This window comes from Oncorhynchus clarkii, chromosome 31 (assembly GCF_045791955.1).
Source record: "Oncorhynchus clarkii lewisi isolate Uvic-CL-2024 chromosome 31, UVic_Ocla_1.0, whole genome shotgun sequence".
NCBI classification, from domain to species: Eukaryota; Metazoa; Chordata; class Actinopteri; order Salmoniformes; family Salmonidae; genus Oncorhynchus; species Oncorhynchus clarkii.
In genome coordinates, this window is record NC_092177.1 from 26,834,177 (window position 1) to 26,905,755 (window position 71,579).

The 71,579-nt window shown below is 44.6% G+C and overlaps 5 protein-coding genes across 7 annotated transcripts; all 5 read right to left on the reverse strand.

The window, feature by feature from the left end:
• Positions 1-9,711: 9,711 nt before the first annotated feature.
• Positions 9,712-22,988, reverse strand: LOC139390586 (protocadherin alpha-C2-like). 3 transcript variants are annotated; one of them, XM_071137805.1, is made up of 3 exons: positions 20,429-22,988; positions 13,131-13,166; positions 9,712-11,323 (listed from the first exon to the last, which is right to left on the reverse strand). In XM_071137805.1, the coding sequence occupies exons 1-2, from the start codon at positions 22,832-22,834 to the stop codon at positions 13,155-13,157; spliced, it is 2,418 nt and encodes an 805-aa protein (XP_070993906.1). In that variant the 5' UTR covers positions 22,835-22,988; the 3' UTR covers positions 9,712-11,323; positions 13,131-13,154. The 3 variants fall into 3 exon arrangements, with proteins under 3 accessions (XP_070993906.1, XP_070993905.1, XP_070993904.1); XM_071137804.1 differs by lacking the exon at positions 20,429-22,988 and adding an exon at positions 17,611-20,178; XM_071137803.1 differs by lacking the exons at positions 13,131-13,166; positions 20,429-22,988 and adding an exon at positions 17,611-20,178.
• Positions 22,989-23,250: 262 nt separating this feature from the next.
• LOC139390878 (protocadherin alpha-C2-like) lies at positions 23,251-25,761 on the reverse strand. Its single transcript, XM_071138273.1, has 2 exons — positions 23,353-25,761; positions 23,251-23,262 (listed from the first exon to the last, which is right to left on the reverse strand). The coding sequence occupies exons 1-2, from the start codon at positions 25,759-25,761 to the stop codon at positions 23,251-23,253; spliced, it is 2,421 nt and encodes an 806-aa protein (XP_070994374.1).
• A 631-nt stretch (positions 25,762-26,392) lies between these two features.
• Positions 26,393-28,855, reverse strand: LOC139390879 (protocadherin beta-16-like). Its single transcript, XM_071138274.1, has one exon. It carries the CDS (start codon positions 28,853-28,855, stop codon positions 26,393-26,395), a length of 2,463 nt encoding a protein of 820 aa, XP_070994375.1.
• Positions 28,856-29,500: 645 nt separating this feature from the next.
• On the reverse strand, positions 29,501-31,938 carry LOC139390881 (protocadherin alpha-C2-like). The gene has a single exon (XM_071138275.1). The coding sequence runs from the start codon at positions 31,907-31,909 to the stop codon at positions 29,501-29,503; it is 2,409 nt and encodes an 802-aa protein (XP_070994376.1). The 5' UTR covers positions 31,910-31,938.
• Positions 31,939-47,048: 15,110 nt separating this feature from the next.
• LOC139390882 (protocadherin-10-like) lies at positions 47,049-53,002 on the reverse strand. The gene is made up of 3 exons (XM_071138276.1): positions 50,266-53,002; positions 47,317-47,375; positions 47,049-47,172 (listed from the first exon to the last, which is right to left on the reverse strand). The coding sequence occupies exons 1-3, from the start codon at positions 52,795-52,797 to the stop codon at positions 47,049-47,051; spliced, it is 2,715 nt and encodes a 904-aa protein (XP_070994377.1). The 5' UTR covers positions 52,798-53,002.
• Between the last annotated feature and the right edge of the window lie 18,577 nt (positions 53,003-71,579).

Here is a 71,579-nt window from a genome sequence, read left to right on the forward strand (position 1 = left end):
AACTCTGGTAGAACGTGGTTCATCTGTTGTAAAAACGTGTAAAATGGGCTATGATGGGACCAGACTTTTTTTAATCAGGTCACATGGTTTAAAAAATACTCATGCAAAAACTCCTGGCCTTGGGAGGATGAGAACCCTGTCAAACTGCAGCAACCTTGTACTTGTTCATATGAATTATATTTTAAAGAACGACTAAGGGGGTTTCCTATACAAAGACACAGAGAAAGCAACATGATTTGACAATAAAACTCACAGGGCTGAGCAAGCTTTACGCAGGTTTGCATCGTGTAGTCCTGCCCTATGCAACTGTAGGCCTAATAAAACATTACCTGGCAGTTATTGTGTTTATTGATTCATTACAGATAAACATTTCTGATTGTAGCCTAGTCAGTCCAATTTTGAATGTAAACCAAACTTGATCCTATTCACATTTTCTCACAAACAAATGGGCTATAAATACTTCGTTAACCCTGGCCAGAGGAACAGGGCGCGTAGTAGGCTAGACTAGGAAGCTGCTGATGTTAGTAGCCTACAGTTGATCAGACTGAACATAGTCTAATTCCCATGTTATCACGCTTACTAAATAAATACTGGAGGAAAGTGGAGAGCGCGCCTTGAGCTTTGAGCGTTGTGCGTTGTGGGTGGCATCTGCAAATTCCGTGAATGTGATTGGTCAAGACACGCAAAGAGCATGCAGCAGAACTCAGTTGTGAAAGACAAGAGGCATCGGTCTAAAAAACAGCACCTTGCTCCTCTTTAAACAATTTGCGTCACTACATAAAAATAAAATAAAAATAAAAAGTGGTACACCTGATTGAAAAGTGCTGAGGCAAATATCGCCTAGCCACACGTTTTGTGGTAGCCCTGCCTCACTGCTATTGTTTAGCCAAGGGAAGATAAAAACGTCCTTGTGTGAATATACTGGAAGATTTCAGCACAGTACATGCCTAGATGTATGATAGTCTTGGTGTGTCTATGCATGTATAAAACAAAAACCACATTCAACCTAATCTTCTACCAAACACTAGCCTCACACCAGACAAGAATATCCCCCTCTCTCTCAACCGAGCAACACACACACCCACACTTACCGTAAACCCCCTAAAACATTCCATTCTGGGCTATGTAATTCTAACCTGCACTACCCCACCTTCACTTTCACTCTGTCACTTGATCGCAGCCCTGAGCATCAAGCCCTCCGCTCTGTGTGAAGGCTCATATACGCCCTAACATTAAGAGTCAGAGGCAAAGTGGATGGCGGCACCATGGGCCTATTGTGATGGATGTCGCAGCGAGGGACAGGAACGGTGGATGGCGGCACAATGGACCTATTGTGATGGATGTCGCAGAGAGAGACAGGAACGGTGAATAGTGTTCAATGTGGTTTCTGGGGTCTCACATTCGGAAGGATTACCGTTTAGTTTGGTGCAGTAGAAGGGGAAGAAACTAGGCTCTTAAAAAGAGACAAGGCAACACCGGGAAACATTCTGCACTTAGCTTATGAGTTCTCCTGCGGGTTGTGTGTTGTTAGGGTGTTAGTTTGTCAGTGGCTCGCAGCAACACAGCAGCAGCTCCTTTTAAAGCTTTTATTGACACTGTAGAATTTACAAGCAGAACATCCAAACACAGAAAATTACTATCAGAACATTTTGTTTCAACAACAAATAAGGGAAAGCAGTGATCTGTCCCTCATGCATGACCTCAACTGTCTGTGGGAATGACCTCATCTCACAGCCATCTCTGTCCACCCAAACACGCATGCATGAACACATGCTCAAATGGATTTAAACTACAAGTAGAAAGCAATGTGCACAAACACAGCAGCAGGAGAATATGAACCATGTCATCAAATTAATCAGTCTCTCAGACTCTTTATAACCACAACACTGTTTTTTTGTCAATCCCATAACCACGTGAACTATGACCTTACAGAGCCATTCTCTTGGTTTGATAACGAGCAACAACTGCTATTTACACAAATCAAGTGCATATAGTATATACATTGAAAAGACAAAAAGCTCATACTATGTCATTGTACAAAAACACACTTTTATCACAGTTCAGGCTAATCCAATTCAGCTTGCTGAAAATATCCTCCATGAATTAGAGGATTGCATTGTCTCTTAAATGATTTTAAACACTGGACCACTCATCTTATCTTAGCGTATGAAATTGCAGATCAATATGGCGGCACAAAGATTATAATAGGCCTAATACATGACAAGATCACGATTTCATACCACTGATGCTCTACTGCAGAGCATCGGGAAACAGGTTACAGGTTCCTGCTGTTTCATTTGTTTGCTTGCTTGTCTCACATGTAGAACAGTAACTACAGCACACAGAGATGCTAACAGCTGGAGCCCTCACAGTACAATTAGCTGTCTTCGAGGCAGGGCCCAGATGTGGTGTTTTAATTCAGGCTGAAACAAAAACCCTGGCCTCAGCAGTCAGTGGCGAGCAGATTGGCTAGCATGTTACTGTTGCTACACTAATTAAGTATTAAGAGCTATTAGATCCATCAGAATCAGGTTAATACTCTTACTCGTAAGCCTGTCTGCTGCTGCTAAATCACACTGGTGGCTAAAACACCAGCACAGACATACACACACACTCTCGATCGCACCCCTTACGCACACACATGCACAGTCGCACACATGCAAGCACACATGCACACACACTATAAGAGGGATTTTTGGTGCCATCTCCAAGACTAAAAACAAGGAACAGCTCTGTCCTGTCCTGTCCTGTCCTGTCTGAGAAAGGAAGGTTGAGATAAAAATAGGCGTCAACGCTCTGTTCCTCCAATAGACATGGTTCTTTACTGCGTTAATAATTGGGTGTTTCATAAGCAGAGTAAGTGACCTACATAAAGCAATATCCGCCTGGGTAAAGTACAGTAGCACTACCTTTGTGACAACCTGATCTGGTTTACCTGTCCTTGTGATTGTCTCCACCCCCTCCAGGTGTCACTTATTATCCCCGGTTTATATATCCCTGTGTTTCCTGTCTTTCTGTGCCAGTTCGTCTTGTTTGCCAAGTTGACCAGCGGGTTTCCTTGCTCCTATTTTTCCCAGTCTCCTTTTGTTTCTAGTCCTCATGGTTTCGACCCTTGCCTGTCCTGACTCTGAACCCGCCTGCCTGACCACTGCCTATTCTGACTACCAGCCTGCCTATCCCCTTGTATGTTTTGGACTCAGATCTGGTTTCTGACTCCTGCCTGGCCTGCCTCGAGACTGCCTATCTTCTGGTACTGTTTGGACTCTGACCTGGTTAATGAGCTCTCGCCTGTCCCCGACCTGCCTTTCGGAGCGCTACCATCTGCCTCCTGTGTCTGCATTTGGGTCTCGCCTTGTGCCCTTATAACCCTGGTGGGTGTTACACTGTGACAGTGGAGAGGCGTGGTTAACCAGCAATACAGTGGAGAGGAGTGGTTAACCAGCAATACAATGGAGAAGAGTGGTTAACCAGCAATATAGTGGAGAGGAGTGGTTAACCAGCAATATAGTGGAGAGGAGTGGTTAACCAGCAATACAGTGGAGAGGAATGGTTAACCAGCAATACAGTGGAGAGTAGTGGTTAACCAGCAATACAGTGAAGAGGAGTGGTTAGCCAGCAATACAGTGGAGAGGAGTGGTTAACCAGCAATACAGTGGAGAGTAGTGGTTAACCAGCAATACAGTGAAGAGGAGTGGTTAGCCAGCAATACAGTGAAGAGGAGTGGTTAGCCAGCAATACAGTGTAGAGGAGTGGTTAACCAGCAATACAGTGGAGAAGAGTGGTTAACCAGCAATATAGTGGAGAGGAGTGGTTAACCAGCAATACAGTGGAGAGGAGTGGTTAACCAGCAATACAGTGGAGAGGAGTGGTTAACCAGCAATACAGTGGAGAGGAGTGGTTAACCACACTGTAAAAAAAATAAAAATAATAATTGCAGGGATAAATTTATATTTAACTTTCATTGTGTAGAATAATAGAAAATGTCAGTAAATGCGAAATACATTACACTTCCTGTATTTTTACAGCCATACATCCCTTTTTCACAACAATAAGCTGTAGAAATACAATAATATACATTATAAATAAACAACTATTCTTACCATTGCTTTATGGATATTTACTTTAGTTTTACATTCTACATGCAGATAATTACAGTAAAAAAACGATTTCTGATGTTTATAAACAGTATAAAACGATGCAAGGGAATGTACAAAGAATGCTTTCGTGTGTGATTGTACTGATATTGATCACTAAATTACAAATATTAACTGTAAAATTGTGAGTATTTACAATACCTCAATGACAGGGAATGCATATTCAGACTGTTATTTAAATTATTAAGCCAGTTATTTTAGTATGTATTAATAGCAAAGTTTTTCAATGTTAATGAACAGCATGAAGCATTGAAAGAAAATGTAAAGATAATTACATTGTCTGTGATTTTAAAGATATTGTCTGTAAAAAAAAAAGTAATCTTACATTAATATACTTTAAATGTTACATTTCATTCTCTTTATTTGAGAATAATGGTCAGATGTTGCTCAAATTAAAAAGGTAAATTTACGTCCCGGGTGGTCTAAGTCTGCGCTAGTTCGAATCCTGTTCGCGTCATTTCTAGAACACTTATTTAAACTATTTACGTTAAGTATTTAAGGTTGCCTACTTTTACCAGTGTGTGATTGTGCTTACATGTTTCTATGTAATGTGGGTAGACTGCATTCTACCTCGACTCTCAGGTAGAAGACCATGCTATATTGTCTTCTTTTTATTTTTTTTACATTAATATCAGCACTTAAGCAATTTCGTCCTCACCAGAGTGGGATTCATTATGCTCCAACATTCTCTTCCATATCAGACACTTCCTCCTCTATTTCAAAGTCACCATCCTCTACATCACTCTTCGGAACTATTTAAAAAGTCGGTGAATATTTCACATTGAATGGAGTCGTTTCGGCTAGAAACCATTTGACAAGGAGTCAGGAACACGTCGGAGGCGTCATTCAAACGCTTGGCACACGCAGTGATAGGAGAGCGGATATCTAGCATACCAAGGGGAGCATTAACACTAAGCTTTGGCTTAATTGTTTAACATAACGTTTAAATATTTGACGACATTGCTAGATGTGCGGCTCATTAACTTTGTGTTGTATATGCTAGCTAATATCTTGGAGTTTTGTGGTTGGCTGCTCACACGTCGTTAGCAAGATAGCTAAGATAAGCACACGTTTTTTTGTAACATATCATATGTTGACATTTAACGTTTTATTAGTTCTGAATTTTGAAGCCTTGACATTCAGCTATTTAGCTAGATCGATAGCTGCATTTCATAACCTTGTTAGCGCGCTAATTGCTAGGTTACGTTAGTTTGCTATAAACCAATCCCACCTGATGACATGTTTTTCTCTTTCCTTCAACAGTTGCATGAATTGGAATTGAGGAAATAACATGCAATCCTCAAACTGAAGTAATATTCATAGATAGTTTAGTTTCGCAAACTGCGTAGCTGAGCATGGAAGTACAAATAAATAATCGCTGTTGTCCCCTTTAAGTGCATTGTCATTGTAATCAAGCAAATCAGAAAGATGCACTTCAGTAGTTAATTGGAACCTAGATTAAAATCTACAAGCTACTTTTTTGTCTTTGTTGTTACACGTAAGTTAAATATAGAGAAATTGGGAAGATGTAAGGTCTTTCCAAAGAATTGGCATGTCGTTCCTGTGGCCTCACTGTTAAAACGTTGAGGTTATGTGGATCATTAGTCATTACACGACATTAAGCAAATGGACAATATGTATGCTGCATGGTTAGTTGCAAACCTCAGTTTGGTTTGGTTAGGTTAGTTAGGTTGGTTAGGTTTGGTTAGTTGCAAATCTCAGTTGACATAATATATTGCTTTTTAAAGTCATATGCGTCATCATCATAGTCTGCTGTATCACAATGTGACACGATGCAAGGGCCGTTTACATGTGAAAATCATCATTGTCAGAAACAATGCCTTGATCTGAAGGATCTGGCTCATTAAAGGTCACATGTTTCAAAAAGAGAAAAGGTCAAATGCCCATTCAGAGACTGTGGCAAAGCCTTTACATTAAAATCCTCTGTTATCTCCCACATTTCAAGGCATCATAGGTATGCTACAGCTGCGCATGTGTCCAACTATTCAGTGAGTTCTCATGATGATGCTGAAAGTCTGTTCGGTGTAGATCTTATTGATGAAGTGCCAGAGGATATACTGAACCCAGCTGTTATGAAAAGTCTGTATGTAAAACATCTGCATGTTTTACATTAAGTTACAGGCCAAGTATCTAATTCCCTCTATGATACAAATTATTTTTGATTTAGTGTAATAGTCTTAATGGATTTTGTCATCAGCACACTCAACATCAACTCCTGGTTGCCCTTCAGTCTAATACTAACTTGACAGAGTCAGAAATTGAAGGTGTTGTAAAGACCTTGGAGGACACAGATCTGCATGCATCCTGTAGCTCTACTTAATCACCAGAATACATGAGAAGGCAGTATTTCCAGAGGAGCTTTTCCTATGTGCATCCGAAAAGCTATAAGTTGTTTGGCAGGAAAGCCAGTAAAGGACGCTACGTGCACTTCTGCACATATTAAATTATGTTTGTGATGGATCTGTGTTCAAGTATAATGCCGTATTTATGGACTCGGGTGTAACTAAAGCTTGTATCAAAATGCTTTTGATGTTGTTAACCCTCTTGGATCAGCAAGTAAGAAACCTAAGATTGTGGGGGTCTACTTTACACTGGCGAACTTTGACCCATGTTATCGCTCCAGTATTGATCATTTACAGCTCATGTTATTGTGTAATGAGAGAGACTTTTAAGTATTTTGGCCATGATGAGCTTTTTTTCTACAATGCTGTCAGATCTCAGAGATTCAGAAACAGATGGGTTGGAGATATCTGGACATGCTGTGAAGGCAGCAGGCTTTTGCATTACTGGTGATCATTTGGGGTCTCCCAACACAGGAGAATGAATTGAACATTTTAGTACCTCCAACTACTGCTGTCGATACTGCCTTGCAATTGGAGGTTAGTAGTTTGATTTTGATGAACCTGCTGCCAAAACAGTACAGAATTACAACGAGCCAGTGAAAGCACTACAAGATGGTAATGAGACCATATCCAAGGGGTTAAAATTGGACTCTGTATTTAATTCCCTCAAGCACTTTCAGGTCTGTCAGCCAGGCCTCCCACCATGCATTGGTCATGATTTGTTTGAGAGGATAGTGGCATATGACCTAGCCATTTATATCATGTACTTTGTTAAAGTAAATACATTATTTACACACTCAGAGCTTAACCGCAGCATCAGGCAGTTTAGCTACCAAGGATCTCATGCCAATTCCACACCCTCAGAAGTTGGTGAAAAGGGAATTCAACTAGGTGGTCAGGCAACAGAAAACTGGTCTCTTTTGAGGCTCCTCCCTGTGATAATAGGCAAAAAGACTGCTGATACAGAAGATTGGGTATGGCAACTAACAATCCTACTTAAAGAACTTGTGGAATGAATCTGTGCCCCCTCCATTTCTGTGGCTCAAGTTACTTTGCTCAATGTTCTGATTCCTGAGTATACAGACAAGAAACAATCTGTTTCCTTTCACAAACTGAAACCAGAGCACCACTATCTGATCCACTATCCTGCTCTGAAACTAATGTTTGGCCCACTTATAAGGCTGTGGACAATGAGGTTTGAAAGTAACAATTCATATTTCAAAAGATATGTCCGTATTTGATACCATTCAACTGTTTCTGCTCCAGCCATTACCACCAGCCCCTCCTTCCCAATGATGGTGCCACCAACCTCCTGTGATAAACACAGACTCAAGCATCAAGACCCCTCTGGCCATCAGAGAGGGGTCAAGGAAATGGTCACATATGGTCATGAGCCATGGCCTGTCTCACTGTAAATCTACACTCATGTGGTGAATAGCAGGATAAAACCACATTTACATGAGCATGTATGTAAATCAAATCTGACGTGCCATTTCACCAGTAACTAGCCAACTCCATCATATTTAAAGTGAAAATGTATCTGCCTCTTCCTCACGACTAGGCCTACAGAACATTTTAGGCCACAAAGTGAAATAGCAAATATCCGCTAGTTAACGCCACTCGCTTTGCCATCAGAATAAACAGACCTGGACATATCACGATAACTGTATTGTTGACATATTCTCTGCGCTGAATTTACGATTTGAAACAATATCGCATTGGTCACTGTTGGCCTAATTGAACGACGATCCTGTTTACCTTTGTAGTAAAATCGTATTGTTTTACTCATTTGCCCGAACTCACAGTTCAATCAGCAGATATTGTTCAGTTTTCCACTTATTGCGTGCATAAACACTCATTAGAATTACGGAAATCAAGGAACAATTGAGGTCTGGACATGTTGGGGTGTAGGCCCACCTCTTTACATACCAAATGTATTATTTACAAAATCCTTTGTGATCAATATGATTTCTCTGTATGTATTACTTACTTTTTTTTGGGGGGGGGGGGCAGCCTATGGTTACATGTGGTATAGACTAAGTGTGCAACATGAATATTATAGCTGTAAACCCCCCAAACTAAAAAATTGTTGAAGCAAAAAATGAACCATAGTGGATATCTACCAGTCACTTAAAGAGAAATTCCACCCAATAACTATCTTTTGGTATTTGTTTCATTAGTCTATTGTTGATAAGGTTCCCAAAAGGTTTTGCTTGTCAGCAATCAAGTTTTCAACATATGTAACTATCAAAATACAGAAATCAGCCTTGTATGATAATAGGATGCAAAACGCCGCATGATAAGACGCAAAAGGCACCATCGAGGGCTTCCACCATGCCAATTTAAAGTAGTCCAAGTGTCAACTGGGTGGGGATTCCTATGGGTTGTAACCTCAATGGTGCTGCCCATGCTGTCACAGACGCCATAATGGCACAAATGTAAAGATGAGTGAGTCTTTTGTCACTTTACACACCTTCCATATCCACCTATCACGTTTCATCCATCGGTAAAGTATTAACCAATGAGATTCAATCATTTTAAAATGACTTTCTTCCTATCACTTTCCTGTTGTTGCTTCTGTTTTACAGATCACCACCTACACCCCAGCATCACCAGGTTAGGCCAGGGTTTCCCAAACTTGGTCCTGGGGCCCCGCTGAGTGCACGTTTTGTTTTTTTCCCTAGCACTACACAGCTGATTCAAATAATCAACTCATCATCAAGCTTTGATTATTCAAATCAGTTCTGTAGTGCTAGGGCAAAAAAAAGAATTGTGCACCCAGGGGGGCCCCAGGACCAAGTTTGGGAAACACTGCGTCAGGCTATTGATATGTTTATTAAACATTTCAAATAATCAGTTCAACCGTGAAGCTTTAGTCTGGTAGAACTGCTAATGTACAGTTACTTCAAAAGTTGAATTGAGTAGGCTTCAGTAGCTAGCATGTCAACCAATGAGCTGCTGTGGAACTGCTCAGCTGACCTAGCAAAAGCTGCCCCTACACCACAGATCCAGGATCAGATACCTACCAACCTTGACCTTAACCATATCTGAAAAATATCTGACCTCGTATCAGCGGTTAGGGGCATCTTTTGTGTCCTACGGATGAGTGGGCCCACCTTGGACAGCTAAAAGAACCAGAGAGCAAAGAGGTAATTCATCATGAATGTAATAGTCTTATACATCAGATCCACATGGCATGCAGTACAATACATAAAGACTGACTACATATGGCACCATCAATAGATACTACAGGCTACACAAAGCACATATATACTTGCCTTGATCAGAACTAAAAGCAGGAATAGTAGTTACTGTAGTAATATTTTAAATACATATTGGAGTTTCATTTTGTTTAGCAGTCACATTTTGTACATAGTTTTAAAAATAAAGCAATGTAAACTTTAAAAACAGATTCATTTGGCCAGTGTATTGTTTTCTTTGTTTAGTTCAATACTAAAGCATTGGCATCAAATACATCCAGCATTACACATAAAATAACACAGTCATTCATTTCAGTGATTAAAATGAACTTATTCACTGATAAAGGTTTAAAGTGAACGTATAAGGCAGTGAAACAATATAAAAAATGTACTTATTATATTTGGATGAAACTGTATTTGCCATAGGGCCTAATTCAAAATGATACCAGATACTTCCAATACTTCCCCTCACTGGCAAAGCCCAGACATCCCCCAACCTCACATAGGAGTAGACCATGGATGTTTTTAGGAGGGAACTATGTGCAGTTTGCTCTGCTCTGGGGTGGAGGAGGAGGGTGAGAGGAGCTGTGCAGAGAGAGAGCATAGGCCGATGACCTCTGACCCCTCCTCCAGACCAGCAGTCTTTGATGTCAGAAGGGTGTCTTTGTCATTGCACCTTCATCAGAGAGGTGTCCTAATTGTGACTTCATCATAGTGGCTAACAGTATTCTTTGTAATGACACTCTTGTTATGAAAAGTAAAAAATAAAAAAAACAGAAAAAACAGTGATGGTAGAGTGACACCTTGGTAGACACTGTGAGTCACTTCAAATATCCCGGACCACATCTAACACATTTCCTAACAAAGCAGTTACATTGAAATCTCCATGCACATGAAGGAAAGGGCTGATATACGTACATATACAGTATTGATAAAGAAGGGCTCACTCTTTGCTGTTTGATAAATGGATTGATGAAAGTATTCTAAATTCCTTTTTAGGATATATTGGTTTGTTTGATTCTACATTTACACACGTGTGCTCTGACCGAACAAGGACAAATACTTAAGTAAAAACCTAACATCCAAGGTCTTTCCTTTTGGAAAGGGGGTACAGTCTTTGAAGGCAATTCCACATTCCTATGTCTGTCTCTGTATATTCATAGTGGCTGTTTTAACTCCTGCAGTATGTCCTGTAGTACCCTCCTGCATTCTGTCTCTCTAGTGTATGTTCTCTTCACTGTGGTTAGTTGAAACGTGTGGGGCCCTCAGTGATGGGCCATAGCCATGCAGAACCATGCGTGTTGAATGGACGTTGAAGTTGATTGGGGCTAGTGTGTGCTTATAGAGAGATCATGGCTGGGGGATAGGGGGGCAGGGGACCATCAGAGTGTCCTTTAGGTCCTTGGGATGACAGTCATTGTTTGGCCAAGGGGGTGTAGGTGAAGTGTCACTAGGGGCCTGGTTACTTAAGGGAGGGGGCTGAGTAGGGTAAGGACGGGGGTTCCTTTCATCAGTGGACGCGGGGTTCCTTCTGATGTAAATCTGGTGGACCAATGGGGATGGGTCCTTATGAGGAACTGCTGCCGCTGCCGGTGGTGGTGGACCCCTGAGAATGAGAGAAGAGGATTAGACAAAGGTGGGAGGGATCTGGGACAATCACAGCCTTGTGATTGGCCAGACTATGACACGTCTCATGCAGCCGAGGTCTGTCAGTCTGACAAGGCATCAGGCAGAACGACAGAGTGGAGGATTCTGGTGGTGGTGGGGCTATCGATGTACACCATGCTCCAAGATTACGTGAGGGAGAGAGTGGTTGCTAAGTAACTGGGTGATGCGTTTCATTTTCTGTCCCTCTGCACAAAGAATTAGGTCAGGCATCACATCGCAGTGAAGACGAATTCACAAGGATCATTGTGTTATTGTGAACTCATCAACAGTCAGTCAAACAATCAAACAGTTAATCATTCACACCACAAACAGTACAGTCCAATCCACCAAACAAACAGTCTAAGATACAGTACATGTCCCTGATCTGCATTAGTGATGGGAGTGAAGGAGATGAACACATATTAATGTTACATGCAGAGGACAGTATAGTTCTGTTTAGGGTTGCAGAAATCCAGGAACTTTCCCAAAATCCCCTGTCTTTCCAGAAGCCCAGGTTGGAAGATTACCTGAATCAGGAGGGAAAAGCAGGAAATCCATCATCTTCCAACTAGGATTACTGGAAAACCTAGGGATTTGGGGGAAGTTCTGCTACATGCTAACATGTATGTCAGCCTGGGTTGTAATGTGTCTGCGGTGGTTGCAGGGAGGGCCTGGGAGGGCCGGGGTAGGATGCTGTGAGATGCATCAGTCAGGGATCAGTTGTGGTGTGCAAGAGAGGGCCGGACAATTGTCAGATTTCCGGGGGGGGGGGGGGGTTTGTCTGTCATTCTGCGGCCCCCGGGGGCCAGATGCAGGGTTGAGTGCTCAGTAACTGGTTGCAATCAGGAGTTACACACAGGTGTGTGCCCTAAACAAAAAAGGAATCGCAGGAGAGAGGGCATACCGTCATCCATCCCCCTCTTTAATCTGGATTACAACTAAAGCCAGAGTTTCTGCCAAATAGATCACAGATTATTATTATTATCAGCAGCATTATGATTATCACAACGTCTCTGTCTGATGTCCTCTGAGGTCAATCAATGCCATTAGTTTGTTTCCCTGATAGGAAACCGTCCAAAGGTCACTGTTCCGCCAGAGAAGAAAAACCAAATGTACTTTAGAGTTAGGAAACTAGGGCAGCATAACCTAGATATCAGCATTATAATAGTAGCATTGCTACAGGATATCATTATGTAGTCAGAGCTGAGACAGGCCCAATAGGAGGAGGATATTATTATGTAGTCAGAGCTGAGACAGGCCCAATAGGAAGAGGATATTATTATGTAGTCAGAGCTGAGACAGGCCCAATAGGAGGAGGATATCATTATGTAGTCAGAGCTGAGACAGGCCCAATAGGAGAAGGATATTATTATGTAGTCAGAGCTGAGACAGGCCCAATAGGAGGAGGATATTATTATGTAGTCAGAGCTGAGACAGGCCCAATAGGAGGAGCCTTGAGGATAAGAGTCTAACATGGGCAGCATTGGCTAGTTTGGGGATGAGGTTCTGTTAAAAAGGGGCAAAAGGTTGATGCAGGACAGACCCAATCTGGTGCTTTTCATGGATGAAGCCATTAGGAACGGGGCAGGGGTATCACCAGAGTGACATTTGTGATCAAAACCACCGCTCCTCTTAACGAGAGGGGAAAGACACAGAACGAGAAGAACTCCACTGAAACAAAACCAGACACGAAAAAGAAAACACATCATTTCTGTAAGGTCATTTAAAAAGGGTTCCCGGGGCGGTTGAGTGAGACTCCTCCATACCTCCAGCTGCACAGTGGACTTCCCTCATTTAGGGTACTTAAGAACAGGGAGAAAAGAAAGAAGCATTTCAATGGTCAAGACATTGCAGAACACAAGGAATCTTTCTGTATGCATGGTTATGGCCTATGGCTATACTCTCATTTTGTCATATTAATCACTCCATTTCTACTGAAGCGATTATCTGATAAATCTTGGGGAAAGTCAATATTTCAAAAATATATAGCCTACAGCCCAAAACAGACAAAACAGGATAGAAGTAAAAATGTCATGGCAACCTGAAAAGGGTAACATGAGTTGGTTAGGAAAACAACCGTTTCAGCAATCCATTCACACACACACAGTCTCCCTCACACACAAGCGCACACACAATAACTTATTCTACAAATACTTACCTTTTCACAAGAACCAGCCTTGATCAAGTAAAACATTTGTTATACATTGGAACGAGCGCATAAATGTATAATAACATGAGAACAGATAATGCAGAACATGTAGGTAGACTATGGATAGGCTAAGGCTGGATTTTGAGAAATGACAGTGCACATTATTAGGTATAGAGAGAGTGGTGCACAGCAAAACAAGTTCACTACAACCCTGACCCCTCTCTTGCTGCAGACCTCCTCCTGCTCTCTCTTCCCTACTGAGTGACGTAAGAGGAGGAGAGACAACCTCTGCAGCATGGAGGCGGGAGTGGCCTCATTGAGGCGTTCAGCTTGACTGGGCTCACTGAGAGAGAGGGGGGGGGGGGGGGGTTATTCTGATGCATTTTAATTCAGGGGATGGAGATATTTGATGAAATGAAAGTCTGTAAACAAATACCGAATTAGAAGAGATCATGTGATGTCAATAATGAGAGGAAGCCATTTGGTCCATCTAGACTAATAAAGGACAGGAAGTCTAATGTGAAAGCGTAACCTTGTTTGTTTTGAAAGCTCAAGGGGTTTCTGTCTCATTGTCTTGTAGGCTGTACCATATATAAACAACATTGCTGCTGGCGCTGTGTAATCTCCATCACGGTGTGTTAGCTCTACACGGATGCAGTATGCAGGCACAGTCAGTGCAGTGAAATATAAGCCACACGCCATTCAACCTGTCAGACCAAATTAGAGGCCTTTTTCCCAGCAGGTGCTGCAGCTGTTTGTTGAGGTGCTAGAGGGAGAAAATATAAATTCATAACAGATGAATGAATTTCAGAGATAAAGGAACTAGGCCTGATTACCCGGCAGAAGGGGACCTGTTTTTAGACTGGTAATGTGGTGGAAGGTGGAAATGTAACACCTGCCCTCTCAACACCTGACACTTTGTATACAGTATAACTGGGTAAACAGTATGCGACAAGTTTGTGTGAAAAGGTTATATGATGCCAAAAACATTATCAAATTTGATCTTACACATTTTAAGTTTCAGTAATTTTCCAAGTTGCTGTTATTGAACAGTATTTTATAAAATCATCATTGCTTCTTCTCAGAAATAAACAGAACTTTTGCCCAAAGTGTTATATTTGTGTTATTCACGAAGCCATCTTGGATTTACTTGTTGTTCTTACACAGTAGTGTGGTTCTAATGAACATTTGGTGTTGCTCTCTCATTACTGTAACTTCCCAACAACTTCACTGGGTTCACGCTACTTTGCTTGTTGTGGAACTGGAGGCGTATGCGTTGCCAATACAGTCATGTCCATAATTAACAGCACCCTTGATAAAGATGAGCAAAAAAGACTGTATAAAATAAATAATACAAATATTGAGATATATTGTATGCCCCAAAAATATAGATATTGTTGTAACCCAATGATAAAATGTATAGAATTGCAGGAAATAAGCTTTAAAGCTGCTAAATTATTTTCAGCAACAAGAGGGGTGTGAACAGTTTGTGTCATGAACTGTGCTTGTGCCCGTAGAAATAGACTTGGCGTGCGTGGGGGGATGCAGGATATTCCCCAATGTTAGGGCCCCGAGTAAAAGAGTTTGGGAACTCCTGTTTTAGGGCACACACTCTTAGAAAAAAATGTGACGGAAACTTCCGTTCATATGGTCTCCAGCAGCTGACCGGACGTTCTGAGACCTCAAGCAGCGATTCACTACAGCGTCCATCTTAATCCATCCGGACCCATCCCGTCAGTTCGTGGTGGAGGTCGACACCTTGGACGTCAGAGTGGGGGCTGTCCTATCCCAGCGTTCTGCCCAGTACCAGAAGCTGCATCCCACTTCCTTTCCCATTGTCTTAACCCCGCTGAGAGGAACCACCTCAACTCCAAGCAGGCGAGATAGGGAAAAGGAAATTAGTGAATAAAAAGGACTATATCCTACCGCCCGGGGTCCAAGAATGTGAAGCCTGACGCACTTTCAAGTCTGTACAGCCCTGCTACTACACCATCGGACCCCGAGACCACCCTCCCTACTTCCTGCACCGCAAGGTGTTCCCAGCCAACTGGATGTTTGTTTCCACACTTACCTGTCATCCTGGCTCCCATCGGACCTTTGCTTTCATCCAACAACATTTTTGGTGGCCCGGCATGGTTCCTGACATCTCCTCGTCCGTTGCCACCTGCACTGTGTGTGCGCAGAACAAGACTCCGGGGCAAACTCCGGCTGGCCTCCTTCAACAACTCCCTGTCCCTCACCGCCACCGGTCCCATATATCCTTGGACTTTATCACAATTCTCCCTCCGTCAGATGGCAACACCACCATCCTTACGGTGGTGGATAGGTTTTCCAAAGCCACGCTAAGTTGCCCTCAGCTAAGGAGACGGCCCAGCTCATGGTGCAGCACTTCTTACGGATCCATGAACTTCCGGACGACATTGTCTCCAATCACGGAGTTCTCATCCCGATTCTGGAAGGCGTTCTGCACCCTCATTGGGTAGTCGGCCAGCCTGTCTTCTGGTTTTCATCCATCCCAATTTTAACGACCAGTCGGAAGCGAGACAATCAGGACCTGGAGATGACACTTTGTTGCCTCGTCTCCACCAATCCCACCTGGAGCCAGCAATTCGTGTAGGTGGATTATGCCTGCAGCACCCTTCCCTGTTCTGATACTGGTCTCTCGACTTTTAAGAGTTCTCTGGGATATCAGCCCCGCCTTTCCCAGAGCAAGAAAATTAAGATAGACATACCTTCTGCCCAGATGTTTGTCCGTTGCTGTCGCTGTATCTGGAAGAGAGCCCAGGCCGCTCTTCTCAGACCACCTCCAGGTATCGATGACAGGCGGACAGATCCCTGCTTCCCGCTACCGTCTTGGGAAAAGGGTATGACTTTCCACTCGGGATCTGCCTCTCCGGGTGGAGTTCCGCAAACTTTCCCCCCATTTTATCGACCTTTTCCCCATCTCTAAGATCCTTCTGTTGCCCCGCACCCTCTGTATACATCCAACTTTCCATGTATCTAGAATGAAACCCCTGTCTCACAGCCCTTTGTCTCCTGTTTCCAGGCCCACCCCTCTCCCCCGTCTCATCGATGGCCATATGGCATACACAGTTTGGCGACTCCTGAGTGTTCGACCGCAGGGCAGGGGATTCCAGTACCTGGTTGACTGGCCCGGAGGAGAGGTGTTGGGTCCCCACCAGGAATATCCTAGACCCAGCCGTCATCTCGGACTTCTGCCGGCGACAACGCGGTCAACCAGGTATGTCACCGGGTAGGACATCAGGTGGTGCTCCTGGGTGGGGTGGGGGGGAGACTGTCACACCCTGATCTGTTTCACCTGTCTTGTTATTGGCTCCAACCCCCACCAGGTGTCTCCCATTACCTCATGTGTATTTATACATGCGTTTTCTGTTTGTCTGTTGCCAGTTCGTCTTGTCCCGTCAAGTCTTACCAGCATGTTCCTGTGGTTCCTATGCTCTACTTTTTGTTTTTCCTAGTCTTCCCAGTTCTGACCTTTCTGCCTGTCCTGACCCTGATCCTGCCTGCCGTCCAGTACCTGCCTGACTCTGATTTGGATTACGACTCTTTGCCTGCCTGAACCTACCGACTGCCTGCTCCTTGAACTAATAAACTCTGAGACTCATACTTTCCACCTCCTGTGTCTACATCTGGGTCTTAGCCTGAGCCGTGATAATTATGGCCTATTGTGTGTAGATTGATGAGGAAATTAAAAATATATATTTTAGAACAAGGCTGTTACGTAACAAAATGTGGAAAAAGTCAAGGGGTCTGAATACATTCAGGTGGCACTGGAGAACCTAAAAGGGTTATTTGGCATTCCCCATAGGATAATCCTTTGAAGAACTAGTTTTGGTTCCAGGTAAAACTATTTGGGTTACAGGTAGAATCATTTTCGGTACCATGTAGAACCCTTTCCAAAGAGGGTTCTACATGGAAACCAAAAGGGTTCTACCTGGAATCCAAAAGGGTTCTCCTATGGGAATATCTGAAGAACCCTTTTGGAACCCTTTTTCTAAAATTGCAGTGACTCAGTCATACTGTTGTTGCATTGTGCTTTGCTGTGGAGGTCATTCAGAGGTGGAGGTCCTTCTTACCTGCAGAGTAGAGGCTGCTGATTCGCTAGTCTCTGTCAGGCCGGTGCTCCTTGGTAAACTGGACACAATGTATCTGGAGCCCGCCTTTGGCACAGGCTGTCTGACTACCAGCTTTCCTTTCCTGGTCTCTGCTAGAAACATACTGTACCAGTAGGCATCGTTGGATACCAAGGTGGAATCTGCGATGGTCGAGTTCCTCTCGCTGATCACGCTGTTCCTACTGGGAGGAGCCGCTTTGCTGGGCATCGGTTTCTGACACTTCAGCACACAGGTGACCAATATGGTGATCAATAACAGAAAGGACACCGAGCCCAAGCCGATCACCAAATACAGGTTTAAGTCTGAAAATATGTCATATTCTAGAGGCACTTCAGTCATGTCAGAGTAGGCTTTAACGGCAGTCTCCACTGTTGACAGCTTGATGGTAACTGTAGCAGACAGAGCAGGTTCCCCGTTGTCCTTGGCGATGACAACCAGCCGTTGATGACGCGGATCTCTGTAACTGAACATTCTCATGGTCCGGATATCTCCATTGTATTGGTCCAGACTGAATAAGGTGGCGTCAGTAACCTGTAGAAACTGGTATGTAATCCGAGAGTTCTGGACCGAGTCCGTGTCTATGGCTATCACCTTGGAGACCAGGGATCCTTTATCAGTGGATCTGGGAATCTTTTCCTCCACCACGGAGCCGTGCATGCGCCACGGAGAGACTATGACCGGGGTGTTGTCATTCTGATCAACAATGATGATGTGGACAGTCACATTACTGCTGAGCGGAAGAACACCAGAGTCTCTGGCCTCAATGTGGAAAAGGAACTCTTTCTCTATCTCATAGTCAAACGTCTTTAGTGCGTAAAGATTACCGTTCTCCGGATTGATGGAAAACAGCATGGAAATGGAGGTGTTCACTATCTCCTTCTCTATGATGAAATAAACTAGATACTGGTTTTCATGGAGGTCTGGATCAAACGCAGTGAGGGAACTTAGCAAGGCCCCAGGCGCGTTATTCTCCATAACGGGAATAGTGTAGAACGACTGGGGGAACTGTGGAACGTTGTCGTTAACGTCTAGTAGTTCTAAAGTCATCGTTTCATTGTCAGATAGCGGAGGGGAACCCCTGTCTGTTACGGTAAAAGTTATGTCATATTCTGGGACCTTCTCACGGTCGAGAGGTTCTGATACTACTAACTCATAATAGTTATCGGAATTCTCTCTTAGTGAAAAAGGTAATTCATCCGCAATATGGATATCGACAATACCATTTTCACCTGAATCTTTATCGCTGACACTGACAACTGCTATCACCGTGTCTACCGCTATATCCTCCTTTATGGGACTTTGATATGATTTGATTGATATTTCAGGATGATTGTCATTCATATCCGTCACTAGAATAGTTATTTTACACTGACCTGACAATGAGTTGGTTCCCTTATCAGTTGCTATGACTTCCATATCATAGATCCTGAAGTCTTCATAATTGATCATTTCTTTCACCGTTATTTCTCCGTTATTGGGGTTTAAATTGAACGTTTCATGTGTTTTCTCTGATGTATACAAACTATATGAATATACTATTACCGAATTGATACCCTCATCTAAGTCTGTTGCATTCAATTTAACCACAAGGCTTCCTATTGGAGAGTTTTCCATTATATTTATATTATATGAATCTTTGTCGAACTGAGGGGCATTATCATTTGTGTCCAGGACACGAACAATTATGTTGGCTGTACCAGAGCGCGCGGGGACTCCACCATCTACAGCGGTGAGTATTAGGTTATGAACGGCGTGCTCCTCTCGGTTTAAAGCCTTTTTCAGTATCAAATCGGCAAACTTCGATCCATCCCTCCCGGTCTGAATTTCAATATCAAAATGATCACTTTCACTGATGTGGTAGGTTTTTACAGAATTCGTGCCCACATCGGGGTCAATTGCATTGCTTAGAGAAAAACGCTCCCCGGCTGGGGTCGATTCAGAAATATCTAGGTTTATGATATCTCTACGAAAACGTGGCGCGTTGTCATTTATATCAACGATTTCCAATTCTATGTTAAATATCCGAACTGGATTTTCAATGATTACCTCCATTTTTAGAAAACAAGTTGTAGCTGTTTTAGAACTACAGAGGTATTCCCTGTCCATATTTTCAACAATATACAGCTCCCCCGTCTCTTTGTTCACCTCAAGATATTTCTTACCGGCGATGACATCTAACCGCATCTTGCGTTTGCTCAAGGTTTTCATATCTAGTCCCAAATCAGCAGCTAAATTAGCAACAACGGATCCTTCCTCCATTTCCTCGGGAATAGAATAGTGAGTAACAGCAGACGCCGTATTCATGGCTGCAGAGAGAAGAATAAAGGCCGAGACGTACCTTCTCCAGGACGGTCCATTAATACGCGAATCCATTGTTATAAATAGTTTGCTTTACTCCCAGTGTGAAGCAATTCCAAAACATACAATTTAACAGTGAAAATATTGAATAAGACAACAGTCGTTGTGACTGTTTCTAATAAGTGCCAGGTTGTGTTTCAAATGATCCGTTCAAACGTGGTAGTTTCAGCACCATAGAGCTGTCCATATCACAATGCTCCCCTCTCGTCCCTGTGACGCAGCTGCCATGGAGACTATTACATCACAAACTAATGCTTTTCACTGGTGAACAGCGACGCTTTGCGTGTTTAACACGCAAAGTCAGAGCAAATAAGTTCCAACATTTAAGGTTGTATAAAATGGAGTAAGACTCTACCTGGGGAACACACACTGACAAAGTTATAGCAAATGATGTTGAATTCGAGGTGAAGATATTTCTTACCTGCAGAGTAGAGGCTGCTGAGTCGCTGGTCTCTGTCAGGCCCGTGCTCCTTGGTAAACTGGACACAATGTATCTGGAGCCCGCCTTTGGTACAGGCTGTCTGACTACCAGCTTTCCTTTCCTGGTCTCTGCTAGAAACATACTGTACCAGTAGGCATCGTTGGAGACCAGGGTGGAATCTGCGATGGTCGAGTTCCTCTCGCTGATCACGCTGTTCCTACTGGGAGGAGCCGCTTTGCTGGGCATCGGTTTCTGACACTTCAGCACACAGGTGACCAATATGGTGATCAATAACAGAAAGGACACCGAGCCCAAGCCGATCACCAAATACAGGTTTAAGTCTATAAATATGTCATATTCTAGAGGCACTTCAGTCATGTCAGAGTAGGCTTTAACGGCAGTCTCCACTGTTGACAGCTTGATGGTAACTGTAGCAGACAGAGCAGGTTCCCCGTTGTCCTTGGCGATGACAACCAGCCGTTGATGACGCGGATCTCTGTAACTGAACATTCTCATGGTCCGGATATCTCCATTGTATTGGTCCAGACTGAATAAGGTGGCGTCAGTAACCTGTAGAAACTGGTATGTAATCCGAGAGTTCTGGACCGAGTCCGTGTCTATGGCTATCACCTTGGAGACCAGGGATCCTTTATCGGTGGATCTGGGAATCTTTTCCTCCACCACGGAGCCGTGCACGCGCCACGGAGAGACTATGACCGGGGTGTTGTCGTTCTGATCAACAATAATGATGTGGACAGTCACATTACTGCTGAGCGGAGGAACACCAGAGTCTCTGGCCTCAATGTGGAAAAGGAACTCTTTCTCTATCTCATAGTCAAACGTCTTTAGTGCGTAAAGATTACCGTTCTCCGGATTGATGGAAAACAGCATGGAAATGGAGGTGTTCACTATCTCCTTCTCTATGATGAAATAAACTAGATACTGGTTTTCATGGAGGTCTGGATCAAACGCAGTGAGGGAACTTAGCAAGGCCCCAGGCGCGTTATTCTCCATTACGGGCATAGTGTAGAACGACTGGGGGAACTGTGGAACGTTGTCGTTAACGTCTAGTAGTTCTAAAGTCATCGTTTCATTGTCAGATAGCGGAGGGGAACCCCTGTCTGTTACGGTAAAAATTATGTCATATTCTGGGACCTTCTCACGGTCGAGAGGTTCTGATACTACTAACTCATAATAGTTATCGGAAGACTCTCTTAGTGCAAAAGGTAATTCATCCGTAATATGGATATCGACAATACCATTTTCACCTGAATCTTTATCGCTGACACTGACAACTGCTATCACCGTGTCTACCGCTATATCCTCTTTTATAGGACTTTGATATGATTTGATTGATATTTCAGGATGATTGTCATTCATATCTGTCACTAGAATAGTTATTTTACACTGACCTGACAACGAGTTGGTCCCCTTATCAGTTGCTATGACTTCCATATCATAGATCCTGAAGTCTTCATAATTGATCATTTCTTTCACCGTTATTTCTCCGTTATTAGAATTCAAACTGAAAGTGGCTTGGGTTTTCTCTGATGTATAGAGGCTATATGAATATAATATTTCCGAATTGGTTCCCTCATCTAAGTCAGTTGCATTCAGTGTAACCACAAGGCTTCCAATTGGAAAGTTTTCCATCACATTGATGGTGTAGCTTTCTTTATCAAATTGAGGGGCGTTGTCATTCGTATCTAGAACGCGAACAATGATGTTGGCTGTGCCTGTGCGCGCGGGGACTCCGCCGTCTACAGCCGTGAGTATTAGATTATGAACCTCCTGCTCCTCTCGGTCTAAAGCCTTTTTCAGAATCAAATCAGCAAACTTTGACCCGTCTCGTCCGGCCTGAATTTCTATATTGAAATGATCACTTTCTCTTAGATGGTAGGTTTTCACAGAATTAGTGCCAACGTCAGGATCCACGGCATTGTTCAGTGAGAATCGTTCTCCTATTGCAGTTGACTCGGATATATCCAAATGCATTTCGTCTCTTCGAAAATAAGGTGAATTGTCGTTGATATCCATGATTTCTAGCTCAATATTAAACATTCGTAATGGGTTTTCAATTGTAGCGTCCAGTTTAAGAAAGCAATTGGTTTTAGAGCTGCATAGATGTTCTCTATCCATTTTCTGTAAAATGTAAAGCTCTCCGGTTTCTTTGTTAACCTCCAGATATTTTTTATTGGCGACAACATCCAATCGCATCTTGCGCCTATTCAATGTTTTCACATCCAGTCCCAAATCAGTAGCTAAATTGGCAACAACGGAGCCTTCCTCCATTTCCTCTGGAATAGAATAATGGGTTACGGCAGATGCCGTGTTCATGGTGGTAGAGAGAAGTAGAAAGACCGATACGTACCTTCTCCACGGTTGAACGAGGCAATGCGACTCCATCGCTTGATTGTTGTTATCCGTGGGTAATGCAATACAAAAATCGGGACCTTCTGATGATGATTTGAGAAGCCAAACGAGTCGACTATTGTACCGATATGTATTTTAGATAATCGTTTTACAGCGATGGATTCAGCACCAGGGAGATGTCCACATACATTGCTTTGCTTTCTTCGCTGTGACGACCTGTCATGGCAACTGTTACTTCACAGAACAGTGCCTTTTATTGGTGAGCAGCGACACTTTGCGCATTTTACCAGCATTCACACATGCGAATTAAAACCTTGCAGGCAAGTTTTTAATTGCCTAAAATAGGTAGAATAGAAGAGAGAGTAGGCCTGTGCTCAGTTTTTTTCCCCGGTTATGATACTTGTTCACAACTACCCCAATATTATATGCATCAATGTCTCACCATGCCTTCACTTTGTGCCCTGGTTTTACACGAAGAGATCCAGCACATCATTGTCAAAGCGATTGATGATAAGTAATTTGGTTAAAACAGATGGAGATTGTTTTCTTACCTGCAGAGTAGAGGCTGCTGAGTCGCTGGTCTCTGTCAGGCCCGTGCTCCTTGGTAAACTGGACACAATGTATCTGGAGCCCGCCTTTGGTACAGGCTGTCTGACTACCAGCTTTCCTTTCCTGGTCTCTGCTAGAAACATACTGTACCAGTAGGCATCGTTGGAGACCAGGGTGGAATCTGCGATGGTCGAGTTCCTCTCGCTGATCACGCTGTTCCTACTGGGAGGAGCCGCTTTGCTGGGCATCGGTTTCTGACACTTCAGCACACAGGTGACCAATATGGTGATCAATAACAGAAAGGACACCGAGCCCAAGCCGATCACCAAATACAGGTTTAAGTCTGAAAATATGTCATATTCTAGAGGCACTTCAGTCATGTCAGAGTAGGCTTTAACGGCAGTCTCCACTGTTGACAGCTTGATGGTAACTGTAGCAGACAGAGCAGGCTCCCCGTTGTCCTTGGCGATGACAACCAGCCGTTGATGACGCGGATCTCTGTAACTGAACATTCTCATGGTCCGGATATCTCCATTGTATTGGTCCAGACTGAATAAGGTGGCGTCAGTAACCTGTAGAAACTGGTATGTAATCCGAGAGTTCTGGACCGAGTCCGTGTCTATGGCTATCACCTTGGAGACCAGGGATCCTTTATCAGTGGATCTGGGAATCTTTTCCTCCACCACGGAGCCGTGCACGCGCCACGGAGAGACTATGACCGGGGTGTTGTCATTCTGATCAACAATGATGATGTGGACAGTCACATTACTGCTGAGCGGAGGAACACCAGAGTCTCTGGCCTCAATGTGGAAAAGGAACTCTTTCTCTATCTCATAGTCAAACGTCTTTAGTGCGTAAAGATTACCGTTCTCCGGATTGATGGAAAACAGCATGGAAATGGAGGTGTTCACTATCTCCTTCTCTATGATGAAATAAACTAGATACTGGTTTTCATGGAGGTCTGGATCAAACGCAGTGAGGGAACTTAGCAAGGCCCCAGGCGCGTTATTCTCCATAACGGGAATAGTGTAGAACGACTGGGGGAACTGTGGAACGTTGTCGTTAACGTCTAGTAGTTCTAAAGTCATCGTTTCATTGTCAGATAGCGGAGGGGAACCCCTGTCTGTTACGGTAAAAGTTATGTCATATTCTGGGACCTTCTCACGGTCGAGAGGTTCTGATACTACTAACTCATAATAGTTATCGGAATTCTCTCTTAGTGAAAAAGGTAATTCATCCGCAATATGGATATCGACAATACCATTTTCACCTGAATCTTTATCGCTGACACTGACAACTGCTATCACCGTGTCTACCGCTATATCCTCCTTTATAGGACTTTGATATGATTTGATTGATATTTCAGGATGATTGTCATTCATATCCTTCACTAGAATAGTTATTTTACACTGACCTGACAATGAGTTGGTCCCCTTATCAGTTGCTATGACTTCCATATCATAGATCCTGAAGTCTTCATAATTGATCATTTCTTTCACCGTTATTTCTCCGTTATTAGAATTCAAACGGAAAGTGGCTTGAGTTTTCTCTGATGTATAGAGGCTATATGAATATAATATTTCCGAATTGGTTCCCTCATCTAAGTCAGTTGCATTCAGTGTAACCACAAGACTTCCGATTGGAGAGTTTTCCATTATTTCTATATTGTAGCTTTCTTTGTCAAATTTAGGGGCGTTGTCGTTTGTATCCAGCACTCGAACAATTATGTTGGCTGTGCCCGAACGCGCTTGTACTCCGCCATCTACAGCGGTGAGTATTAGATGATGAACCTCCTGCTGCTCGCGGTCTAAAGCTGTCTGCAAAATTAGATCAGCAAACTTTGACCCATCTCTCCCGGTCTGAATTTCTAAAGTAAAATGATTACTTTCGCTCAGGTGGTAGGTTTTAACAGAATTGTCTCCGACATCAGGGTCTATGGCATTGTTCAAAGAGAATCGCTCTCCAACTGCAGTTGACTCCGATATATCCAAATGCATTTTATCCCTTCGAAAATGAGGTGCATTGTCGTTGATATCCATGATTTCTAGTTCGATATTAAACATTCGTATTGGGTTTTCAATTGTAACATCCAATTTAAGGAAGCAAGATGCCGTTTTGATGGGGCAAAACAATTCTCTATCCATCTTCTCTAAAATGTACAGCTCCCCCGTGTCTTTGTTAATCTGCAAATACTTCTTATTTCCAACAACATCTAACCGTATCTCCCGTTTACTCAAAGTGTTTACATCTAGTCCCAAATCAGCAGCTAAATTAGCAACAACGGAGCCTTCCTCCATTTCTTCGGGAATAGTATAATGGGTAACGGCAGACACGACGTTCAGGGCAGCAGAGAAAATAAGAAAAACCGAGACATACCTTCTCCATGGCTGTCCGCGTCTGTGCGCCTCCATTGTTGTCTTTGTAAACTCTGTTTACAAGAAAGTAATCTCAAACACAATGTCAACCAGCAGAAAATATAGGTAAATTACAATATCGCAAGGCCTTAAGCGTTTTAGAGCGAACAGAGCAGAATAATATATTTTTTGACGGATTCAGCACCAGGAGTAGGTTACACTGCCTTCCTAATGACGAACTGTCATGGCAACCACTGCATCACAAACGTATGTGGTTAGCTAGTAAACAGCGACGCTTTGCGCATATTACGAGCTTGTACTTATCTACTGCTGTCTATGTTGTTGGGCTGTCTTCGTAATATAGCTGAATGTCGACGCAAATAAGCAAACATCTGGAGCACTATTGCCTGCAAGATTTTTATCGATTTCAAGATTGAAACAAGACCAAGGTAGCTGGTGGGATTTCATTTGTTTTGCCGAACATATTTTTGAATTTATATTAGACCTGAAAGGTAGGCATATTAACACGATGACCCCAGAAGTGTCTTCCATTGAATGACGAAGAAAAAAGGCATTTACGCATAAGGTGAATGCGTAAAGAGTCACACACGGACCAATACCACTGGTCACAGAGGTCAATTCAACGTCTTTCCACGTTGGTTTATATGTGGAAACAAGGTTGATTCAGCTAGTCGGTTATAGAAACATTTGAGAAGATCTGAAATGAATGATCAAGTCTTACCTGCAGAGTAGAGGCTGCTGATTCGCTGGTCTCTGTCAGGCCCGTGCTCCTTGGTAAACTGGACACAATGTATCTGGAGCCCGCCTTTGGTACAGGCTGTCTGACTACCAGCTTTCCTTTCCTGGTCTCTGCTAGAAACATACTGTACCAGTAGGCATCGTTGGAGACCAGAGTGGAATCTGCGATGGTCGAGTTCCTCTCGCTGATCACGCTGTTCCTACTGGGAGGAGCCGCTTTGCTGGGCATCGGTTTCTGACACTTCAGCACACAGGTGACCAATATGGTGATCAATAACAAAAAGGACACCGAGCCCAAGCCGATCACCAAATACAGGTTTAAGTCTGAAAATATGTCATATTCTAGAGGTACTTCAGTCATGTCAGAGTAGGCTTTAACGGCAGTCTCCACTGTTGACAGCTTGATGGTAACTGTAGCAGACAGAGCAGGTTCCCCGTTGTCCTTGGCGATGACAACCAGCCGTTGATGACGCGGATCTCTGTAACTGAACATTCTCATGGTCCGGATATCTCCATTGTATTGGTCCAGACTGAATAAGGTGGCGTCAGTAACCTGTAGAAACTGGTATGTAATCCGAGAGTTCTGGACCGAGTCCGTGTCTATGGCTATCACCTTGGAGACCAGGGATCCTTTATCAGTGGATCTGGGAATCTTTTCCTCCACCACGGAGCCGTGCATGCGCCACGGAGAGACTATGACCGGGGTGTTGTCATTCTGATCAACAATAATGATGTGGACAGTCACATTACTGCTGAGCGGAGGAACACCAGAGTCTCTGGCCTCAATGTGGAAAAGGAACTCTTTCTCTATCTCATAGTCAAACGTCTTTAGTGCGTAAAGATTACCGTTCTCCGGATTGATGGAAAACAGCATGGAAATTGAGGTGTTCACTATCTCCTTCTCTATGATGAAATAAACTAGATACTGGTTTTCATGGAGGTCTGGATCAAACGCAGTGAGGGAACTTAGCAAGGCCCCAGGCGCGTTATTCTCCACAACGGGCATAGTGTAGAACGACTGGGGGAACTGTGGAACGTTGTCGTTAACGTCTAGTAGTTCTAAAGTCATCGTTTCATTGTCAGATAGCGGAGGGGAACCCCTGTCTGTTACGGTAAAAGTTATGTCATATTCTGGGACCTTCTCACGGTCGAGAGTTTCTGATACTACTAACTCATAATAGTTATCGGAAGACTCTCTTAGTGCAAAAGGTAATTCATCCGCAATATGGATATCGACAATACCATTTACACCTGAATCTTTATCGCTGACACTGACAACTGCTATCACCGTGTCTACCGCTATATCCTCCTTTATGGGACTTTGAAATGATTTGATTGATATTTCAGGATGATTGTCATTCATATCCGTCACTAGAATAGTTATTTTACACTGACCTGACAATGAGTTGGTCCCCTTATCAGTTGCTATGACTTCCATATCATAGATCCTGAAGTCTTCATAATTGATCATTTCCTTTACAGTTATCTCACCGCTACCAGGATTTAATTTGAACGTGCCCTGTGTCTTTTCTGATGTATAAAGACTGTATGAGTATATTACTTCTGCATTTGACCCTTCGTCTAAGTCTGTTGCGTTTAACTTCACTACAAGATTTCCGATTGGGGAGTTCTCCGGTACGTTTATACGAAAGCTTTCCTTTTCAAAATAAGGGGCGTTGTCATTTGTATCTAACACATGAACAATGATGCTGGCTGTACCGGAGCGCGTGGGTACCCCGCTGTCTACAGCCGTGAGTATTAGATTTTGAAACGCCTGCTTCTCTCGATCTAAAGCCTTTTTCAGAATCAAATCAGCAAACTTCGATCCGTCTCTTCCAGTCTGAATTTCAATACCAAAATGGTGGCTTTCGCTAAGATGATAGGTTTTCACCGAGTTCGCACCAATATCAGGGTCAACTGCATTGCTTAAAGAGAATCGCTCACCTAACGGTGTCGACTCGGATATATCTAAATGTATTGTATCTCTTCGAAATTGTGGCGCATTATCATTGATATCCATTATTTCTAACTCTATGTTAAATATCCTCAGTGGGTTCTCAAGGACAACTTCCATTTTTAGAAAACAAGTAGCTGTCTTCATGTTGCAAAGCAGTTCCCTGTCTATCTTCTCAGCGATATACATTTCTCCTGTGTCCTTATTAACGTCCACATATTTCTTATTAGCTATGGTATCTAACCGTATCTTGCGGTTGCTTAAGGTTTTCATGTCCAGTCCCAAATCAGTGGCTAGATTAGCAACAATAGAGCCTTCCTCCATTTCTTCGGGAATAGAATAATGGGTAACGGTAGATGCCATGTTCAGGACTGCAGAGAAAAGAAGAAAGACCGAGACGTACCTCCTCGAGGGCTGAATGATCCGATGTACATCCATTGTTTCAAATTATTGCTTATCATGCGCAGCGCAAAATTGAAAACGTGAGGATTATGATAATATGGAAATAGTCAACCGTTTGGGAGTAGAAGCGAGACGGGTTTCAGATAATCCTTTGTCAAAGAGATGGTTTCAGAACCAGGGAGCTGTCCAGATAAAAAAAAAATACCTTGCTTTCCTCCTTGTTACAAACTGTCATTGCGACTCTTACATCACAAGAGGTGTGTTTTATTGGTGAGCAGCGACACTTTGTGCATTTACCAGCATTTACACATCTCTACATTAAAAACGGTCCACTTTTTTTGTGGTCTATGAATGGTGTATAATGAGAAAGAAAAGTTGACGTCGTTATTTTTAATAAATAGTTTTTAATTAAAGGGCATGGAAATATATATATATTGTCCATTTCGCTATGTTTGTAAAAATCTAATGTTGTCATCATTTTTATAAACATTGCATAGCATTGTATAATTGAAACGTTTGGTAGAGGGAGTAAAGCTTTATCAGTTTGTTGTTTTGGTCATTCTTGTTGCTCACAGCTACCCCTTATCAGATTTGATTTTTGTACCATATTACGCCCTAAATGATGGCTTTTACGCATTATGATTATCAAAAAAAGGATGTAGGTGATTTGTTTAAAACAGATTAAGATTGTTTTCTTACCTGCAGAGTAGAGGCTGCTGAGTCGCTGGTCTCTGTCAGGCCCGTGCTCCTTGGTAAACTGGACACGATGTATCTGGAGCCCGCCTTTGGCACAGGCTGTCTGACTACCAGCTTTCCTTTCCTGGTCTCTGCTAGAAACATACTGTACCAGTAGGCATCGTTGGAGACCAGGGTGGAATCTGCGATGGTCGAGTTCCTCTCGCTGATCACGCTGTTCCTACTGGGAGGAGCCGCTTTGCTGGGCATCGGTTTCTGACACTTCAGCACACAGGTGACCAATATGGTGATCAATAACAGAAAGGACACCGAGCCCAAGCCGATCACCAAATACAGGTTTAAGTCTGAAAATATGTCATATTCTAGAGGCACTTCAGTCATGTCAGAGTAGGCTTTAACGGCAGTCTCCGCTGTTGACAGCTTGATGGTAACTGTAGCAGACAGAGCAGGTTCCCCGTTGTCCTTGGCGATGACAACCAGCCGTTGATGACGCGGATCTCTGTAACTGAACATTCTCATGGTCCGGATATCTCCATTGTATTGGTCCAGACTGAATAAGGTGGCGTCAGTAACCTGTAGAAACTGGTATGTAATCCGAGAGTTCTGGACCGAGTCCGTGTCTATGGCTATCACCTTGGAGACCAGGGATCCTTTATCGGTGGATCTGGGAATCTTTTCCTCCACCACCGAGCCGTGCACGCGCCACGGAGAGACTATGACCGGGGTGTTGTCGTTCTGATCAACAATAATGATGTGGACAGTCACATTACTGCTGAGCGGAGGAACACCAGAGTCTCTGGCCTCAATGTGGAAAAGGAACTCTTTCTCTATCTCATAGTCAAACGTCTTTAGTGCGTAAAGATTACCGTTCTCCGGATTGATGGAAAACAGCATGGAAATGGAGGTGTTCACTATCTCCTTCTCTATGATGAAATAAACTAGATACTGGTTTTCATGGAGGTCTGGATCAAACGCAGTGAGGGAACTTAGCAAGGCCCCAGGCGCGTTATTCTCCATAACAGGAATAGTGTATAACGTCTGGGGGAAGAGTGGCGCGTTGTCATTGACGTCCAACAGATGTAAAGTTATCGTTTCATTATCAGACAAGGAGGGCCTTCCTCCGTCCGTCACAACGAGCGTGATATCATATTCTGGAACTTTCTCACGATCTAATGTTTCCGAGACAATGAGCTCGTAAAGGAAGTCAGACGACTTGTGCAAAACAAATGGCACCTGTTGGTTTATAGATAGGTTCATTTTGCCATTGTCACCTGTGTCCCTGTCGCTTATACCTACGATTGCTATGACTGTCCCAACTGGAATGTTCTCATTAACTGTACTCTTATATGATTTAACGGTTATCTCGGGATAGTTGTCGTTTGTATCTGTAACGCCAACTACAATTTTACATTGGCCGAATAGGGGATGCTGTCCTTTGTCCTTAGCCTCAACATGCATCTCGTAAAACTTCATATCTTCATAATCAATAGTTCCTTTCACTGTTATCTCCCCTGTGTTTGGATTCAGTGCAAATACGTATTGTGTTTTCTCTGACGTGTAAAGTGTGAATGAATACTTGATGTCTGCATTTGACCCTTCATCTAAATCTGTGGCGTTTAGCTTCATTACTAGAGTTCCAATCGCGGAGTTTTCTGTCACATTCACGGAATAAACCGAACGGTCGAATCTAGGGGCGTTGTCGTTTGTATCCAGCACTCTAACAACGATATTAGCTGTACCAGATTGCGATGGGACCCCGCCATCTACAGCCGTGAGTATTAAGTTATGAACGGCGTGCTCTTCCCGGTCTAAAGCCTTTGTCAAGACCAGGTCAACATATTTAGTACCATCACTCCCAGTCTGGATTTCTATGGTAAAATGCTCGCTAGCACTGAGCTGGTAGGTTTTGACTGTATTTATACCAACATCCGGGTCCACTGCATTAGGAAGGGAGAATTTCTCTCCTGGTGTAGCTGATTCTGAAACATCAAGCTCTATTTTGTCCCTGCGAAAATGAGGTGCGTTATCATTAATATCTGTTATTCCCAATTCTATGTTAAATATGCGTAAAGGGCTTTCAATGATAACGTCCAATTTTAAAAAACAGTCGGTAGTCTTAGTAGTACAAAGATACTCCCTGTCTATTTTCTCTACAATATACAGCTCACCTGTCTTTTTGATGACGTCCAAGAACTTCTTGCTATGGAAAATATCAAGTTTTACCTCGCGATGAGCCAGACCTGCAAGTTCCAGTCCCAAATCTGCGGCTAAATTGGCCACTACAGAACCTCTCTCCATCTCTTCGGGTATGGAATACCGCGTCACAGACAAAGCGCTGCCCCATAACGCGCAGAACACAAAGACATCCGAGAAAAACCTTCTCTCCCGATGCATCCTGGACGTTGAACTCCAGTCAGATTTAGCTAGACTCCTTATATTCGGATGCTATTAAGGCTTGTATAAAATCCTATATAGTAGCCTGATGTTCAGACCAGTGTTGTTGTTGTAAATTAAATAGCCATGTTTGTTTATGCTAAAACAGGTCTGTCCTACAGCAGAGATGGATGAGAATGTCATGGCTCCCTTTAAGCAGAGCTGAGACATTTACTGGTGAACAGCGACACCATCTGGCTAACGCAGAAGGGGAGTCAGGGAGAGGCCACGGATTGTTGTGATGTTGCAGAATTGGCTACTTAAGCAAGACAGTATTGATAGATATATAAAGAATAGTAAATATTGTGCTGTACTACTAAGTAGGCTGTTGATATTCATTTTACTAAGAATGAAGGGCATGTTAACCTGTACTATTGTATTAGGCCTATCTATTGTTTTCACGGTTGATGTGATAATCACTGAAAAAATCAAAAAGAGTGAAATCAAAACCCCACTTATTTTTCATAGTCCTAGTCCAAATCTAAAATGTATTTAGCATCTAGCCCACAATCGTTATTTTATCTTCCTAGACTCTAAATGTATGTTGTTTTTATTGCATATAGTTGTATGTTTTTCAATATAACTCTGTAATGAAAGCGCAATACAAATTAAATGTATTATTATTAAATCTGGCACCAAATCCATGTGATGGAAATTATCTGACTTCCATTCAATGATTATGACATCACCGGTGATTTAAAAAAAAAAAAAAAAACATTTGCTGTCTAGAATCTTATAATATGACGCAACAATAGACCATTGGCTTGAATTTCAGCACTGGACAGCTAGCGGAGAACACGTCATAATCACAAACTAGGTTTCCATCCAATTTGTGATAGATTTTCACAAATCTGCCTAAAACAATTTGCGCATTTCCCCACCAGAGATGTGTTTCCATTGAACTGATTTATTGCGGATTAAAGACTGTGCGTGATGACGTTGTGCACCGGATGAAAAATACAAGTTAAATGGGTTTCCAGGGCGTGACACAAACCTAGATGTACAATACGGTAATGTACATCCAGGAAGTATTCATACATACCCCTTGTCATTTTCCACATGTTGTTACCTTGCAGCTTTATTCTAAAATAGATTCAATTACATTTTCCTCATCTATCGACACACAATACCCCATAATGACAAAGTGAAAACAGATTTTTAGAAATTTTGGCAAATGTTATAAAAAAAAAACATTTAAAAAACTGTATTCAGACCCTTTGCTATGAGACTTGAAATTGAGCTCAGGTGCATCCTGCTTCCATTGATCATCCTTGAGGTGTTTCTACAACTTGATTGAAGTCCACCTGTGGTAAACTCTTTTGATTGGACATGATTTGGAAAGGCACACACCTGTCTATGTAAAGTCCCACAGGTGACAGTGCATGTCAGAGCAAAAACCAAGCCATGAGGTTGAAGGAATTGTCCGTAGAGCTCCGAGACAGGATGGTGTCGAGGCACAGATCTGGCCAAGGGTACCGAAACATTTCTGCAGCATTGAAGGTCCCCAAGAACACAGTGGCCTCCATCATTCTTAAATGGAAGAAGTTTGGAACCACCAAGACTCTTCCCAGAGCTGGCCGCCCGGCCTAACTGAGCAATTGGGGGAGAAGAGACTTGGTCAGGGAGGTGACCAAGAACCCTATGGTCACTCTGACAGAGCTCCAGACAGACAGAAGCCACACCTCAGTAAAAGGCACATGACAGCCCACTTGGAGTTTTCCAAAAGGCACCTAAAGACTCTCAGATCATGAGAAACAAGATTCTCTGGTCTGATGAACCCAAGATTGAACTCTTTGACCTGAATTCCAGCATCATGCTGGGGGGATGATTTTCAGAGGCAGGGACTGGGAGACTAATCAGGATCGAGGGAAAGATGAACGGAGCAAAGTCTAAAGAGATCCATGCTTCAGAGCGCTGAGGACCTCAGACCAGGGTGAATGTTCACCTTCCAATAGGACAACGACCCTAAGCACACAGCCAAGACAACGCAGGAGTGGTTTCGGGACAAGTCTGTGAATGTCCTTGAATGGCCCAGGCAGAGCTCAGACTTGAACTAGATCAAACATCTCTGGAGAGACCTGAAAATAAATTTGTAGCGACGCTCCCCATCCAACCTTACAAAGCATGAGAGGATCTGCATTGAAGAATGGGAGAAATTCACGAAATACAGGTGTGCCAAGCTTGTAGAGTCATACCCAAGGAGACTCGAGGCTGTAATCGCTGCCAAAGGTGCTTCAACAAAGTACTGAGTAAAGAGTCTGAATACTTATTTAAATGGGGCTGCTGAGAGGAGGACGGCTCATAATAATGGCTGAAACGGAGCAAATGGAATAGCATTGACCACATGGAAAACACGTGTTTGATGTAGAGTATGTCAATTTGATATTTGCATTTTTTATTTGTAATACATTTCCAAAAATGTATAAAAAATACGTTTTTGCTTCGTCATTATGGGGACTTGTGTGTAGATTGATGAGTAAAAAAAACAAATGTAATCCATTTTTGAATAACTCTGTACTGTAACAAAATGTGGAAAACGTCCAGGGGTCTGAATACTTACTGAATGCACTTTATATCAGGAAATTAAAAGTTCAAAAATGGCTGTGGCAATTGCAGATTACCCCTTTCATTAATATAATGTATTGCAATGCTGTATGTATATATATATATATACAGCTTTTTTCCCCACTCTGACACTATCTAACTTGCGCTGTATTCTGTGTTATTTTGTCATCACAGGTCACTTCCTGATGAACCAGAGGATACCTCAGTCAACAGATGACTCTACAGACGACCTCTACAGATTACCGCTACAGATGACCAGCAAGCCACAAAATCCACAAACTGACGCCTTTCTCAAACCAATATCCAACACGTGTTAACTTCTGCAAACATATCTGTAATTTCTGAAACACAACTAGGCCTTATGTGCTGTCTGAGAGTTAGTCATGTTTGTTATGTGATCTGTTCCATTATTATATTGAAGGTGTACTTTACGTGATTAAATCTTTATTGTGAAATGCAACAAGCTCTCCTATTCCATCATGTCTGCTCCTTTTCCATCTTTCTCCCTCTGTGACTGAATGGTGCCCCCTGGTGGAGATACAGCAGGTAGACCACACATACAGATCTACTGTCTTTACACTATACATATACTGTATGTCTAGATACATACTGTGCCATGCCTGATCACATTGGTCATGCCTTGTGAAACCACAATGTGTTTCATTCAGTTCTCTAAATGGTTTACTATCCTTGTATTCAGTCACAATAACACATATCTAGGTCATGGTGTTCCCTGCTGGTTTGAAAGAGCATTTTTGCATTTACTTTAACTTTATGTATGTGTTTTGTTTACATAACTATTGTTGTGGTATTTAATGGACTTTTATTGATCCAGTGATCGGGAAGAGGGAAGCTGACATGGAGGAGAATGTGTGGGTGGAGGTGAGGGTGGGCTATGTATTGGGGGGAGGTGAGGATGGGCTATGTATTGGGGGGAGGTGAGGATGGGCTATGCATTGGGGGGGGGGGGGGGGGTGAGGATGGGCTATGTATTGGGGGGGAGGGGGGGGGGGTGAGGATGGGCTATGTATTGGGGAGATGAACAGTATGTTTATGGGGAGGAGGTAGGTACAGTATGATGAGAGGAGAAGAACATTGTACCACGCAGAAGAAGCCCCATGGCTCACAGAGCTGCTGGAGGTACACATTGTGCAATGAGACAGACTGTAGGTGTTCCCTCTGAGGTTCAGGTGAAGAGGCATGCTTGACTAGGCCTCAATAAGGTCAAGACTTTATGTCCTGAGGGGAAATGCAATTTAGCAGCCCTCGTCATTATGAATGTGGGGTAATTCGTTTATTAGACCATGAGAAGAATGCCTGTTTGTTCATGCATCCTATGGAACGCAACACTGCTTCAGAATCATTCGAACCATGAAATCTACTAAACAACACCCCAGCTTTTTATACCAGGCTTTGGTTTCCATTCATAGACACATATTGCTTGGTGATATTTTAGTGGGTGTGAAAAATTGTATGTCTCTATTTTTCAAGCTGATACAGTAGCTCTACGTGCCATATCACGCTGATTGAAATGATGTCTAGCTGACCTGTAACTCCAGGCCTGCTATACCGTCCCTATGGTTCTCCTCCTCAGTGCCCTGCTATACCGTCCCTATGGTTCTCCCCTCCTCTCCAGCCCTGCTATACCGTCCCTATGGTTCTCCTCCTCCTCTCCAGCCCTGCTATATCGTCCCTACGGTTCTCCTCCTCCTCTCCAGCCCTGCTATACCGTCCCTATGGTTCTCCTCCTCCTCTCCAGCCCTGCTATACCGTCCCTATGGTTCTCCTCCTCCTCTCCAGCCCTGCTATACCGTCCCTATAGTTCTCCTCCTCTCCAGCCCTGCAATACTGTCCCTATGGTTCTCCTCCTCCTCTCCAGCCCTGCTATACTGTCCCTATGATTATCCTCCTCCTCTCCAGCCCTGCTATACTGTCCCTATGGTTATCCTCCTCCTCTCCAGCCCTGCTATACTGTCCCTATGGTTCTCCTCCTCGTCTCCAGCACTGCTATACTGTCCCTATGGTTCTCCTCCTCCTCTCCAGCCCTGCTATACTGTCCCTATGGTTCTCCTCCTCCTCTCCAGCCCTGCTATACTGTCCCTATGGTTCTCCTCCTCCTCTCCAGCCCTGCTATACCGTCCCTATGGTTCTCCTCCTCCTCTCCAGCCCTGCTATACTGTCCCTATGGTTCTCCTCCTCCTCTCCAGCCCTGCTATACCGTCCCTATGGTTCTCCTCCTCCTCTCCAGCCCTGCTATACTGTCCCTATGGTTCTCCTCATCCTCTCCAGCCCTGCTATACCGTCCCTATGGTTCTCCTCCTCCTCTCCAGCCCTGCTATACTGTCCCTATGGTTCTCCTCCTCCTCTCCAGCCCGGCTATACTGTCCCTGTGGTTCTCCTCCTCCTCTCCAGCCCTGCTACACCGTCCCTATGGTTCTCCTCCTCCTCTCCAGCCCTGCTATTAGGTCCCTATGGTTCTCCTCCTCCTCTCCAGCCCTGCTGTACTGTCTCTATGGTTCTCCTCCTCCTCTCCAGCCCTGCTATTTGGTCCCTATGGTTCTCCTCCTCCTCTCCAGCCCTGCTATACTGTCCCTATGGTTCTCCTCCTCCTCTCCAGCCCTGCTATACTGTCCCTATGGTTCTCCTCCTCCTCTCCAGCCGTGCTATACTGTCCCTATAGTTCTCCTCCTCCTCTCCAGCCCTGCTATACTGTCCCTATGGTTCTCCTCCTCCTCTCCAGCCCTGCTATACTGTCCCTATGGTTCTCCTCCTCCTCTCCAGCCCTGCTATACCGTCCCTATGGTTCTCCTCCTCCTCTCCAGCCCTGCTATACTGTCCCTATGGTTCTCCTCCTCCTCTCCAGCCCTGCTATACTGTCCCTATGGTTCTCCTCCTCCTCTCCAGCCCTGCTATACTGTCCCTATGGTTCTCCTCCTCCTCTCCAGCCCTGCTATACTGTCCCTATGGTTCTCCTCCTCCTCTCCAGCCCTGCTATACTGTCCCTATGGTTCTCCTCCTCCTCTCCAGCCCTGCTATACTGTCCCTATGGTTCTCCTCCTCCTCTCCAGCCCTGCTATACTGTCCCTATGGTTCTCCTCCTCCTCTCCAGCCCTGCTATACTGTCCCTATGGTTCTCCTCCTCCTCGCCAGCCCTGCTATACTGTAAATATGGTTCTCCTCCTCCTCTCCAGCCCTGCTATACTGTCCCTATGGTTCTCCTCCTCCTCTCCAGCCCTGCTATACTGTCCCTATGGTTCTCTTCCTCCTCTCCAGCCCTGCTATAATGTCCCTATGGTTCTCCTCCTCCTCTCCAGCCCTGCTATACCGTCCCCATGGTTCTCCTCCTCCTCTCCAGCCCTGCTATACTGTCCCTATGGTTCTCCTCCTCCTCTCCAGCCCTGCTATACTGTCCCTATGGTTCTCCTCCTCCTCTCCAGCCCTGCTATACCGTCCCTATGGTTCTCCTCCTCCTCTCCAGCCCTGCTATACTGTCCCTATGGTTCTCCTCCTCCTCTCCAGCCCTGCTATACTGTCCCTATGGTTCTCCTCCTCCTCTCCAGCCCTGCTATACTGTCCCGATGGTTCTCCTCCTCCTCTCCAGCCCTGCTATACTGTCCCTATGGTTCTCCTCCTCCTCTCCAGCCCTGCTATACTGTCCCTATGGTTCTCCTCCTCCTCTCCAGCCCTGCTCTACCGTCCCTATAGTTCTCCTCCTCCCAGCCCTGCTATACTGTCCCTATGGTTCTCCTCCTCCTCTCCAGCCCTGCTATACCGTCCCTATGGTTCTCCTCCTCCTCTCCAGCCCTGCTACACCATCCCGATGGTTCTCCTCCTCCTCTCCAGCCCTGCTATACCGTCCCTATGGTTCTCCTCCTCTCCAGCCCTGCTATATCGTCCCTGTAGTTCTCCTCCTATCCAGCCCTGCTATACTGTCCCTATGATTCTCCTCCTCCTCTCCAGCCCTGCTATACTGTCCCTATGGTTATCCTCCTCCTCTCCAGCCCTGCTATACTGTCCCTATGGTTCTCCTCCTCCTCTCCAGCCCTGCTATACTGTCCCTATGGTTCTCCTCCTCTCCAGCCCTGCTATACTGCCCCTATGGTTCTCCTCCTCCTCTCCAGCCCTGCTATAATGTCCCTATGGTTCTCCTCCTAGTCTCCAGCCCTGCTATACTGTCCCTATGGTTCTCCTCCTCCTCTCCAGCCCTGCTATACTGTCCCTATGGTTCTCCTCCTCATCTCCAGCCCTGCTATTCTGTCCCTATGGTTCTCCTCCTCCTCTCCAGCCCTGCTATACTGTCCATATGGTTCTCCTCCTCCTCTCCAGCCCTGCTATACCGTCCCTATGGTTCTCCTCCTCCTCTCCAGCCCTGCTATACTGTCCCTATGGTTCTCCTCCTCCTCTCCAGCCCTGCTATACCGTCCCTATGGTTCTCCTCCTCCTCTCCAGCCCTGCTATACTGTCCCTATGGTTCTCCTCATCCTCTCCAGCCCTGCTATACCGTCCCTATGGTTCTCCTCCTCCTCTCCAGCCCTGCTATACTGTCCCTATGGTTCTCCTCCTCCTCTCCAGCCCGGCTATACTGTCCCTGTGGTTCTCCTCCTCCTCTCCAGCCCTGCTACACCGTCCCTATGGTTCTCCTCCTCCTCTCCAGCCCTGCAATTAGGTCCCTATGGTTCTCCTCCTCCTCTCCAGCCCTGCTGTACTGTCTCTATGGTTCTCCTCCTCCTCTCCAGCCCTGCTATTTGGTCCCTATGGTTCTCCTCCTCCTCTCCAGCCCTGCTATACTGTCCCTATGGTTCTCCTCCTCCTCTCCAGCCCTGCTATACTGTCCCTATGGTTCTCCTCCTCCTCTCCAGCCGTGCTATACTGTCCCTATAGTTCTCCTCCTCCTCTCCAGCCCTGCTATACTGTCCCTATGGTTCTCCTCCTCCTCTCCAGCCCTGCTATACTGTCCCTATGGTTCTCCTCCTCCTCTCCAGCCCTGCTATACCGTCCCTATGGTTCTCCTCCTCCTCTCCAGCCCTGCTATACTGTCCCTATGGTTCTCCTCCTCCTCTCCAGCCCTGCTATACTGTCCCTATGGTTCTCCTCCTCCTCTCCAGCCCTGCTATACTGTCCCTATGGTTCTCCTCCTCCTCTCCAGCCCTGCTATACTGTCCCTATGGTTCTCCTCCTCCTCTCCAGCCCTGCTATACTGTCCCTATGGTTCTCCTCCTCCTCTCCAGCCCTGCTATACTGTCCCTATGGTTCTCCTCCTCCTCTCCAGCCCTGCTATACTGTCCCTATGGTTCTCCTCCTCCTCTCCAGCCCTGCTATACCGTCCCTATGGTTCTCCTCCTCCCAGCCCTGCTATACTGTCCCTATGGTTCTCCTCCTCCTCTCCAGCCCTGCTATACCGTCCCTATGGTTCTCCTCCTCCTCTCCAGCCCTGCTACACCATCCCGATGGTTCTCCTCCTCCTCTCCAGCCCTGCTATACCGTCCCTATGGTTCTCCTCCTCTCCAGCCCTGCTATATCGTCCCTGTAGTTCTCCTCCTATCCAGCCCTGCTATACTGTCCCTATGGTTCTCCTCCTCCTCTCCAGCCCTGCTATACTGTCCCTATGGTTATCCTCCTCCTCTCCAGCCCTGCTAAACTGTCCCTATGGTTCTCCTCCTCCTCTCCAGCCCTGCTATACTGTCCCTAAGGTTCTCCTCCTCATCTCCAGCCCTGCTATACTGTCCCTATGGTTCTCCTCCTCCTCTCCAGCCCTGCTATACTGTCCCTATGGTTCTCCTCCTCTTCTCCAGCCCTGCTATAATGTCCCTATGGTTCTCCTCCCAGTCTCCATCCCTGCTATACCGTCCCTATGGTTCTCCTCCTCCTCTCCAGCCCTGCTATACTGTCCCTATGGTTCTCCTCCTCCTCTCCAGCCCTGCTATTCTGTCCCTATGGTTCTCCTCCTCCTCTCCAGCCCTTCTATACTGTCCCTATGGTTCTCCTCCTCCTCTCCAGCCCTGCTATACCGTCCCTATGGTTCTCCTCCTCCTCTCCAGCCCTGCTATACTGTCCCTATGGTTCTCCTCCTCCTCTCCAGCCCTGCTATACCGTCCCTATGGTTCTCCTCCTCCTCTCCAGCCCTGCTATACTGTCCCTATGGTTCTCCTCCTCCTCTCCAGCCCTGCTATACCGTCCCTATGGTTCTCCTCCTCCTCTCCAGCCCTGCTATACTGTCCCTATGGTTCTCCTCCTCCTCTCCAGCCCGGCTATACTGTCCCTGTGGTTCTCCTCCTCCTCTCCAGCCCTGCTATACTGTCCCTATGGTTCTCATCCTCCTCTCCAGCCCTGCTATACTGTCCCTATGGTTCTCCTCCTCCTCTCCAGCCCTGCTATACTGTCCCTATGGTTCTCCTCCTCCTCTCCAGCCCTGCTATTAGGTCCCTATGGTTCTCCTCCTCCTCTCCAGCCCTGCTATACTGTCCCTATGGTTCTCCTCCTCCTCTCCAGCCCTGCTATACTGTCCCTATGGTTCTCCTCCTCCTCTCCAGCCCTGCTATACCGTCCCTATGGTTCTCCTCCTCCTCTCCAGCCCTGCTATACTGTCCCTATGGTTCTCCTCCTCCTCTCCAGCCCTGCTATATTGTCCCTATGGTTCTCCTCCTCCAGCCCTGCTATACTGTCCCTATGGTTCTCCTCCTCCTCTCCAGCCCTGCTATACTGTCCCTATGGTTATCCTCCTCCTCTCCAGCCCTGCTATACTGTCCCTATGGTTCTCCTCCTCCTCTCCAGCCCTGCTATACTGTCCCTATGGTTCTCCTCCTCCTCTCCAGCCCTGCTATACTGTCCCTATGGTTCTCCTCCTCCTCTCCAGCCCTGCTATACCGTCCCTATGGTTCTCCTCCTCCTCTCCAGCCCTGCTATACTGTCCCTATGGTTCTCCTCCTCCTCTCCAGCCCGGCTATACTGTCCCTGTGGTTCTCCTCCTCCTCTCCAGCCCTGCTATACTGTCCCTATGGTTCTCATCCTCCTCTCCAGCACTGCTATACCGTCCCTATGGTTCTCCTCCTCCTCTCCAGCCCTGCTATACTGTCCCTATGGTTCTCCTCCTCCTCTCCAGCCCTGCTATTAGGTCCCTATGGTTCTCCTCCTCCTCTCCAGCCTTGCTGTACTGTCCCTATGTTTCTCCTCCTCCTCTCCAGCCCTGCTATTTGGTCCCTATGGTTCTCCTCCTCCTCTCCAGCCCTGCTATACTGTCCCTATGGTTCTCCTCCTCCTCTCCAGCCCTGCTATACTGTCCCTATGGTTCTCCTCCTCCTCTCCAGCCGTGCTATACTGTCCCTATGGTTCTCCTCCTCCTCTCCAGCCCTGCTATACTGTCCCTATGGTTCTCCTCCTCCTCTCCAGCCCTGCTATAATGTCCCTATGGTTCTCCTCCTCCTCTCCAGCCCTGCTATACCGTCCCTATGGTTCTCCTCCTCCTCTCCAGCCCTGCTATACTGTCCCTATGGTTCTCCTCCTCCTCTCCAGCCCTGCTATACCGTCCCTATGGTTCTCCTCCTCCCAGCCCTGCTATACTGTCCCTATGGTTCTCCTCCTCCTCTCCAGCCCTGCTATACCATCCCTATGGTTCTCCTCCTCCTCTCCAGCCCTGCTACACCGTCCCTATGGTTCTCCTCCTCCTCTCCAGCCCTGCTATACCGTCCCTGTGGTTCTCCTCCTCCTCTCCAGCCCTGCTATACCGTCCCTGTAGTTCTCCTCCTCTCCAGCCCTGCTATACTGTCCCTATGGTTCTCCTCCTCCTCTCCAGCCCTGCTATACTGTCCCTATGGTTCTCCTCCTCCTCTCCATCCCTGCTATACTGTCCCTATGGTTCTCCTCCTCCTCTCCAGCCATGCTATACTGTCCCTATGGTTCTCCTCCTCCTCTCCAGCCCTGCTATACTGTCCCTATGGTTCTCCTCCTCCTCTCCAGCCCTGCTATACTGTCCCTATGGTTCTCCTCCTCCTCTCCAGCCCTGCTATACCGTCCCTATGGTTCTCCTCCTCCTCTCCAGCCCTGCTATACTGTCCCTATGGTTCTCCTCCTCCTCTCCAGCCCTGCTATACCGTCCCTATGGTTCTCCTCCTCCTCTCCAGCCCTGCTATACTGTCCCTATGGTTCTCCTCCTCCTCTCCAGCCCGGCTATACTGTCCCTATGGTTCTCCTCCTCCTCTCCAGCCCTGCTATACTGTCCCTATGGTTCTCATCCTCCTCTCCAGCCCTGCTATACCGTCCCTATGGTTCTCCTCCTCCTCTCCAGCCCTGCGATACTGTCCCTATGGTTCTCCTCCTCCTCTCCAGCCCTGCTATTAGGTCCCTATGGTTCTCCTCCTCCTCTCCAGCCCTGCTGTACTGTCCCTATGGTTCTCCTCCTCCTCTCCAGCCCTGCTATTAGGTCCCTATGGTTCTCCTCCTCCTCTCCAGCCCTGCTATACTGTCCCTATGGTTCTCCTCCTCCTCTCCAGCCCTGCTATACTGTCCCTATCGTTCTCCTCCTCCTCTCCAGCCCTGCTATAATGTCCCTATGGTTCTCCTCCTCCTCTCCAACCCTGCTATAATGTCCCTATGGTTCTCCTCCTCCTCTCCAGCCCTGCTATACCGTCCCTATGGTTCTCCTCCTCCTCTCCAGCCCTGCTATACTGTCCCTATGGTTCTCCTCCTCCTCTCCAGCCCTGCTATACCGTCCCTATGGTTCTCCTCCTCCCAGCCCTGCTAACTGTCCCTATGGTTCTCCTCCTCCTCTCCAGCCCTGCTATACTGTCCCTATGGTTCTCCTCCTCCTCTCCAGCCCTGCTATACTGTCCCTATGGTTCTCCTCCTCCTCTCCAGCCCTGCTATACTGTCCCTATGGTTCTCCTCCTCCTCTCCAGCCCTGCTATACTGTCCCTATGGTTCTCCTCCTCCTCTCCAGCCCTGCTATACTGTCCCTATGGTTCTCCTCCTCCTCTCCAGCCCTGCTATAATGTCCCTATGGTTCTCCTCCTAGTCTCCAGCCCTGCTATACCGTCCCTATGGTTCTCCTCCTCCTCTCCAGCCCTGCTATACTGTCCCTATGGTTCTCCTCCTCCTCTCCATCCCTGCTATACTGTCCCTATGGTTCTCCTCCTCCTCTCCAGCCCTGCTATACGGTCCCTATGGTTCTCCTCCTCCTCTCCAGCCCTGCAATATTGCCCCTATGGTTCTCCTCCTCCTCTCCAGCCCTGCTATACCGTCCCTATGGTTCTCCTCCTCCTCTCCAGCCCTGCTATACTGTCCCTATGGTTCTCCTCCTCCTCTCCAGCCCTGCTATTAGGTCCCTATGGTTCTCCTCCTCCTCTCCAGCCCTGCTGTACTGTCCCTATGGTTCTCCTCCTCCTCTCCAGCCCTGCTATTAGGTCCCTATGGTTCTCCTCCTCCTCTCCAGCCCTGCTATACTGTCCCTATGGTTCTCCTCCTCCTCTCCAGCCCTGCTATACTGTCCCTATGGTTCTCCTCCTCCTCTCCAGCCCTGCTATAATGTCCCTATGGTTCTCCTCCTCCTCTCCAGCCCTGCTATAATGTCCCTATGGTTCTCCTCCTCCTCTCCAGCCCTGCTATACCGTCCCTATGGTTCTCCTCCTCCTCTCCAGCCCTGCTATACTGTCCCTATGGTTCTCCTCCTCCTCTCCAGCCCTGCTATACCGTCCCTATGGTTCTCCTCCTCCCAGCCCTGCTAACTGTCCCTATGGTTCTCCTCCTCCTCTCCAGCCCTGCTATACTGTCCCTATGGTTCTCCTCCTCCTCTCCAGCCCTGCTATACTGTCCCTATGGTTCTCCTCCTCCTCTCCAGCCCTGCTATACTGTCCCTATGGTTCTCCTCCTCCTCTCCAGCCCTGCTATACTGTCCCTATGGTTCTCCTCCTCCTCTCCAGCCCTGCTATACTGTCCCTATGGTTCTCCTCCTCCTCTCCAGCCCTGCTATAATGTCCCTATGGTTCTCCTCCTAGTCTCCAGCCCTGCTATACCGTCCCTATGGTTCTCCTCCTCCTCTCCAGCCCTGCTATACTGTCCCTATGGTTCTCCTCCTCCTCTCCATCCCTGCTATACTGTCCCTATGGTTCTCCTCCTCCTCTCCAGCCCTGCTATACCGTCCCTATGGTTCTCCTCCTCCTCTCCAGCCCTGCAATACTGTCCCTATGGTTCTCCTCCTCCTCTCCAGCCCTGCTATACCGTCCCTATGGTTCTCCTCCTCCTCTCCAGCCCTGCTATACTGTCCCTATGGTTCTCCTCCTCCTCTCCAGCCCTGCTATACCGTCCCTATGGTTCTCCTCCTCCCAGCCCTGCTATACTGTCCCTATGGTTCTCCTCCTCCTCTCCAGCCCTGCTATACTGTCCCTATGGTTCTCCTCCTCCTCTCCAGCCCTGCTATACTGTCCCTATGGTTCTCCTCCTCCTCTCCAGCCCTGCTATACTGTCCCTATGGTTCTCCTCCTCCTCTCCAGCCCTGCTATAAAGTCCCTATGGTTCTCCTCCTCCCAGCCCTGCTATACCGTCCCTATGGTTCTCCTCCTCCTCTCTAGCCCTGCTATACCGTCCCTATGGTTCTCCTCCTCCTCTCCAGCCGGACAGAAGGTTTACACTACAGATCCAGAAGCGTCTTGTCTCCATGGAGACCGTCTCATTATTAAGATAATTATTTTCAGTCTGTGGCACCTGCCGACCTAATTACTCTTCTGGATCCGGCCGATACTCATCTGTTGACATTCGGAACTCATTCCCCGGGATTTTAAAAGGAAAAGTGCATGGAGAGAGGATTGAAGAACTGTTGGCAGATTTTGTCCAGGTGTGGCATTTAAGCACCCAGCCCAGTCCCACTGTCTTTAATTAAAATTATATTATGTTTGTTCAATTAAGGAACCTCAACCATTCTCTGAGGCCAAATGGAAATGCAAGCACTCCAGTGGGCATGTACTGGCATTTTACTAGGTTTATTCCTTGCCACAGCTGACTGTGACAGAAAGCTTTCCCCGGTGTTAGTGCGCCTTGCAACTTTTTTACCCTAAAACAATTTCCCAACTTTAAAGTGGATGTGTGACTGATGCTCATTGACATTGAAAAGGTTTCTCAATCAATTTATCCCAGAAGAGCGTATTATGAGAAAAAATACTTTATTCTCAGAAATGTATATACAATATATGTGTTGGGGAGATGACTGTTTAAGCATTTGGGGATCGCCTGCATCAGAAATGCAGTTTGCATATCTACAGGTATATTCATACATATTCTCACAAGTTCTGCTGAACAGGACCATACATTTCACACCGTTTTAGATGAATAAACACAACCTGGTTATTTGTGTTCGTTTTTGTAAACATTCAAAAATATAATTGATATTTATAACAACGTGCAAAGCGCTGTCCGATCTTAGGCTAATTGGATATTTCTCATCATTTTTCTTTGCTCCAGGCTGATTGTCAAAACAATAAATAATAATAATAACAATAAAACATGTTATCAATTGAAAAACAGACTGTGGAAAACATGTGACAGTAATGTATACAAAATAACAATGGCCAACAGTGGCAGATCTTAAACGGTTTAATGATCACTCTTCTTGGATTCATCCATCCATCTCCCTCTTTCCATTAGCATGGAGGTCGAACGTTGATTTATTCATTCCTCCGTTTGTACACATGTTGAATGAATTCAGTCATGAATGAATCCCTTTCATTTAACTCTCTGTCCCGCCCACTATTAATCGTTATACAGGTCGTTGTTGATGACGGCTGCTGCTGCTTCTGTCCGGGGCTCGTAGTTGTGGATGAAGCGCCTCTTCTTGCCGAAGGTGGAGAAGGAGTTGTGGACATCCAGCTCGCTGCGGTGGTGGGTGGCTGCTGGCCTCAGGGTGCACAGAGCCGACGGCGTGCCAGGGATGTACACGTTGTGTTGGTAGTCTGGAGGTGGCTGGGGGTGAGGGTGAGGATGGGGGTGAGGATGGGGATGAGGGGGAAGTGGAGGTTGCTGAGGCTGCTGGGGTTGGGGCTGTTGCTGGGGTGGAGGGGTGCACCGAGGGGTGCAGCAGCGAGGAGGAGGGCCAGTGGCAGGAGGAGACATCTTGTAGTCTATGGAAAAAGAAACATAACGTTGATTAATATACTGTATGACTGAAATCAAGGATAGTACAGACACACATGTAAACGCTGTGGAAGTAGTGCTTATGTAGTCATAACATTTTTTTTTTAATAAAGGAGAGTCGCACACTCTAGGAGCTCAGATGCTAAAATATTTCTGTCCAACGTTTCGACAGACAAGCTGTCTTCATCAGGGTGCTCATAACATAGCTGCTCATTGTCTGTTTGCTATTATCCAGGGAGAGGCATTAGCTCTGTGTGTGTGTGTGTGTGTGTGTGTGTGTGTGTGTGTGTGTGTGTGTGTGTGTGTGTGTGTGTGTGTGTGTGTGTGTGTGTGTGTGTGTGTGTGTGTGTGTGTGTGTGTGTGTGTGTGTGTGTGTGTGTGTGTGTGTGTGTGTGTGTGTGTGTGTTTCAAGCCCAGGCCCTCACGTGCCCCTCATGTGGGTGCCCCAGGTCCAGTACTGGCCCGTCATGGGTGTCATGTAGTTCTCTGGGTCTGCATGCATGGCCTTCCTCATCAGAGTGCCGTCCATGTTGATAGAGTTATAGCTGCGGAGGATATAGATCCATCCATGAAGAATCACATAATATGTTCTGGCATGACCACACACAAGTCATTCATTAATAACATTCTGTCTCAAAGACGGGTATGCTGAGGTAGTTGGAAGTGTACATGTCAAAGGTGACTGTTACCTTTTCAGAGAGGACTTCTGGTTCTTTGGGAGGGTCCAGTCGGTGATTGGTTGCTTGAGCTATAGATTAAGAGAGAAAATAAGCTCTTAAAACCACATGTCTAAAAACCTTGTTAAAGAGATGAGCTTTGACACAAATAGGGAGTTCTATTCATTTGCATATTCTACATTATATTCATGTCACTTTAAAGGACCAGTGCAGTCAGAAACGTGATGTTCCTGTGTTTTATATATATTTCCACACTATGAGGTTGGAATAATACTGTGAAATTGTTAAAATTATGATAATGTCCTTTTAGTGTAAGAGCTGTTTGTGGTGGGATGGTTTTTGGTCTGCCAGGTGACATCACCATGTGATAAATTAGTTAATAGACCAATAAGAGAGTTCCAAACCTCTCTGCTGATAACATCTAGTTTTTAGTTTCCCACTCAGACCACTCCCAGAGTCCTAGCTAAATTATTGCTTAAGAAATGTATCTTTGCTAAAAAAGCTATTTTTGTCTCCTTTTGACCATTTTAATTTAAACAATCAGAGTAAGGTACTTAATTGTAACCCAGAAATTACGTGATATTGAAATTGAATGCTGAATTGGACATTTAAGGAACGGTTGTCTAAATGAATTCGGGAAATTATATTTTTTCCTTGGAGCTTGACTGCCTCCCTGTGGCCTTTTTTCAGAAGGCAGCGAGGATGTGCGCCGTGCCTTGAGCAGTGACTCGCCTGTCATTTATTTCGCTTTCATCCACTGCAGCACAACACAGCGGGGGAGGGGACGGGCACTCCGGAGTGATATGTATTCCGGGAATAAGTCTCATAGTGCGGATTCCATGCTCTATTAATTCACTATTATTAGAATCGGTATTGAAAATACATTCCGCGCCAGCTCTGCACAAAAAACAATTAGAACCCAACCGGGATGAAACGAAAACACCATTTTAATATTCAAAGGAAACCGTGGGACTCAGGAAATTCTCAGGAAATTAATACAATTATACACGTAATTGTTTTTTGTGTTTTATGTATAATTTTTCACATGAATATTGCCCTGATTCTCCGAGAAGATCAGCTTTGAATTATGTATTGCTGAGAGGCGAGAAAAGTTGTGCCGTCCAGCTTTACGCACTTATCTAGGTCATCTCAGCTGATCAGTCTGTTTCACAGAACAGTTGACCTGTGAGTAGGAGAGGCCTAATCTGTCTCCTCGTTCACTTTCAATGTATGTATTTTGTATCACCCTGCTGAGATTACACTATGCCGACATGTAGGTCAACATACAACATGGATATGGTTGTCAATAGGCTATATAACTATCCCACTGTTTAGTTGGTACGTCTGTGAGCTGGTATCGTGTCATCCGCAGATCCGCGGCATGCTGTGCACCCATCCAATTTGACTCATATGGAAGAGTGACTCTCGGCGAACTCAGGGGTGATTTAAGGGAACCAATTAACGTCATCAAGGACACCAAGCCCCTGGAGGGACATAGCTACGAGCAGAACAATCAGCATGACCTCGAATCAAGCTCTTTATATGGCCAGAGGTGTTCCTGCTATGAATGGGACTGACATGTTTAGTCTTCAGTCTATACGGAGATGGGATATTCTAGGAAGAAAAGGGTCCCTTTATCCGTCACTGTCTGCATACATTGTGCCAGATTATAGAGATGTACACTGGGCAATACGCACACATCACATTCACGGTTTGCCGGTCCAATCTAGTGACTCCGACAACAGCAGGCCTCTCTCTCTCTCTCTCCGTCCCTCCCTCGGTCCCACCCACCCTTCCTTCGCTCAGGACAAAACACCGATCCACATCTCTCTCCTCGCCGGGGCAATCTACAGGCGCGCCACGTCCCAGCCAGGGCCATGGCCCCCCCTCATCCCCCCTACCCCTTCTCCTCCCCACTACCCCAGAAACCAGCCCTTTGCCATTTTTCATCAATAATGGACGCGACCCCCTTTCGTATGCACCGCGTTGTGTGCAGTATAACGGCTCGACCGTGTCTGTGCCCTTGAGGCATAGTTAGTGAGGTGATCTGTCCAAACAAATGAGAGGTGGACGATTCTCCAGAACGGTCGTTGACAGCATACTTTAGCCCAGAAAAGTGGAGTTCTATTTCCGAGATGGGATATCATTCACCTTGTCTGTCAGCCCTTAACCTTGTGCTTATGGTAAAAACTCTATTCGCAGACACTACTAGAAATCAATTCCAACTGGTGGTTTGCGAAGGAAAAGTATGGGCGATGTCTTTCTCGTCGTATCACATAGCAGGAGACAAAACATGCAATGACATTGATTGTATGCTACCACACCAATACACAATCATACAAACGTTATGGGATTTGTCATTTACTATATTACTCGGAAAATGTTTTCAAAATAACAATGGACAAATCATGATCATAGACAGCTCAAATAGCTTATAAACAAAAATTGATTAGGGATCGATGTATAAGCATCGAAACAAACAGGACTGAGGTTGATTAATCTCCGTTGCTCTGTGAAACGGATATTTCTGGCAGACGGTTCTGTTCTGTGCGCGACGAGAGAGACATACGCTCCACAACTAGCTCATTCATATTCCTTTCATAGCCTCTGTGAATAGAATATCCACTCTCTTATTATAAAAACAAAATATTTTATCACGTCAGTACTGTAGGTCTATAACTAAGGTATAAACACTAACAGGCATGGAATATAAAAATGTGTAGGTTGCATTAGTAGAGAATTTTACTCAGCCTGATGAATATTGACGTCTGAATATTGTGTCGTTCAACTCAGATAAAGTCACATTGCCGCATGTATGATTTCAACTTGATTAGATATAATGTGAAGTACTTGATTATGTTTTAAACAAAAATGGGCATTACCACACAGTATGCGTGAAAGTATAAGTGAAGGGGATAAATGATTTATATAAATGTGCTAACACATTCACTCTCACTCTACCTCATTCGGAGTGGTGGCTCCGGAATTGTTATTCGCGGATGCGCTCCGGTTGTGCGCGCTCCAAGCAAAGTTGTCTGCCCCCTTGGTCTCGTTGTTCCTCGAGGTCCTGCTGGGGCTGCACGGCTTCAGGAACATAAAGTCACTCTTAGCTGACTCGGGGGTCAGACACACTTTATAGCAGTAGGCTTGGGACAGAGTACCGTTGCCATTTACCTCCATGCAGTTGGTAGGCACTTTAGCCCCGGTGGAGATTTGCAGGTTCAGGTTAGATTTTTTGAATACCTCGGGGGGTGGCTCTGGCTGGAAGCCCCCGCAGCAGCAGCAGGCGAAGGGAGGGAGGCTGTACCCGCTGAGTGTGTCTTTGTCCTTGTAACATTTGACCGCAGCCAGCACAATAATAGCCACCAGGAAGATTAGCGAGATGGTGCTCAGTGACACGATCAAGTAGAGGGCGAGGTTGGAGGGGGGCTGCGGGCTCAGAGTGAGGTCGCCGAAATCAGACAGGGACTCGGGCACGTTCTCGACCACAGAGAGGAGGATGGAGACGGTGGCGGAGAGAGGCGGCTGGCCGTTGTCCTTGACCAGGATGACGAGTCTCTGCCTAGTAGCGTCCTTATCCACGATCCGGCGAATTGTTCTGATTTCTCCTGTGTAGAGGGCGACACTAAACAGCCCCGGGTCCGTAGCCTGGAGCACCTGGTAGGAGATGCGGGAGTTCTGTCCTGCGTCCGCATCTAGCGCAGTGATCTTGATGACTAGGTACCCCGCATCCATTGACCTCGGGACCACCTCTGTCGCTACAGTCCCGTTCTTGGGTAAGGGGGACACGATGACCGGAGAGTTGTCGTTCTGGTCCAATACAAACACATTTACTGTGACATTGCTGCTGAGTGGGGGGAAACCGGCGTCCTGCGCCTGCACCTGTATCTGAAAGTTCCTTAGCTGCTCGTAGTCAAAGGAGCGCAGCGCGTAGATGTTTCCGTTGTCCGAGTTGATGGAGACGTAAGTGGACACGGGCATGCCATGGATCTGACCCTCTAGAATCGAGTAGGACAGATAGGCGTTCTGATTAGAATCGGGGTCGAAAGCAGTGACTGAGCAAATGGATGCGCCCGGGGCGTTATTCTCAGTCACATAAACTGTGTATGATGGCTGGGCGAAGCGCGGGGGGTTGTCATTAATGTCAGACACTTGGACGAGGATGGTTTTCCTCGTGGAGAGCGACGGGGAGCCCAGGTCCCGGGCCGTGAGGGTGATGTTGTACTCGGAGAAAGCTTCTCTATCGAGAAACTCGCTAGTCATCAGAGTGTAGTAGTTCTTAAAGGAGGAGTGGAGCTGGAAGGGGACGTTGCTGGAGATCTGGCAGTGCACATTCCCGTTCTCTCCCGAGTCCCGGTCCATGACGCTTATAACGGCTATCACCGTTCCCGGTGGCGAATCCTCCTGGACAGGCGTGGACACGGAGGTGAGGATGACTTCCGGCGCGTTGTCATTCACATCTAAGATATCCACCAGTACCTTACTGTGCACGGCCACTGCGGAGGGACCCCTGTCTTTAGCCTGCACATACAGCTCATACACACTCGCTTTCTCATAGTCCACAATCCCCTTCACTCGGATCTCACCTGTGTAGTGGTCTACGCTGAACAGCTCGCGCACTTTGAGTGGTGCGTGCCCACTGAATGCATAGGACACCTCCCCGTTCGCACCCTCGTCCAAATCAGTAGCATTTAGCTTCAGCACTAATGTCCCTCTCGGTGCGTTTTCTACCAGGCTCGCCCGGTAAACAGACTGGTCGAAAACGGGCACGTTATCGTTGGCATCCAGCACCGTGATGGTGATGAGAGCTGTACCCGAGCGCTCAGGCGACCCCCCGTCCACGGATGTGAGCACCATCTCTTGCGTCTTCTGCTGCTCCCGGTCCAGTGGGGTCTCCAGAACTAGCTCGGCAAACTTGCTCCCATCATTACGCGTCTGGATGTTCAGCACAAAGTGTTCGTTGGAGCTCAGCTGGTAGGAGCGGAGCGAGTTGGTGCCCACGTCCTGGTCCTGCGCACTTTCCAACGGGAACCGAGACCCGGGCGCCGCCGACTCTGTAATCTCCAGATTAAACTCGCTCCATGGGAAATTGGGAGAGTTGTCATTCACATCCAAAATCTCCACCTCCACTCGGTACAGTTCTAACGGATTCTCGATCACCACTTGCAAGTGCAAGAAGCAGGTCGGACTCCGTTCACACAGTTCCTCGCGGTCAATCTTCTCGTTAACGAACAAAATACCGTTTTCCAGATTCACTTCTAAGTATTGTTTTTTGGCCCCGGATACAATCCGAAACCGACGAGAGGATAGCTTGGCTACATCCAAGCCCAGGTCCTCGGCGATATTACCGACAAAAGCTCCGTGCTCCAACTCCTCGGGGATAGAGTACCGAATCTGTGCGAGAACCAGGTCCACCACACAATTGCACACCAGCAGGCACCCCACCAGCCCGGTTAACGGTGTCCACCGGGTGCTCACGAGCCTGTGCGCCATCTCAAACGCGCACCAGAAAATCGTCAAGAGTGAAAACAGCACAGAATGAGTTTACCCGTCACTGACATTATGCACTTTATAAAATGATTTGTCGATTTGTTTCCAGTTGTTGTAGAAACAAATAAAAAGGCCAAACTTCCTATCAGATTACTCCATTGCGCAAGTACAATATACTTTCATCAAATTATTGCATTTTAGAATAATATAAAACGGGAACGTAAACTTGGATGATGTGAGTAAAGCGTCTCTGCTCCACGCGCGCAGTAGCAGTGTGTGAGCGGGGGAGGCTCGCACTATGATTTCCCAGTGTATTAGATATTCCGAGAAGCCGATGGGGAGGTGTGTGTGCGTGCGTGTGTGTGTGTTAGGAGAGGTAAGGGTCCGTGGCTACGCCCAGCACTATATTGGAGGACGACGACATGAGAGCAGCGACTAATTACAGTAGCACGGTTAACCCTTTATCTGGCGCGGCTCCTCGGAGCGATTAGAGACGCGAACAGCGTCACTTTCATTCGAGACATCAGGGGCAGATTTGGATTAGGGGTAAATCACTTTCCATCGAGGGTGTCGTTTTCTAGTTATTTCACGCAGATTTCAAAGGTCTCGTCCGGCACATGGTCCTTCAGGCCTTTCAAATAAAACAATTTATAAAAACACAGTGTTGAGAATACAACTATAACAACAGCTACAAAGGCTCTTCTTGTATCATATAGCTCTATTGGCCACTGTAGGTCTACATGGGATTGCATGGGATTGCAAATGTTTCTTTGAAAATTAATGACCAAAATGACCCCATGGATTTATCATCATAGAGTATTTGGGGTTTACAAAAAGAATCCTTAATGGGTTATTCCATTTTAATGATTGTTTGTGAGCATCTATTTTCCAGCTAAAAATAATGAAGGCAAAAAAAAGAGGCACTGGTAAAAACAAACACGCATTACAACGATGTATCTGTATCGGCAGACCTGAACACGTGTCAACATAAAAACGACTTCAGTAAACCATATTCACACCGTTTAATCACAGGTAGGTATTACTGTTGGGATTATATCATAGTCACATTTTACATGATTATTTACAGGGATACTTGCGATCATTTTACGGAGATAACATAAAACCGTGGCAAAAGACAGGGGGTTATTTGTACAGACAAGAGGCACAGTCTTAGCCAAGGTAATTTGAATATATATATTCCATATATGATGGAATAACTTTAGAATATTATGGAGATGGCAGTTTTGGCTCTGAAAAGACAAAGAGGAAAGCCCGCGACACTTAGATAGTGGCACATGTTTGGTCAAATCTAATCTTTCCCATTTAATCCTGGTCAGTCAGTCAGACATCAAAAACACACACACATTAGGCATACGGAATCCCTCGGCTCGCTCGGCGTCTTCTCTTGACAGACTCAAGTCACATTCCAATTAAACCCCGTGGCTCGAGCTCAAATATCTCCACTTGAGCTGACGACACAGCCACCGAGACCAAATAAAAAAAATCCCCACACCCTCTCTTAGCGACGACCCCCTTCATCCCCAGAGACCACCCACCCGCCTCTTCTTCTAGTAGAAAAAAGGGAAATCCACGGGTTTAAATAACCAGAAAACACAATCTGCTCACAGACTTAACCTCCAGCAGATGGTTAAGCTTCTCCAGAAATGATTACATTTCTGAAAAAACACCAGTTCCATTGGTTTCCTCGTCTTTTTAATTAACGGAGTGGGGGATTAGTGTGTAGCTATCCGGGATCAACCGTTCCCCAACAGAAGAATACAAATGTTTTGTGATAAATAATCCCAAAACACTCCGTTGGATGCACCGACAGTCCCTCGGTGCCTGTTACATGAACATGCATTACAGGGCGCATTAAGATCGTTTCATCCGCCCTCGCCTCTCCTCCCACTTGCATTGTCCGATGGCAAAAGCACTACGGCATTCTCTGATCTGCTCTCACACTCAACAATCACCTTAACCGTGACCCGTCCGAGCACACAGAGGTCATTTAATTGCTTTCTCTGTCTCTACCGTTCCCTCCCTCTATCTCACGTACACGCACACGCACACACACGCACGCACGCACACACACACACACACACACGCGCGCGCGCGTAACAGGGTTATATTGGTGATTATTGTTAAGCCAATGGGTTTTTGGTTTGAGTTTGTCTTGCCTTCACCTACTCAACATGGCATCTTATTGGCTGGTTTGCGTAGCTTGCTTACGAGGGGGGATGTTCCAGTTAGAATCGTCCCAGTGAACAAGCACCAAACCAGCGGTAAATTGTTGGTTGCCAAGCACTGTACATCAAAAGTGATTTTTATACTCTCAAGTGATGATTTAAATGTACAATTTATATCAAATTGTTTGTAAATGTTATTCGAACATCACACATAAGATGCAGCGGTTTTTGGAGAATATTTGTTGTGCATTTTGTTGTAGAGAATTCCCGCCAGTACTAGCTAGCAACTCACGGTGTCTGGTGGGGGGGTTTCATATATTTTGTACAGTGCGTGAGTGCAGAGTTGGATGGTAAGACGTGCATTGCATGACGTGCAATTTTGTGTCGTTCTTATCAGGTACATTGTTAAAGATATTATATTGTATATTGTAATTGTATTATTTTGGTAAGCACTAAACCAGCAAGCGTGAGTGCAGAGTTGGATGGTGAGACGTGCATTGCATGACGTGCAATTTTGTGTCGTTCCTATCAGAATAAAGCTACATGACTGGTGCTACATGTTGGAGTTCCGTGTCGATGACTGATTGTACACAACGCAAGACGAGTACTGCTACACACACACACACACACACACACACACACACACACACACACAATGAGAGAGGAGAGCTGATAGAGAGCCAGGAGAGAGGCAGGAGAGACGATTGGCGGCAGTCCCGAGAGAGTTAACCGGCTGTTAACCGAGAGTTAACCGGCTGAACCGCAGTTCGTTCTTATCTATGTTGACAAAGAGGCAAGATGTGCCATCACTGAGTGGGCTTGGAGTTCAATGAACAACAATCCGTGACAGCAACTATACTTGTTATAAACATTACATGAAGCTGAAGATCATTTGTTTGCAAAGATTTCTAGAACGAGAAAAAAACATGTTAATATGTATAGTCTACTATATAGCCTCTCCCCCGTTGACATCCTCCCTCTGCTCAAGTCATGTTGTTCCATCTTGACTCTCTCAATCTGCTGGAGGCTTGAAACACACAACGTTCAACTGTCGGAAAATCATAGTCCAGACCTGCTCTATCATATCGTATTACTTGATTCTTGTTTGTAGAAGTAGAGTACATTATTATTTAATTAGCCAAATGTCAGTAAAGTAGGCTATAAATAATTTGTCATAACATTACAAATTAATAAGAATATTAACTAAAAAGACTGAAAATCTTAAACTGCGGCTCATTCACTTCCTAAATTCTGAATTGTACTGAAATGGACTTGACCTTAAGCCATGTGGAAAGTCTAACACAGTTAATGTACAGGCTTACTGACATGCGTTTTTATTCGTGATCCGAGAGCGCCATCTGCTGGATAATTGTTTGAGGAGAAATGTCAGAGTAGACAGTACTGCAATTCTGTAGCCTACAATCATAATCTTTGTTTTCTTTACATTGAAACAACAAAAACACTTCAATTTCATAATAAACTATATCCTCAAAACAAAGCTTAAATATGTATTTTTAAAATACGGCAACGTACAGCGTGAAGGCAACGTACAACGTAACAACTCTCTAAGGGGAAGTTCTCCCAATCGTAATGCTGAACCCTCACCAATAACAACAATTTCTCATTTGTAGTAGATTTTTTTCATTTTTTGGTGGTTCGTATGTGGGCCCACATGAGGTCCTTTAGATCGTTTCACAGCTGAAGTAACCTCTGTAGTAACCCAGCGCCGAGAGGGGAGCCTGCAAAATGGCGTAAGACCTCCGTTATGAATTAGGCGACGTTAATCAATGTATTGTAAGTCTTCCCTAACCCATAGGTCAATGGGGGACTGCAGGTTCCCAGTGAACGAGATAGAAACTATACTGGGAAAAAAAACTATATGATTATAAGATTTAAATAATTTGGTAGACCTAAATCAGAAATATCGTTTTTTTTTATGCCCCAGGCCAGGATAAATACATTTAACAAAATAAAGATCCCCACAGGGTCACTATTTATTGCTGTTAATTCAGTTACTGCTATTGGCTTAATGTTATTACTAAATGTCCATAATACAAATGGAAAATGTAACCTATAAACTGAATTGTAATTGTCTACTTTAAATTGAATTAACATATTTGTTTTGGAGACACTGTTTCGATATCACAAAAAAAAACGCAGGACAGCGCCCGTGGTTCGTACTTCTGGCCCGCGGACCGTGAAACAGGATTTTCGATTGAAGTAACCACTGAGCTAAACCAGCGTCGAGAATCTCGGGCTGCAGAAGGAGTTTTGTATGAGATAGAGCCTGCGTCATGATGATCCACTGCGCCATCTACCGGTTAAACAGCGTACATTCATAAAGACTGCAAAAACATTTAATAGGAACTATGGATTAGATTTCTTTAAAGATAAATACATTTAACAAAATAAAGATACCACGGGGCCACCATCTATTGCTGTCAATTCAGTTAATGTTCAGTTAATGTTATTAACATACCTCCCTAATCTGCAAACACTCTATATAGATTTTTCTATTGTGTTATTGACTGTATGTTTGATTATTCCATGTGTAACTCTGTGTTGTTTGTGTCGCACTGCTTTGCTTTATCTTGGCCAGGTCACAGTTGTAAATGAGAACTTGTTCTCAACTGGCCTACCTGGTTAAATAAAGGTGAAATGTTATATTTTTTTATGCTGTTATTAAATGTCAATAATACAAATTAAAAAATGTAACCTATCAACTGAATTGTAATTGTCTACTTTAAATTGAATCAACATATTTGTTTTGGAGACATTGTTTCGATATCAAAAAAAAAACGCAGGACAGCGCCCGTGGTCGGTACTTCAGGCCCGCGGACCGTGAAACACGAGTTTCGATTGAAGTAACCACTGAGCTAAACCAGCGTCGAGAATCTCGGGCTACAGAAGGAGTTTTGTATGACATAGAGCCTACGTCATGATGATCCTCTGCGCCATCTACCGGTTAAACAGCGTACATTCATAAAGACTGCAAAAACAATCTAGTGCTGTACTTAGGCCATGAGGAAGAAGCAGAAACTAAGGCAACCAAACTTGACAATGAAAACAAGAATTTTAGACTTGAGACTCCATTCAAGTCATAATAAACAGAGTAGGCCAAGGTGTTGAAAAGTCTTAGGCTACAGTTATCACAGTGCTATAAAGGTTTGTCAAATTCGTCATTCATCTATATGGTTTAAGCATTGCTCCTTAGATCATTAGCTTATGTAATTATCTTGATATAACGTCATAGGCTAACTTTTGTGAACAAAATTGAATTTCAATTGAAAAACTCCAGGCAGGCCTGTGGGTTTGAACCATCACAGGGAACATTCAGAAAAAGACAAATATCTATATATAGTCTTGATGTGCATAGTACAATCAGTTAGAGTAGACATGAATTAATTACTATATATACATTTATTGAGGTCAAATAACCAACGTGTTTAAATCCATGTGCTGTTAAGCAAGTGCCCAAATCACTTAGGCATATGACAGTATAAACATCACTTCCAACATATACATCATTTACATAGGAAAAACTCAATACATAATACTCTCTTTATTTTGACAGTTTATAGTTTATTTGCCATAGTCAGCACCTCCACACAAACACATTGTTCTGGGTGTGCGACAGCTCATGTTTTTTAATCTACATATCATTTCTCAAACAATGTCAAAAAAATATAGAATTGAGTTAATAAAGTCGCATACAAACATGGTCTCGTTTTTTGATTTCTGGAGTAAGGGAGCTCCAAAACGCAGGTGTTTCAGCCTAGCTCAGTGCTTTCTGTGGTGGTGGGGCAAGCCAGCATAAAATACGGAGCAGTGCACAGTGAGTGTTCTGTCACTCACTTTTTCTATTCTGTTATTGACTGTATGTTTTGTTTATTCAATGTGCAACTCTGTGTTTTTGTCGCACTGCTTTATCTTGACCAGGTCGCAGTTGTAAATGAGAACTTGTTCTCAACTAGCCTCCCTGGTTCAATAAAGGTCAATTATTATTATTATTATATGTTGTTATTAAATGTCCAAAATACAAATGAAAAATGTAACCTATCAACTGAATTGTAATAGTCTACTTTAAATTGAATTAGAGACACTGTTTCGATATCACAAAAAAAAACGCTAGACAGCGCCCGTGGTTCGTACTTCTGGCCCGCGGACCGTGAAACAGGATCTTCCATTGAAGTAACCACTGAGCTAAACCAGCGTCGAGAATCTCGGGCTGCAGAAGGAGTTTTGTATGAGATAGAGCCTGATGATTCTCTGCGCCATCTACCGGTTAAACAGCGTACATTCATAAAGACTGCAAAAACATTTAATAGGGACTATGGATTAGATTTCTTTAAAGATAAATACATTTAACAAAATAAAGATACCACGGGGCCACCATCTATTGCTGTCAATTCAGTTAATGTTCAGTTAATGTTATTAACATACCTCCCTAATCTGCACACACTGTATATAGATTTTTCTATTGTGTTATTGACTGTATGTTTGTTTATTCCATGTGTAACTCTGTGTTGTTTGTGTCGCACTGCTTTGCTTTATCTTGGCCAGGTCACAGTTGTAAATGAGAACTTGTTCTCAACTGGCCTACCTGGTTAAATAAAGGTGAAATGTTATATTTTTTTATGCTGTCATTAAATGTCAATAATACAAATTAAAAAATGTAACCTATCAACTGAATTGTAATTGTCTACTTTAAATTGAATCAACATATTTGTTTTGGAGACTGTTTCGATATCAAAAAAAAAAAAAAAAACGCAGGACAGCGCCCGTGGTTCGTACTTCTGGCCCGCGGACCATGAAACAGGATTTTCGATTGAAGTAACCACTGAGCTAAACCAGCGTCGAGAATCTCGGGCTGCAGAAGGAGTTTTGTATGAGATAGAGCCTACGTCATGATGATCCTCTGCGCCATCTACCGGTTAAACAGCGTACATTCATAAAGACTGCAAAAACAATCTAGTGCTGTACTTAGGCCATGAGGAAGAAGCAGAAACTAAGGCAACCAAACTTGACAATGAAAACAAGAATTTCAGACTTGAGACTCCATTCCATTTCATTATTCATTCAAGTCATACTAAACAGAGTAGGCCAAGGTGTTGAAGAGTCTTAGGCTATAGTTATCACAGTGCTATAAAGGTTTGTCAAATTCGTCATTCATCTATATGGTTTAAGCATTGTTCCTTAGATCATTAGCTTATGTAATTATCTTGATATAACGTCATAGGCTAACTTTTGTGAACAAAATTGAATTTCAATTGAAAAACTCCAGGCAGGCCTGTGGGTTTGAACCATCACAGGGAACATTCAGAAAAAGACAAATATCTATATATAGTCTTGATGTGCATAGTACAATCAGTTAGAGTAGACATGAATTAATTACTATATATACATTTATTGAGGTCAAATAACCAACGTGTTTAAATCCATGTGCTGTTAAGCAAGTGCCCAAATCACTTAGGCATATGACAGTATAAACATCACTTCCAACATATACATCATTTACATAGGAAAAACTCAATACATAATACTCTCTTTATTTTGACAGTTTATAGTTTATTTGCCATAGTCAGCACCTCCACACAAACACATTGTTCTGGGTGTGCGACAGCTCATGTTTTTTAATCTACATATCATTTCTCAAACAATGTCAAAAAAATATAGAATTGAGTTAATAAAGTCGCATACAAACATGGTCTCGTTTTTTGATTTCTGGAGTAAGGGAGCTCCAAAACGCAGGTGTTTCAGCCTAGCTCAGTGCTTTCTGTGGTGGTGGGGCAAGCCAGCATAAAATACGGAGCGGTGCACAGTGAGTGTTCTGTCACTCCCTTTTTCTATTCTGTTATTGACTGTATGTTTTGTTTATTCAATGTGCAACTCTGTGTTTTTGTCGCACTGCTTTATCTTGACCAGGTCGCAGTTGTAAATGAGAACTTGTTCTCAACTAGCCTCCCTGGTTCAATAAAGGTCAATTATTATTATTATTATATGTTGTTATTAAATGTCCAAAATACAAATGAAAAATGTAACCTATCAACTGAATTGTAATTGCCTACTTTAAATGGAATTAACATATTTGTTTTGTAGACCTTTTTTCGAAAAATTATATAAAAAGCGCTGGACAGCGCCCGTGGTTCGTACTTCATAGCCCGCGGACCGTGAAAAACAGGTTGAAGTAACCACTGAGCTAAACCAGCGCCGTAAATCCAGGGCTGCAGATAGGCCTTTGTATGAGATATAGCTTACGTCACAGAGCTATCCAATAACACGGAACTGACAGGTCCTTGTGTAAAGCGTTGGTGCTCTTACCTGTGTATTACTCATGCTATGAGGAAAAAAAACAGAAACTAACGCGGCCAAACTTAACAATAAAAATAATGATTAAGATTGTATTCAAGTTTACTGAGGTAAAGTAACCAACCTGTTTAACTCCATGTGCCGTTAACCAAGTGCTTAAATCACTTAGGCATATGACAATATAAAAATAATTTCCAATATACATATCATTTCCATTGGAAAAACTCAATAAATAATTATGTTTTAATTGTGTTTGCAGGTTTCATTATTACTAGGCCCTATATATCTAAAGCTGGTTGCCCAATTGCCTCTCATTTGAAATACAAGAAATAATTGCAGTTTGTTCATGTTTATTAGGCCTATCTGATATTCCGTGGTCTCAGAGCGACTCCTGCTGGTACATTCAGGTAAATCAGGCAGCCTACACACAGGACAATGTACTGTAGATTCTGGCAGTGCAGATAAGCACAGACTGGGTTTCGTTCAAATGGTTTAGACGGTTTTGTAAAGAAGTGAAGGATGCAGTGTAATTGTTGGACTAGATAGGCTACTGATATATCACAAACTTTTCAGAATGTATTTATTTATTTAAAGATAAATACACTTAACAAAATAAAGATACCCACGGGGTCACTATGTATTTCATTATTACATGTCCATAATACAAATGAAAAATGTAACCTGAATTGTAATTGTCTACTTTAAATGGAATTAACATATTTGTTTGTGTGATCTATAAAAAACTAAACAATAATAAAAGGCAGGACAGCTCCCGTGGTTCGTACTTAAGGCCCGCGGACCTTAAAACAGGATTTTAGTTGAAGTAACCACTGAGCTAAACCAGCGTCGAAAGTGTCGGGTTGCAGATTGACATTTGTATGAGATAGAAAATAGGTCAGCTAGATTTTCAATAACAAGGAATTGACTCCACACAACTGGCCAAATGGCTTTTCTCACTGACCAGATGGAATAGCCTACCCATTTCAAGACTGTTTTCGTTTTGATAGGCCTACTACTACGGATGGAAAGACATCGGGCCTATAAGACTACAACACATTTACAATAAATAAAACTAGGCTAACGTCTGTTTCACAATGAAAGGATATCCCAACGTAAGAAAAATAACAATAGAGTAACAGGAGTGCGAAGTGAGAGAAACGCAAGACAGCACCCACGGTTCGACCTCTCAACCCGCTGACCGACGAGGAGTGGAAACTTGAGCTGAGGAGTATTTAAAAAAAAAATTGATTTAACTTGCCAACTCAGTTAAGAACAAGTTCTTATTTACAATGACGGCCTACCCCGGACAAACCTGGACGACGCTGGGCCAACTGTGCGCCGCCCTATGGGACTCCAAATCACGGCCGGATGTGATGCAGCCTGGGTCCGTAGAGCTAAGCTGGCAAACCTTTGTCATTAGCTCCACAGTTATATTACTGCTACAGGTGTATTGTCACGTCAAGGGATGAGAATGTGCATTAAGATCGAAGTGCCTTAATCAACTCCAACCAGTGGCGGTTCTAGCTTGTATGGATCCCTGGGCGAACCCCGCTAAAAAAGCACCATTCTGCATTAACAGTCATTTTTATTCAGACATTTGGATCAACACAAATAAATAATCAGAACATTTTAAACTATATGAATATAAATATATATATAAAAAATAAGACTCAAATATAAAAAAGAAGTAACAAAGACAAATAGAAACAAATTGTAGTATATAAATAAAAATAATCTAATTATTACGCTATTACCCTATTTCTAACAAAAAACACACAGATAAAACTAAATTGCACAAATCCTATATCACACAAATACATAAATAGAATAACACACTTATAAAGAAGAAAACCAGATTATTACACTATTGCACTTCAAACAAGTAACACAAACTAAATTACATTAAAACCGATTGCGCAAACCAAACCTTCATGTGTGCTGAAACATTACTACATATACCGGTAATTCCTTTCAGAGAAGGCCTAATCAAAACGTGCCGTACGCTTAGCTTAAGCAACTATGTCGGCCTAGCTTTTGCCCAACTGAATAATGTCACCACTATCAGCAGACGACACAGGTATATACCAGCCTCATGCATGATCATGAAGTGTGTAGTAGTTCATTTGACCAGCAGCACTGTAACGTGAATGGCGTGTTGTTGTACCTATGAGCTATATCCTGTAGGGGGGGACAGAGACCAGTAAACCCTGCAGTGGGCACAAGTACTACAGCTTTCCATAGACTGATATCAGACATGACACACATACACACACACTAGAACCCTACGTACTTCATATGTCACACACTTCATTTAGGTGGAAAGGCATAATTAGAACCTCACCAGGTGCAACAGCAGTCTTGCATCATTACAAAAACAAGGGTTTCCCCTAGTGGATGCTGGATAATACACAGACACCCAGTCTCCTTACTATGTGTGTGTGTGTGTGTGTGTGTGTGTGTCCTTGACCATGCACGTGTGTGGCCAGGCGTGTGCATGCATGGCCCCTATGGGGAGATAACTGTTGATTACTGCAGCAGATGTTAAGGAGAACAAGAGGAGAGGCAGAGCTTGTAACAAGGAGAGAGACAGACAGTAAGAGAGGGAAGGAGAGGACAGAGACATACAGTAAGAGAGGGAAGGAGAGGACAGAGACAGACTGTAAGATAGGGAAGGAGAGGACAGAGACAGACAGAGAGAGAGAGTGAGGGAGAGCCTGGAACAAGGTGACAGACAGACAGACAGACAGACAGACAGACAGACAGACAGACAGACAGACAGACAGACAGACGAAGGGAGGGAGGGCCTGTAACAGGAGAGAGACAGACAGACAGACAAAGGGAGGGAGGGAGAACCTGTAACAGGAGAGAGACAGACAAAAAGAGAGGGAGAGGAGAGCGACAGACAGAAACAGATTTAAAAAGTGAGGGAAGAGAAGGAGATGAGAGAATGAGATGGGAGAGAGGAGGAGAGAAGGAGATGGGGAAGAAGAGAGAGAAGGAGTTGGAGAAGAAGAGGAGAGAAGGAGATGGGGAAAGAAGAGAGAGAAGGAGTTGGAGAAAGGAGAGAAGGATTTGGGAGAGAGGAGGCCGAGAAGGACATGGAGAGAGGAGGCGAGAAGGAGATGGGAGAGGAAGAGAGAAGGAGGGGAGAAGGAGATTGGAGAGAGGAGAGAAGGAGATGGGAGAGGAAGAGAGAAGGAGATGGGAGAGGAAGAGAGAAGGAGATGGGAGAGAGGAGGAGAGAAGGAGATGAAGAGAGGAGGAGAGAAGGAGATGAAGAGAGGAGGGAGGGAGATGGGAAGGGGAGGAGAGGAGATGGAGGGAGGAGGAGAGAAGGAGACGGAGGGAGGAGGAGATAAGAATGGGTGAGGGGAGAGAATTAGATGGAGAGGGGAGGAGAGAAGGACATGAGATGGAGAGGGGAGGAGAGAAGGACATGAGAAGGAGATGGGAGAGAGGAGGAGAGAAGGAGATGGGAGAGAGGAAAGAAGGAGATGAGGAACAGAAGGAGGGGCGAAGGAGATTGGAGAGAGGAGATGGAGAGAGGAAGAGAGAAGGAGGGGAGAAGGAGATTGGAGAGAGGAGAGAAGGAGATGGGAGAGGAAGAGAGAAGGAGATGGAGAGAGGAGGAGAGAAGGAGATGGGAGAGAGGATGAGAGGAGGATATGGGAAAGAAGAGAGAGAAGGATACGGAGAGAATAGAGGAGGAGATGGAGAGAGGAGAGAAAAATGTAACCTGAATTGTAATTGTTGGACAAGATAGGCTACTGATATATCACAAACTTTTCAGAATGTATTTATTTATTTAAAGATAAATACACTTAACAAAATAAAGATACCCACGGGGTCACTATGTATTTCATTATTACATGTCCATAATACAAATGAAAAATGTAACCTGAATTGTAATTGTCTACTTTAAATGGAATTAACATATTTGTTTGTGTGATCTATAAAAAACTAAACAATAATAAAAGGCAGGACAGCTCCCGTGGTTCGTACTTAAGGCCAGCGGACCTTAAAACAGGATTTTAGTTGAAGTAACCACTGAGCTAAACCAGCGTCGAAAGTGTCGGGTTGCAGATTGACATTTGTATGAGATAGAAAATAGGTCAGCTAGATTTTCAATAACAAGGAATTGACTCCACACAACTGGCCAAATGGCTTTTCTCACTGACCAGATGGAATAGCCTACCCATTTCAAGACTGTTTTCGTTTTGATAGGCCTACTACTACGGATGGAAAGACATCGGGCCTATAAGACTACAACACATTTACAATAAATAAAACTAGGCTAACGTCTGTTTCATAATGAAAGGATATCCCAACGTAAGAAAAATAACTATAGAGTAACAGGAGAGCGAGAAGGAGATGGAGAGAGGAGGAGAGAATGAGATGGGAGAGAGGAGAGAAGTAGATGGAGAGAGGAGGAGAGAATGAGATGTGTGAGAGGAGAGAAGTAGATGGAGAGAGGAGGAGAGAAGGAGATGAAGAGAGGAGGGAGGGAGATGGGAAGGGGAGGAGAGGAGATGGAGGGAGGAGGAGAGAAGGAGACGGAGGGAGGAGGAGATAAGAATGGGTGAGAGGAGAGAATTAGATGGAGAGGGGAGGAGAGAAGGACATGAGATGGAGAGGGGAGGAGAGAAGGACATGAGGAGATGGGAGAGAGGAGGAGAGAAGGAGATGGGAGAGAGGAAAGAAGGAGATGGAGTGAGGAGGGGAGAAGGAGATGGGAGAGAGGAGGAGATGTGAGAGAGGAGATAAGGAGATGGGGAGAGGAGGCGAGAGGGAGGTGGGAGACAGGAGGAGATGGGAGAGAGGAGAGAAGGAGATGGGGAGAGGAGTAGAGAAGAAGATTGGAGAGAGGGGGAGAGAAGGAAATGGGAGAGAGAAGGAGATGGGAGAGAGGAGGAGATGGGAGTGGAGGAGAGAAGGAGATGGGGAGAGGAGTAGAGACGAAGATTAGAGAGAGGGGGAGAGAAGGAAATGGGAGAGAGAAGGAGATGAGGGAGATGAGGAGATGGGAGAGAGGAGAACCACTTCACCTCAATTCCACAAGCAGACCCTCTCCTGCCTTCATACACCATGGCAGCAGTATCACCCCCATATCATTCACATTGAAAAGAAAGAAAGAGACAGAGAGGAAAGGGAGGATGGACAAAAAGAGAGTAGCAAGCTACAGGGGCAGGGCAGGGCAGGCAAAGAGGTGGAGTGGTAGGAATGAAGAGAGGGATAGAAAGGAGGAGAGAGGGAGGGAGAGTTTCTTCCACATGCTCCTCAGCTGTGTAAACTGAAGTTCTGTGCTGCGTCTCGGATTCCCCCAGAAAAGGGGGGATATTTATAGAAGTCCTGGCGGTGTCAGCCCATGGACCCTAGCTATGTCACACCCGCTAATATTATTATTATTACTTTATACGTGCAAAAATTGAATATGTCAGCAACCTGAGAGGCCTGGAGAGACAGTGTGTGTGTGTTCGTGTGTGTGTGCATCTGTCTGTCTGTCTGTCAGTGTGTGTCTGTGTGTGTGTGCATCTGTCTGTCTGTCAGTGTGTGTCTGTGTGTGTGTGCATCTGTCTGTCTGTCAGTGTGTGTCTGTGTGTGTGTGCATCTGTCTGTCTGTCAGTGTGTGTCTGTGTGTGTGTGCATCTGTCTGTCTGTCAGTGTGTGTCTGTGTGTGTGTGCATCTGTCTGTCTGTCAGTGTGTGTCTGTGTGTGTGTGCATCTGTCTGTCTGTCAGTGTGTGTCTGTGTGTGTTGGTGAAGGAGTGAATATGTATGTATATGTGTGGGAAAGGGGAAGAGAACAGAGGGAGAGAAAGAACAGAGGGAGAGAGAGAACAGAGGGAGAGAGAGAGAACAGAGGGAGAGAGAGAGAACAGAGGGAGAGAGAGAACAGAGGGAGAGAGAGAACAGAGGGAGAGAGAGAACAGAGGGAGAGAGAGAGAACAGAGGGAGAGAGAGAACAGAGGGAGAGAGAGAACAGAGGGGGAGAGAGAACAGAGGGAGAGAGAGAACAGAGGGAGAGAGAGAACAGAGGGAGATAAAATAAAGAAACTGGGGACAGAGAGAAAGAACAGAGGGAGAGAGAGAACAGGGGGAGAGAGAGAACAGAGGGAGAGAAAGAACAGAGGGGGAGAGAGAACAGAGGGAGAGAGAGAGAACAGAGGGAGAGAGAGAACAGAGGGAGAGAGAGAACAGAGGGGGAGAGAGAACAGAGGGAGAGAGAGAACAGAGGGAGAGAGAGAACAGAGGGGGAGAGAGAACAGAGGGAGATAAAATAAAGAAACTGGGGACAGAGAGAAAGAACAGAGGGAGAGAGAGAACAGGGGGAGAGAGAGAACAGAGGGAGATAAAATAAAGAAACTGGGGACAGAGAGAAAGAACAGAGGGAGAGAGAGAACAGAGAGAGAGAGAGAACAGAGGGAGAGAGAGAACAGAGGGAGATAAAATAAAGAAACTGGGGACAGAGAGAAAGAACAGAGGGAGAGAGAGAACAGAGGGAGAGAGAACAGAGAGAGATAAAATAAAGAAACTGGGGACAGAGAGAAAGAACAGAGGGAGAGAGAGAACAGAGGGAGATAAAATAAAGAAACTGGGGACAGAGAGAAAGAACAGAGGGAGAGAGAGAACAGAGGGAGAGAGAGAACAGAGGGAGATAAAATAAAGAAACTGGGGACAGAGAGAAAGAACAGAGGGAGAGAGAGAACAGAGGGAGAGAGAGAACAGAGGGAGATAAAATAAAGAAACTGGGGACAGAGAGAAAGAACAGAGGGAGAGAGAGAACAGAGGGGGAGAGAGAACAGAGGGAGATAAAATAAAGAAACTGGGGACAGAGAGAAAGAACAGAGGGAGAGAGAGAACAGAGGGAGAGAGAGAACAGAGGGAGATAAAATAAACTGGGGACAGAGAGAAAGAACAGAGGGAGAGAGAGAACAGAGGGAGAGAGAACAGAGGGAGAGAGAACAGAGGGAGATAAAATAAAGAAACTGGGGACAGAGAGAAAGAACAGAAAAACTGGGAGAAGATGGCATGGACGGAGGGGTGTAACCTGACCTACTGAACTTATTAGAGCTGTCAAAGATCGAGGGTATGAGAGAAAAGAGGGAAGGTGTGAGAGGGGTGGAGTGGTGGCAGACAGACATGAGCACATATTCCAGCTCCAGATGATAATTTTCCCTTAAATTACATAGACGTGTTGAAACAGACTGCACACACACACACACACTGACATCCACCTGGTAACAGATGTGAACACACACATACAGACACACAAAGCTTCTCATAGACATAACACACCCGCACACACACCCGCTGCCAGGAGAGGAACATTCCAGACAGAACAGGTGGGTGGAACCAGACAGATCAATCAGGACACTTTGATCCTCCCCATTTCACCTTCCCTACTGTCACCAACATAGAAATACACACAATAGATTTAAACTATCCCTACTGTCACCAACACAGAATTACACACAATAGATCTGACCTATCCCTACTGTCACCAACACAGAAATACACACAATAGATCTGACCTATCCCTACTGTCACTAGTGCTAAGCGATACTGTATAAAACCTCTTGAGTGTAGGGGGCAGTATTTTGATGTTTGGATGAAAAACATACCCAAATGAAACTGCCTATTCATCAGGCCCAGAATCTAGAATATGCATATACAGTGGGGCAAAAAAGTACTTAGTCAGCCACCAATTGTGCAAGTTCTCCCACTTAAAAAGATGAGAGAGGCCTGTAATTTTCATCATAGGTACACTTCAACTATGACAGACAAAATGAGGGGAAAAATCCAGAAAATCACATTGTAGGATTTTTAATGAATTTATTTGCAAATTATGGTGGAAAATAAGTATCTGGTCAATAACAAAAGTTTATCTCAATACTTTGTTATATACCCTTTGTTGGCAATCACAGAGGTCAAATGTTTTCTGTAAGTCTTCACAAGGTTTTGGGTAATTTGGCCCATTCCTCCATGCAGATCTCCTCTAGAGCAGTGATGTTTTGGGGCTGTTGCTGGGCAACACGGACTTTCAACTCCCTCCAAAGATTTTCTATGAGGTTGAGATCTGGAGACTGGCTAGGCCAACAAACTAACAAACTAACAACAATTAGAAACACTTATAATAAGGTCTGTGTTTTGTGTAGGCATACCCTGGTGTGACGTTTTGATAAAAGTCTACATTTCTATCAGAAAAAGTGACTTTTATCACTATATTTTATCACTTTTATCACTTTTATCCCCTCTATTTACTCTCAGATTAGAATAATACGAATTAGCATCAAAGTAGACATCATGCAAAACTACAAATCCCTGCAAGCTCCGGCATGTCATCTCTTGCTGACACCTTTGCTAACAGGTATTGTGTCAATTTAAAACTTTTTCAAGACAGTTCACAGAATTGTCAATTTAAATAAATGTTGCCAATTTATTCATTACTACATTTAGCTAACATTAGATAGTTAATTGAGAGATTCTTACCATTGCCTCGATACGGCAGTCTATTCCCGATCATCATGGCATTTGTAGTTTTTTATGATAGCCACATGAGCAGCTAATTTTTATAATACCGGCCCCACCTCAAAAAGCACTAATTGCTCAGCAAAGTCACCAAAACAGAAAATACACATAATAGATCTGACCTATCTATAGATCTGAAAGAGATAAGTGGTTGTTTTCCCCTACTAAACACACCTGAATGCAGTAGTAATAACTACACCATCACCACTGTTATCATCTCTAGGTGTAGTAATAACTACACCATCACCACTGTTATCATCTCTAGGTGTAGTAATAACACCACTGTTATCATCTCTAGGTGTAGTAATAACTACACCATCACCACTGTTATCATCTCTAGGTGTAGTAATAACTACACCATCACCACTGTTATCATCTCTAGGTGTAGTAATAACTACACCATCACCACTGTTATCATCTCTAGGTGTAGTAATAACTACACCATCACCACTGTTATCATCTCTAGGTGTAGTAATAACTACAGCATAACCACTGTTATTATATCTAGGTGTAGTAATAACTACAGCATAACCACTGTTATTATATCTAGGTGTAGTAATAACTACACCATAACCACTGTTATAATCTCTAGGTGTAGTAATAACTACACCATCACCACTGTTATCATCTCTAGGTGTAGTAATAACTACACCATCCCCACTGTTATCATCTCTAGGTGTAGTAATAACTACACCAGGTGTAGTAATAACTACAGCATAACCACTGTTATTATATCTAGGTGTAGTAATAACTACACCATAACCACTGTTATAATCTCTAGGTGTAGTAATAACTACACCATCACCACTGTTATCATCTCTAGGTGTAGTAATAACTACAGCATAACCACTGTTATCATATCTAGGTGTAGTAATAACTACACCATCCCCACTGTTATCATCTCTAGGTGTAGTAATAACTACACCATAACCACTGTTATCATCTCTAGGTGTAGTAATAACTACACCATGTTATCATATCTAGGTGTAGTAATAACTACACCATAACCACTGTTATCATCTCTAGGTGTAGTAATAACTACACCATAACCACTGTTATCATCTCTAGGTGTAGTAATAACTACACCATAACCACTGTTATCATATCTAGGTGTAGTAATAACTACACCATCCCCACTGTTATCATCTCTAGGTGTAGTAATAACTACACCATAACCACTGTTATCATCTCTAGGTGTAGTAATAACTACACCATCACCACTGTTATCATCTCTAGGTGTAGTAATAACATCACCACTGTTATCATCTCTAGGTGTAGTAATAACTACACCATCACCACTGTTATCATCTCTAGGTGTAGTAATAACTACACCATCACCACTGTTATCATCTCTAGGTGTAGTAATAACCACCATGTTATCATCACCACTCTAGGTGTAGTAATAACTACACCATATCATCTCTAGGTGTACCACTGTTATCATCTCTAGGTGTAGTAATAACTACACCATCCCCACTGTTATCACTCCAGGTGTAGTAATAACACTGTTATCATATCTAGTGTAGGTGTAGTAATAACTACACCATCACTGTTATCATCTCTAGGTGTAGTAATAACTACACCATCACTACACCATAACCACTGTTATCATCTCTAGGTGTAGTAATAACTACACCATAACCACTGTTATCATATCTAGGTGTAGTAATAACTACACCATCCCCACTGTTATCATCTCTAGGTGTAGTAATAACTACACCATCACCACTGTGTAGTAATAACTACACCATCACCACTGTTA

What these genes read in the sequence shown, in the direction of transcription:
- LOC139390881 (XM_071138275.1), bottom strand. Translation starts at nt 31,909, where the DNA reads ATGCATCGGGAGAGAAGGTTTTTCTCGGATGTCTTTGTGTTCTGCGCG.
- LOC139390882 (XM_071138276.1), bottom strand. Translation starts at nt 52,797, where the DNA reads ATGGCGCACAGGCTCGTGAGCACCCGGTGGACACCGTTAACCGGGCTG. An exon ending in GAGCCACCACTCCGAATGAG is followed by an intron (nt 47,376 to 50,265) that starts GTAGAGTGAGAG and finishes CTTAATCTATAG; the next exon opens with CTCAAGCAACCAATCACCGA. An exon ending in CAGAAGTCCTCTCTGAAAAG is followed by an intron (nt 47,173 to 47,316) that starts GTAACAGTCACC and finishes TATCCTCCGCAG; the next exon opens with CTATAACTCTATCAACATGG.
- LOC139390878 (XM_071138273.1), bottom strand. Translation starts at nt 25,761, where the DNA reads ATGGAGGCGCACAGACGCGGACAGCCATGGAGAAGGTATGTCTCGGTT.
- LOC139390879 (XM_071138274.1), bottom strand. Translation starts at nt 28,855, where the DNA reads ATGGATGTACATCGGATCATTCAGCCCTCGAGGAGGTACGTCTCGGTC.
- LOC139390586 (XM_071137803.1), bottom strand. Translation starts at nt 20,022, where the DNA reads ATGGATTCGCGTATTAATGGACCGTCCTGGAGAAGGTACGTCTCGGCC. An exon ending in CAGCAGCCTCTACTCTGCAG is followed by an intron (nt 11,324 to 17,610) that starts GTAAGAAGGACC and finishes TCTCATTCTCAG; the next exon opens with GGGTCCACCACCACCGGCAG.